The 60,948-nt window shown below is 36.4% G+C and overlaps 5 protein-coding genes across 5 annotated transcripts; 1 reads left to right on the top strand and 4 right to left on the bottom strand.

The window, feature by feature from the left end:
• Positions 1–1,089: 1,089 nt before the first annotated feature.
• Positions 1,090–4,275, bottom strand: LOC116206302 (lysine histidine transporter-like 8). The gene is made up of 5 exons (XM_031539133.1): positions 3,752–4,275; positions 3,521–3,657; positions 2,969–3,396; positions 1,981–2,112; positions 1,090–1,811 (listed from the first exon to the last, which is right to left on the bottom strand). The coding sequence occupies exons 1-5, from the start codon at positions 4,165–4,167 to the stop codon at positions 1,323–1,325; spliced, it is 1,602 nt and encodes a 533-aa protein (XP_031394993.1). The 5' UTR covers positions 4,168–4,275; the 3' UTR covers positions 1,090–1,322.
• A 12,828-nt stretch (positions 4,276–17,103) lies between these two features.
• On the bottom strand, positions 17,104–17,792 carry LOC116205319 (auxin-responsive protein SAUR68-like). Its single transcript, XM_031537890.1, has one exon. The coding sequence runs from the start codon at positions 17,606–17,608 to the stop codon at positions 17,180–17,182; it is 429 nt and encodes a 142-aa protein (XP_031393750.1). The 5' UTR covers positions 17,609–17,792; the 3' UTR covers positions 17,104–17,179.
• Positions 17,793–18,942: 1,150 nt separating this feature from the next.
• LOC116204166 (auxin-responsive protein SAUR64-like) lies at positions 18,943–19,359 on the bottom strand. Its single transcript, XM_031536240.1, has one exon. The coding sequence runs from the start codon at positions 19,357–19,359 to the stop codon at positions 18,943–18,945; it is 417 nt and encodes a 138-aa protein (XP_031392100.1).
• A 2,424-nt stretch (positions 19,360–21,783) lies between these two features.
• LOC116204165 (auxin-responsive protein SAUR68-like) lies at positions 21,784–22,206 on the bottom strand. Its single transcript, XM_031536239.1, has one exon. It carries the CDS (start codon positions 22,204–22,206, stop codon positions 21,784–21,786), a length of 423 nt encoding a protein of 140 aa, XP_031392099.1.
• A 22,049-nt stretch (positions 22,207–44,255) lies between these two features.
• Positions 44,256–47,551, top strand: LOC116205485 (cytokinin riboside 5'-monophosphate phosphoribohydrolase LOG5). The gene is made up of 7 exons (XM_031538110.1): positions 44,256–44,736; positions 44,836–44,933; positions 45,202–45,232; positions 45,364–45,463; positions 45,594–45,664; positions 46,212–46,355; positions 46,767–47,551. The coding sequence occupies exons 1-7, from the start codon at positions 44,605–44,607 to the stop codon at positions 46,893–46,895; spliced, it is 705 nt and encodes a 234-aa protein (XP_031393970.1). The 5' UTR covers positions 44,256–44,604; the 3' UTR covers positions 46,896–47,551.
• The last annotated feature ends 13,397 nt before the right edge of the window (positions 47,552–60,948 follow it).

The raw sequence follows: 60,948 nt of genomic DNA, 5'->3' as shown, positions 1-60,948 counted from the left end.
CCCGAGCTTGAGCTCGCACAAGCCTAACTCTTGCTCCAGAATCATACGGACTTGACCTTTAAAAAATTACCCATGTGACAAAATTGTGTTATCTATATGTTTATTTAGAATAATTTAAAATGACTTACATAAAAATATAATTTATATTTATATAACACCGCGCATACCACGGGCGGGGGCTCTTGTTGTTACCAGAAAAGGGAGACATTATTATCGACGGATCATGAAAAACCAGTAAATTAAACCCCTCATGGTAATCCTTGGGGCCCATCTCTTAGTTCAATTTGGGCCCACTGAATTTGGAAATGTTACAATGGGCATCTGGAAAGGCCCACGGGACCCAACGCTGTCCCACCTCTCACGACGATGGCCAGCTCTCTCACTGCCATCGACTTTTGGCAGATTAATCAATCTAAATAGCAAATATGGGACCATTACAACAAAACCCTAGTCTTTCAGTTTCAGATATCAATCCATTATAATCGTGAGGAAATCCACCACATTATCTGGAGATCAAACGTCAGTCGTGGAACCCCGGATGTTCTCGATCTTACCGGATTCTGCCAGAGTAAACAACTCGTCCATACTAATAATTCTGATCCCGAACAAATATGATCTCATCCTGAATGCATAGGACTCTCCCTTGGAGCATCGCATTTTGCCTAACGTAGAGATTATGAACGAACAATTTATACATTTTTTTTCTTTTCCCTTTTTGCTTGAACTCTTCTTATCTCCTCCATATAGACATAAAATGATGCATTTAAGTAGTTCATAGGATATGCTGATGAATCTTATAATGAACGTCCATTCTGGGGTCCAATTTCGTCGATCTAATAACATCCCATGACTAGCCATCGGATGAAAATTAAGTGCTCGTTGGATTTTTGTCGTCTCTTGACACATTCTTCCACCATGTATATTGACTTGGAAGTTCCTAACCTTATGCATCGATAAATAAATATATAGTAGCTAACAATATAGTCACGAGTCCATTAATGCCAAGTTGCCAACTGACCCAAGTCGTCCTAATAATTCAACTTCGACTGCATCCAGAAATCAAATGTGCTTAATTATATAGACAAAAGATTTCAAAATGAATCCATTCCATTTCACGAGTCAATTAGTTTCTGTTTTGAGAACATCATTACAAAAATTCCACAACAACCCACCAAAGAAACTTTAAAAAAAAAAAGAAAAAGAAGAACAAATGACAAACATTGAATATCTATATATACTTTTCCATGAAATTTTATCCTTTTCCTTTTTTGTCTCTCATGACCCAATAATTTTTTTTTTTCTTCTTGATTTCACGCACTATACTATTGAGGCTTAAAGAAGCTGACTTTGATGCCGGTGTCAATGACGACGTAAACCCCGGCGGCAATCAAGATCCCGCTAAGGGCCATGCCCAGGACCCCTAGGAACCAGTTGAGCCACCACATTGGGCCATACATCTTGGGCCTCTTCATCTTGAGCCACATGAAGCACGGGTACGCAAGGGTCACGGGCAGCGCGATCCCCCCGATCAGCCCAGCCAGGCTTCCCAGGAACGGGATCGCCACCGCCACGAAGAAGCACCCGTATGCGAACATTGCCCTCAGGATGACCCTCAGCCACCACGGCAGCGGCCGCTTCAGCCTCATGGTGAACTTGGACTCCATGTCGTCGAACATAGGCATTGCATAGATCTGGAACGAGCTCACCGCATTTATTATCACGAACAGAGCTGTCAGCCCGAGGAGGGACTGAGCGGTGTCCTGACCGTGGAATGCGTATAGGGCCGTCAGCATGCCACCATTTTCCGGGATCTGTGTTGAAAGAAATCTTCAATCAAAACTCATACTCGGACTACTAATTAGTGTTTTCATTGAGTAATAAACAAATGAATCTTATCGTGTATAACAAGATTAACCTTTAAAGTAGACTGTAATTACTTCAAATTTAACTGATCAAGTTCATAAAGAGAATGTTCCGTACCATGTGACCATATGCCCAATAGCCACCAATTGCGAGAGGGAACAAGCACAGTGCTATGATCAGGTATGCAAACTTGACACCCCTCCACATTGGCACCCGGGATGGATGTTTCTCGCTGGACGGCATTGTCGCCTGCAGAACCCGATAACACGTTCAACACATATACGAGAAAGGTTTCGATCTTTTCAATTGTAAAATTTACGGTCGATAATTCACCCAAACAAAAATTCACAATCCATCTTTCTCAAGCAACATGCGATAAACTAGACCTGCCGATCTGACCCGACCTAACGTAGTAGCCGGGTGGGCTGGAAGATCTTAATTAGAATCATTCTGGATTATTATACAAATTAGGTACGAGCGAGAAGGACAAATTATAAAGCCAAGGAGGCCTCCTCTGACCCATTTTTTAAAGTGATTTTTTCAACATCTTCGGCTGCATTGATTAGACAGATCGCTACTGAAGCTATTCCTGACGCTGAAGGTCAAAGTCAACATTCAACAGCCCTTCTTATTCTGCATTTGGTCAGTAACAACACCAAATGAGGACTGTTTATTGAGATTTTTTATTTTTATTTTTTTCCTGATAAAATACATTTGTTATTGAGAATAGTTAAATCCTTTGCACTACCATTAGAGACATAATATAGAGAAAATGACCTGACTAATAAGTTTCTCGCGAAATTTTTTTTAGTAATTTTATCTCGATAGATAATATAAAAAAGTATCTATTAGATTATAACAAATAGTCAATCACTTTAGTAATTTCTTTATCATAATATTGTGAGGTAAGATCATTTAAAATATTATTGTTTCCACGGTTGATTAAAAAACAAATTTCTCCAGCATCAAAAGAAGACAATCAGAAGCAACATGTGGTGTATTAAATAAGTCAATGGTGTTTTCAATTAATTAAATCTGTAAGTAGATTAGTTAATTCCACAGGAAAAAAAAAATTTAAGTAGATTAGTGAAACTATCTTAATTACCTGGATTTCCAGAATGAGGTTGTGGCCTCTGAATGCGAACGCGATGATCCCCAACGAGTTTAGGAGATCGAAAACCCTGGCAATCTCTGTGCTCCCTCGGATCGGGTTGTAAGAGACGCCAGGCATCCTTCCCTCCGAAACAGAGATGACCCAGATCAGGGTGCAGTACCCAACAGCCGTGATTGCACCGATGAGCGACACACCGGCGATCGAGTTGAGGTTGGGGAGCTGAGACAGGATCACGGCTGCGGACGTGAACACAAGGTACCACTGGACTGGAGTGAGATGCTCTGCGCTGCAGGTTCCCGCGCACAAAAGATCAAAGAACATCTTCGAGGTGGACCCTCCGATGATGATCAGGGCCACGCACGTTCCTCCTGAGAGGTACATAATCGGGAACAACGCTAATAATTTCGCCAGCCTCTCGCCTGAAAAATTAAGGGACAACGAGTTATTGCCAGCGAATTCGTATAAGAATAATCCAAACTAATACTGTGTTGTTCAAACTTCGGAACGTTCAGTGACATCATTAATAGAAACGTGGGAATTTACCGAAAGCGGCACTAGCAAGCTGCATGTATCGGCTGTAGCGCATGCCGTTCTCATGTGATTCATGGAGTTGCACCAGCAAATAGAGAGTGTACAGTTGCCATATAAATGCCAGAGTCATACATATGATTCCCCATGTCCTGCAAAAACCAGCACATATTATCTGTCATTCATCATGTCACCCAAATTATCATTTCGGATTGGTCTCGGTTTCCAGCACCATATATGTCTTACCATCCAAGAAAGGTGAAAGCCACCGGGAGAATTAGTGCCTGAATCCCGATACCCGAGCAAAGGGTGTGGAAGGCGGCGTAGTACGCGTTCCCATTCCTAGACTCAGTGATCGGAAGCCAGGCGTCTTGGGGATCGAGCTTCGTGAGGTGCAGAGCCCTCCTGATCGGGCTCCCGAGGGGAGTAATGAACCGAGGAGTCAGAGAGATTCTCGGGGTCGAGATTTTCGGGGTTATGCTCTTGGGAGTCTTGGTCTTGGGCACCGCCTCGATCTGGTCGCCCCCAGCCGTGAGGAGGGGAGACCTTGACAGGGACGGGGAGTGGTACTGGGATGGCGGAGCCGATATGGGCGGGGTCAGGTTCACCGCGGCCGGCCTCGGTGTTACCGGGTTCGAGTTTATCTCGTCGGCTTCACCCATTTCTACTATCTAGAGTACGCACACACCTCCCTTCTATTGAACCCTCTCTCTCTCTCTCTGTTGGTTGTGGTTCTTGTTTGTTGTCTCTCCACAAGGAATCCCACATGGAAATTGGCCTTATATATAAGGATGGTCGGGATGCAAGCCTAATACAATACAATACAATAGTTGGTGATGTTGGACTAAGGTTTTGGTCGTAAAGGGGGTTCTGATCAATGGAATATTTAAAATATATTAATCGTTATTTAACTATAAAGTTGATTTATTATGTAGAGGGAAAAGTGCTCGAAATTTTTCTTCATGTGATGGGAAATATGGATAATAGAAAAATAAGAAATATAGCAGCCAAAAGCTGCGTTTCGTCAACGTACAGAGTTTGGCGTTCCAATTATGACCGCGCCGGTCAAAGAGAAACTTCGTACCCCTGTGGACTGTTGGGTCAGTGTCCATACTAGGAAATGGCAAAGGCAAAGGAAGGATAACATTATCCGATGTGATTCACCATACGAAGGGGGCCGATCACTGTTAAAAACTAATTCGGGAGGGAGGATCATCTAATATCTTTAATTTATAGGATTCCATTGTCTTCTTCGTTACGAGATTTGATCACTGCATGACGAACTTCATTAGTTACGAACTGTTTGATATTGCGGGGTTCAATGTTTATATGGGTAAGGGGTTAATTGGCCTGAGCTTTATTGGGTTGACTTGGACCCCGTCCAATCCAAGGACTGCTGGGTTCACTGTGAATATGCCCATCAATTGCAATAAAATGAAGAGCAATGAGAAACAAACAAGATCTTCAGCGTCTAGTGGACATGCTTAGAATACTTCTCGTATTCTTATCGAAAAAATAATTTTTATGAAAAAAAGAGAATAAGAAATATCTTTTCACCTTCTAAATGGTAGGATTAGATGAAAAAAATATACAATGCAGTGACACATGCCTGATAACTATAGGAGTTAGAATTTATTATGATTTCTATATTCCTATAATAGATACAGTCACCTCATTCATAATCGAAAAAATAATATAAGGATTGGAACATTATTGCACCCTAATATTAGTGCACATGGGCTATTAAAAAGAAAATTAAAATAAGCAGAAAGAAGATAGATGTGCTGTGACTTGCCCATGGATTATGAAGCAAAGGAAATATGTGATGATTGCCCTTTTTTTTTTAATGTAATCATTTGGACATTTTCTTTTGTCCAGTTAATCGTTTGGCCTATTGGACCAACTATATTTGCTTCATGTGATATTATTGCTAGCTAATCAATTAACTAAAGCTAAGTACCAAAATATTTAACTAAATTGCATTAAGAGACTTAATTAATTAAGATAAGAGTGCTTATGATTAAATATCAACGTGCATTCCAATAGTTTTTGACCAACCTCATGCCCACTGCATATCTATGCTTAGTGAAATACTATAAAATACTGACTTAAGGAAAATGACTATCAGCAGACTTTTAATTTTAATAATTTTATTATTCATTTGGAAATGTAAAATAAACGGGCAGGATATTTACTTAAAGCTGGTTATTGCACCCTGATTTTATTTTTGATCTATAAAATCGCAGTTCAGGTCTTTCTCCAATTCCTGACTTTCCCTGCAGAGTCTTTTTTTTTTAAATAATAAAGATGATCAAAAGAGAGTGTAACGTAATAGCAGACGTCATCGCTTGTTGACCCAGAGGACTAGTGAAACTATTTGTGTCCATTTGTTAGTTATTTATGATTTCTTTTTCATTATATTAGGTATTGAATTTTTTTTGTAATCGAAAAAAATAATAAGTTAGGATTATATATATAAACAAAGACAATTACACTCGTGTATTTTGATAGGCTATTAACCGAAAGAATAAACTTTATGGTTAATTAATCACATCAGCGCACTATACTAATTAACCACTGTCGACAGTAACTCAAGAACACACAGAAATTGACAATCCGGGACAATGACTAACCTCGTTTACCATGTAATTGTTAATCATACATTATAACTAATTACCACGTTTATTATGTCCCTATCACAATTTGATCGTGGGGTTTACAGTGGAAAAGTATATCAGATATATAGCCGCCAAATAAGGAATTAATTACATAGCAATAGGGCAAGAAGGTCTTTTTCAGCCTGGTCGGAACCATATTATACTTGGTTAGGATACGTCGACTCTACGTGACAGGCTGAGTTATATCTCGACTTACATGAGAGATCCAGTTAGTTCAGCTTTTGTTTAGAGACTGAATTAAGCCGCCCGGCACGAGAGACAAAAACCGTTGGAATTCCTTACTCAATTACTTCTTCTTTTTTCTTTTCTTTTTAGTGGAAAAAGTGTGGGGTCGTATAATTGGAATTCAAAATAGGACAGCTGAAATTGGATGCTTCTACTATACTTTTATTTCCACGGGATGACTTATTAAGCTGAAGCATCAGGATGGACTTGATGATATTGATATTGATTGCGGTCGGTTGGACCGGTCAGGCTCACCAGCTTGGCTAGCTGCAGGTAGCAAGGCGTCGCCATGCATGCAGCCTCGACCGTGGCTTGCGATGGTCTCTGGACGTGGCCGACCATGGCCAGTATTCATATGTTAATTCGTTCAAATTGATCGAAACGACTAAGGCAGTTTTAAAGTCACCAACAAGAAATATACAGATAAAAGGTACGTTCGTTTTTCTAAATTAATTAGGCCCGGCTCAGGACGCTTTCGAGGCCATTAAATCAAGAAGGACTCTTCCTTTGGCTCCTTGATGGGTCAATATATTACTCTCTTGTTTTCCTCTCTTTTTTTTTTTTTAGGTCTGTGTGCTGCCTTTTTGTACCTGATGAGTTGAAATGTGTTCTCCCGTAGTTTGAATTAAATAAAGCAAAAAATAGAAATTGCTATGCTCATAGATCTGAATTAGTGACATACAAACACAAAATAAGTGGATCAGATGTATAAATTTTTATGTTTATATCATGTGGTGAATTTCGTGTGCACCAAGATACTCAATTACTAATAATAAAAAATGTGTAGTACAGTGGTCCACGATGTCACCTGATAACTCAGAGATTTTATATTCAATATTCGTTATGGGACTACATGTGCTCCTTCAATTAGAAAAAAGTCTTATATGTGATGGGTATATCACGTGTCAATCTCACGAGCCAATAAGTGTTCACCCATTCTTATTATTTTTTAGAAATATCATTAAAAAAACTATTGCAAATAATAATAAAATTATACGTGTCTTGTGATATAATGTCACGTGATATGTCTGTTACACACAATATATTTTCATTTATTAATTATTAAAAATTTTATTTATTATACTAAATTCATAACCTCCCTGAAAAAAATACTCAATCACCCGAAACCCTAAAAACCCTAAAACCTGATTTTCTATATGGCTTCCTCCCGATTCGTGCTGAAATATTCTTCCCCCTAGATTTTGGGGATGCATCCAAGATTTACCCTAATTATATAGAGAAATTTATCAATTAATTTCTATTTACAGGGCTAAAGCCCAATTAAATTAAGGGTAAATTGTACCGGTGGTCCAAAATATTTTACAAATGTTTCATGATGATCCAAAAAGTTTTTTTCGCTACATGATGGTACAAAATGTTTCAAAGTTGTTTCATGATGGTACAAACCGTCAACTCGAGCTTGACGCCGTCAAGCCGACGCTGACGTGGCTACTACGTGTCACCTCTTTGCTGATGTGGCCGAAAATTTTTAAATAATTGAAAAATTTTAAAACTTTTAAAAATAATTTTAAAGGGGGAAAACGGGGAAAAATAATTTTAGAGAAATTTAAAAAAAGAAAAAAAAAAAAAAATTTAAAAAAAAAAAAAAATTATTTAAAAAAATTAAAAAAAAATTTAAAAAAAGGAAATTTTTTAAAAATAATTTTAAAATTTTCAAAATTTTTAAATAATTTTTTTATTTTCTCTAAATTTTTACTATTTTTTGTATTTTTGTATTTATTAAATTTTAAAAAAAATTAAAATTTTCAAAATTTTAAAATAATTTTTTATTTTTTTTCAAAATTTTTACTCTTTTTTGTATTTTTTAATTATTTTTTGTATTTTTTTGGACTTTTTAAAATTTTATTTTCTCTTAAATGACGTTGCGCACTATGATTGGTTCCACGTAACAAAAGTGACACATAGGACGCGCCACGTCAGCAAAATGTTAACGGCGTCAGGGCCAATTGACGGTTTATACCATCATGAAACAATTTTGAAATATTTTGTACCATCATGTAGCGAAAAAAACTTTTTGGACCATCATGAAACATTTGTAAAACATTTTGGATCACCGGTGCAATTTACCCTTAAATTAAAAAGAACATAAACGAAATGTGACCACTCCTACATGATCGCCTAACAACAAGGAGTCTAACCCGTCTGATTTTAGAAAAAATTTTAACTCTATTCCACTCTACTCCACTTTAACTCAATTTATCTTCAATTCAACAACACAATTATTACTTTTTCCTTTTTCTTCAATTTTTTTAACTCTTCAATTCAATTTTCAATACTAAATTATCTCATCATTAATTTTTCCTATAATTCAACAACACAATCATTACTTTCTCTCAACTATTCATTACTTTTTCACACATTTTCTCATAATTCAACAACACAATCATTATAAATCAATTAAAACCAAAACTCAACTCAACTCAACTCAACTCAACTCTAAAACCAAACATAACCAAGCCATTAGAAATCGAAACAAGGATATGAGTGCCGAAAGGGAGGGGAATGGCTCGCAATGCAAGCCAATAAACACCAAAGTTCCCTTCACGGAGCGTATGTTGGATGCGAACCTCCTAATCCTTCGAGATCAGACTCATGTATATATCATCATCAAATGATGAAAAGGGCCACAAACCGCATTCGTCTGAAAGAATTAAAAGAATCATTCATATCTATGTTTTGTTTTATGGGAAAAAGATATTTTTGGTCCTATAAGTTTAGCATTCAGTCAATTTTGATCCTATAAGTTTTAAAAGTATTGAATTAGTCATATACATTTGATTTGTAAGGCAATTTTGGTCAATTTTGTGACTTATAGAACCAAAACTATTTTTCTTTTTCGAAATTTATATGACTACATTTTAATTGAAAGCCAACTTATAGGTTAATAATGTCTTTTTTAAAACTTATAAAACCGAAACTATATTACGGAGCAAACGTATAAGACTGATTCGGAAATTTTAAATCTGGGTAAATTACACTAGTGGTCCAAAAAGTTTTAATAATGTATTAGGTTGGTCCAAAAAGTTTTTTTTGCTACTTGATGGTACAAAATGTTTCGAAGTTGTAACATGATAGTACAAACCGTCATCTCGCCATTGACGCCGTCAAGCCAACACTGATAGTGCAAAACCGATTTTTGTGGGATGTTATATGATGGTGCAAAATGTTTTAAAGTTGTATCTTAATAGTACAAAATGTTTTAAGTTATGATGATGTAAAATTTACAGTCTTGTAAAGGTCGGCTTGACGGTGTCAATGGCGAGATGACGGTTTGTACTATCATATTATAACTTTGAAACATTTTGTACCATCAAATAGCAAAAAAAACTTTTTGGACTATCAATGTAATTAACCTTTTAAATCTTTTAGGACCAAAATTGACTGAATGTCAAACTTATAGGATAAAAAATATCTTTTTCATTTGTTTTATTATGCAAATTTAAAATTAAAAAGTACATGGTTATTGAATTCATAACTCAGGATAAGAGACCATCCATTCCATTTTTTTTTTTGGTGGAACCCCTCATTTCCCTTGCTCTTTTTTTAAAATTTTCATTTAAATTTTTGTATCTCATCCTGGTTAATTCATTGAAACTATAGTCACTATTTTTTATGGATCTTGTCAGAAGCTTCCTTTTACTTCTAAAATTTTCCATTATTAGTTTCAGTGTTACTGTTCTTGATCGATATTGTACTTTTTTTTGTTAATATCTTTTATTTTTCTACCATATCCTATAGCTAAAACTGAAAATGCCGAGAATGCCGAGTAAACGTATTTTTACAATAGCAACATATATCTTTTCAAAATTCTAGAATATTGCAATAAGAAACACTTCATCAGTAAATTAGTAAATGAAAACAAGGGTAAATTGCATCGGTGGTCCAAAATGTTTTACAAATATTTCATGATGGTCCAAAAAGTTTTTTTCGTTACATGATGGTACAAAATGTTTCAAAGTTGTTTCATGATGGTACAAACCGTCAACTCGAGCTGACGCCGTTAACATTTTGCTGACGTAGCGCGTCATATGTATCACTTTTGTTACGTGGAACCAATCATAGTACGCCACGTCATTTAAGACAAAATAAAATTTTAAAAAGTCCAAAAAAATACAAAAAAAAATACAAAAAAAGAGTAAAAATTTTGAAAAAAAAAATTATTTTTAATTTTTTAAAAAAATAGAAAAAAAGACAAAAAGAGAAAAAGGGAGAAAAAAAAGAAAAAGAAAGGAGGGAAAAGGGGGAAAAGGGGAAAAGGAGGGGGAAAAAGGGGAAGGGGGGGAAAAGGGGAAAGAGGGGGGGGAGGGGGAAAAAGGGAAAGGGGAACAGGAAAGAGGAAGGAAGGGGAAGAGGAAAGGGGAAAGAAGGGGAAGAGGAAAGGGGAAAGAAGGGGAAGAGGAAAGGGGAAAGGGGGAGAAAAGGAGGGAAAAGGAGGGGGAAAAAGGAGGGAAAAAAAGGAAAAAGAAGGAAAGGGGGGAAAAAGAAGGGGAAAATTTTCAAAAAGGGGAAAGAATTGAAAGTTTTACTCTTTTTGTATTTTTTGTATTTTTTAAAATTTTTAAAATTTTTAAAAAGAATTTTCAAAATTTTAAAAATAATTTTCTAATTTTCAAAATTTTAAAATATTTTTTTATTTTTTTTTCAAAATTTTACTATTTTTTTCAAAATTTTTACTCTTTTTTGTATTTTTAAAATTATTTTTTTTGTATTTTTTTGGACTTTTTAAAATTTTATTTTGTCTTAAATGACTTGACGCACTATGATTGGTTCCACGTAACAAAAGTGACATATAGGACGCGCCACGTCAGCAAAATGTTAACGGCGTCAACTCGAGTTGACGGTTTATACCATCATGAAACAATTTTGAAACATTTTGTACCATCATGTAGCGAAAAAAACTTTTTGGACCATCATGATATATTTGTAAAATATTTTGGACCACCGGTGCAATTTACCCTGAAAACAAATATATTGTACAAGCATGTAAAGCATGGGTAACATTCTAGGGTGTATTACAAGCAATGAGATTGGCATTTTTATGGCATGATATAGTAAAACTGGCATACCCATTTCTTTGAGCAACGCATCCGTCACTTATTTATATTTTTCACTATGCTACAATCTTTGAAAAGAAAATCTCAATTATTTTGGAAATATTATAAGATGATAATAAATTCTAAATTAAGATGTCGAGAGAAAATAAAATTAGGATATGTATATATTACTCGAATTTGCTGTAAAAACGGTCCATTCTCCAAAGATGTCAATGTATATAATTTTAGAAATATTAATAAATTTTTCCAAAATAAGTTGGCTTTGACAATTTGTATAATGTATATATCGCTCGAATTTAAAATATAAAAAGTACGATGACATTGAACAAAACTCCAAATTCCAAATTGAAAGACTAATTTCAAGTTAATAATTATATAGGGCCTAAAATTAGTTCCGGAAAATTAATTGATTAAAATAAGGAACTTTCTTGATAAACTTCTGAGTACATGCATCACTTCACTTATTTATTCACAAAATCTGGATATCATATCGAAAGAATTTGTGACATTTTCATTTCAAAGTTTAGTGTGAACGATGGGAACTATAAGGATTTAAACACACTTTCTCTTGTCACCGGACATGCCAACAAGTTAGCAAAGGATGTTAGATATATGTTAGATGATTCTGAGTCAATTCTTCGACTTAATTTGAACATATTTATCTAGAATAAAAAATGATATTTTTTCGGTAAATTTATTTTCCATACATACATTTATGTCATGTATAAACATTGATGCTTTTCTAGTACAATTAATTTTCATATATAAATCAACGAATAATGAGATCTTTCTCACGAATTGATTCCAAATATAGTGCGAATAAAATGAGTGTAGATGGTATCAAATGGTTATAGACTAGTAGATTTGCAAAGGAATTTCCCCCTTTGGGCAGAATTTTCTGTCGATAAGGGCACATTTTATTGTGGTTATATATATATATATATATATATATATTTATTTATTTATTTCCCGGGTGATATATATTAACATCTGATTTTATATACTGTGGTAATTTTAATTGTTCAAACATTACTTGTGAGTTAAAATAATTTAAATTTATGTAGGCAGAAAATAATAAAAGATTTTATCTTGCATTGTTTGCGCAAAGAGCGGATTTCACCTAATTTTGAGTATTTTTTACCTTTCTCTTTTTGATTATTTTTTGTGCAAATTTTTTTTTTTAAAAAAGAAATATGCCTCCTAATATGTTTACAACCAAAATTGAAAGTTGTTTCAAATTTAAATATGCACTTTCAAATTTATATTGTTTATAGCCAAAAGTAATTTCCGTTATCTATCGCGTCACTTGTATATATTTTTAAATTTCTAAAACTAAATTTAATAATTTAGAAAATTAAATAAAAAATTTAAAAATAAAAAATGAAAAAAAAAAACAAAAAAGCAGCAGATCAATTAAGAAGAGGAGAGGTGGGGGGCAACATCGATGACCATTCTATTCTCTCCTATTCACTCTTAATTTTTAAATTTTTTGAAATTATTTTATTTTCTATAAATTAGTAAGGATAAAAGGAAAATAATTAAATGGATGGAAAAGTGATGGAAAACAAATAACTTAATGGAGAAAACGAAATTAACCTTAAACAAAACATATCAGAAAGTATATGTTTAAATTTCAAATATTTTTCATTTTTTGCTATAAAAAAAACAAGGGGAAAATTATTCTCTTTTTTTTTTTTATCTTCCCATATTTTTCGAGTGTCGACCTGTCAAAAAGTGAAATGTGGAAAAAAAAAAAAGAGGAAAAAACTTCATCCAGAAAAAGGGATAAAGAGAAATTGGGAAGGAAGATTGATGATGAGGGCAGATGGGGGCTTAAATATTATTATATTACGGGAATTATGGTGACAGTGATTGACCATACGGTTCATTAGCACTTTATGGTTGACAATGTCGGTAAGAGCAATAAGTTAGCAATTCATGGGAAATCGTCCGACCAAAGTCCTAATTCCCCATTTCGATACCCCAAAAAAAGGGTGTCAGACCCAAATACGATAGAGTTTTAAGGCAGTTCACATTTGGCCAAATACTATCTTATACAAGTATAAACGAGAAAATTTAAGATAGCGAGAATTTTATTTTCATTGGACCGACTAGATACATGCTTAAATTAGTCGGGACTTATTAAGTTTTCAAATACTAGATGATACGGACGGAAGTGTATACTAACATAAATATGTTGGCTAAGGAAGAAAACTGAAGGGGGTTCACATGCCAACACGGGAATAAAACAAGTGTATACAAAATCCATACAAAGGTTTTTCAATCAATATGGCTAAAAATCATCATTTTTTTTTTTTAAGAATCATGAATGATGTGGTGGATAAAATCGATGACGGTTACGAATTTAGGCTAGTTGAGAGTATTTTCCTCATATTAAGCGTGTGCTCATATATCCAATACAATATGATTAGTTTGATCTATATTGGTTTGAGACTAAACGAGAATCTCTCGATTTGTTGGCATGATCCACGAAGAAGATAGATAGTCTCGACCACCCCCAAGAATATCAGGCTTTTGAGGACAATTTTGCCGTGTCATTTTAAGGGTGAAATTGTCGGCAGATCATCTAGTAGGCATGTGAAGGACAACTAGATCTGGGACAAAACATGCAGGGTATGGGGAACTAAAGTAGATTGAGATGTGTGACTCAAATCTAAGAATATCTTTAATGATATACTTTTTAGCCTCTCTATCCATGCGCAGAATCAAGCATACCCTGCTTTCTCAGGTCGCATCCCATTCCAAACACCTGTTCCCTTACTGATACAAACACAAACATAATTGTCTACAAACATTATGATCTGAATGAACTTCTCAGTTGAAAATTCTCTCCTCGTATTTGCTATGGGGGTCCAATTAAAGGGTATCGAGCATTGGGTGAAGTCGATTTCTCGAACCGTATGTCTAAGCATAACATTGAAAACGGAGTTCGGGTGACTCATGCTGGGGGACTTCCTGCAGTTTCCTAGCTCTGATGTGGAATTATTGTCTGGTGTCTGGTGCTGTAACATTCATCGCTGCCAATTATCAGTCAAGTTATGATCTAGGATTATACAATAATGGGTCGTCATCCTGATTTTGACAGAATATTATCAAGCTGAATAAAGTTATTTGAGCCGAATGTTCAATTGCCTGGGAAAGGCAGAAGAATTTCAGTCAATAGACAATCATTTGTTATAGTGGTCTCTAGTTATTGTCATCTATTTCAAGACAATGTACATCTTACGTTTCTGTTTCTCGTGTTGAGGACAAACTGCTCAAAGTGAAAATACGATGAAGGTTAAAAATGGGAGAGACCATATTGCGAGGATTTGTATCATATATATACATACATACATATATATATATATGTACAGGACGACAACTCAGTAAGCAAAAATAAGTATATGTTGGCTGGTGAGTTCTTGACATGAAGAAGCCGATGATAAGCATCGACTAGTAGCAATGGTATTAAGCAGAGCCCTCGCTAAGCTTTCTGTCACACCTCTTTGTATGAGGGAGACTATATATTCCATCAAGATCGAATCGCATGGCATCACGAGAGGGCCGTTGCTTGGCAGGCCAAACTCCTCTTCGGACATCCTGAAGAGCTCCCGGAAGACGTTATGGTTAATGTACTCCAGCGGTAACGGAAATCGTTTCCCGTCAGTACTATAGACAACGAAATGTCCTTTCTCAGCAAGGCTTGGTTTATCAATTCTCGGGAAAGATATTCTTTTCCTCCCCTTGGCTGCTCTGTCCTGCCACTTCTTAGCCATCATAACGAGCTTCTTTGGGCTGATCATGCTGTTCTACTTCTAGGAAGTAATAATGTAGGATTTAGCAGCTTCTCTGGTGGAGGAGGATATAAGAAGATTTATTTGATGAACTTGTCTGCTTGAGGAGATGAGGAAGGCTTGGTTTATATGGAGAAGGCATTAGAAGCTCCATCAAATGTATCTTTCATTGTCCCGGCATTTCATAGGAAAGCCATTTGAGCTGTTAAGCTACGGAACCAACCATGTCTTTTCCTGTGAAGAGGGAGATAGCAGAAAAAACAGGAGAGGATATTATTTAGGCTATGTTTGGTGGTTACACTTTGCAGGACCTTAGCTTGCATGCTGGGAATTCTCATGATAACCATGTGATTAGTTATATTGGAATCGAGATTGAACTAATGTTGTTCTTGTCTTGTTTCTTCCACAACACTTCCGTTGAAGCACACCACCGGAGGATGATATCCTAGAGCATGTAAGTAGTTATAGGAAAATCGTAAAAGAGCCCAAAAATATCGATCAAATAGAATAACAAGGCCCGCAATGTCCCACATTCAATCCAAAAGCATCAAACGAAAAGTTCACTTCATATTATCTCAGTGAGAACTGATAATGATTTTCAACCCTGTTAACCGTGTCTTATAGACGTCTCAAATTTCATTCATAAATTTTGAGTTATATATATGTTATTGTTGAAGTGGGAAGAGGAAAAGTGGGGCTTTGTTTGAATGGAGAAGGCACCAGAAGTGACTTTTTCATTTTGTCGGGAGCTCCAAAGAAAGTCATGTGATTAGTTAAACTACAGTGTCAAACATCTGTTCAAAGAGGAAGCTTATGAAGAAGAAGATACTTAGCCCTCCGACGGTGTCTGGTGGTTATAGAACATTGCTGGACCTAACAGGAGGTTCATAAAACCATGAAATCCCATAACCTGGAAAGATTAAACACATTATGATTTTGATGAATATGATCAAAACGATCACAAAGTCATAACAGTGAATAAAAAGGGTTTGATTTCTCTTTTCTTTTCTTTTTTTCTTTTTTAAACCTCGAACCTAGAACTGAGAAGCTTGAGACAGTGTGGAACAAAGTAGTTATATGTGGATTTTAAGGAGTACTATGAATGCAATCGATCTGGCCCAACTCAAGACACGATTCAGTGATTTGGCATATTCATGCATCACATAACATAATAACTTCGGAACCGATAATGAATAGCCTCTGAACTAAACAAACAGAGGCTTGTGGCTCAAACTGGCCCAATTACTGGTGGCTGGCGCTGTTGTTTGTGTCTCATCAGAGGTGCAAGGCCACATTCCATTCAAACTCCTGTCCTGCAATCGTTGAAAGGCAAAATGAGTTTGCAACTCGGAGTTTCCAAAGAGATTTCGCTTCGTATCTTTGCTTCCACTGTTGTGTATAAAGATATTATGCTTCACCCAATTGTTGAATTTCAGAAACTTGCAACAGAAATTTGATGTTTACATTCGCTGCTAATATATCATGCTGTCAGTTATGGGTTTCAGTCTGCGGTTGCATCCGTGTTGTTAAATAAGGTTTAGTTCCAGTGTAACTCCTCGGATTTGTATTGTAGACATAGATGTGCGAGCGTTCAGTCACCAGTGAAATAAAGTAATTACGTGCAGAACAAAGGGCACTTGTAATTTGTGTCTCTCTGTTGGTGAATGTCTTGCTCGACTATCTGTTAGATCAAAACCACAAACGACAACAGAAACCAAGAATGTTGACATTGTATGAGACTATTTAGGTAATGGGAATCTGTATCTGCTTTTGTTGTTGAAAGGGCAGAGATCTTAATATTTGTCAAATGTAACAAAGATCTGTATCATAAAATCTGCTGTGAAGAATGTTATTTCAAAATCTGTCTACGTATTATACAATAGTGTAACTCTTCTCCAATCAGTACACAGGGACAAGCGAATGTCGGCTATTTAGTTCTTGACAGGATGAAGCCGATAGCAAGCACCAATATGTAGCAGCTGAATCAAGTAGAGCTCTCTCCAGACTTTCTGACACGCCTTTTCGAACAACGGAGAGTATATAATCCATGAAGACGGAATCGCATGGCATCATGATCGGCCCGTCACTTGAAAGCCCAAACTCTTCTTCGGATCTCTCAAGAAGCTCTTGAAATATGCGGGTGTTTATGTAAGCCAATGGTATCATGAACCGTTTCAGATCGGAGCTGTAGACCACAAAGTGCCCTTTATCAGCTACTTCCCTTTTTCCTTCTGCATCGGTTCTTGGAAAGGAAATCCCTTTTCTCCCTTTTGCTGCTAGTTTCTGCCATTTCTTGGCGAGCTTGATGAGCTTCTTAGGACTGATCATGTTGTCTCAGCAGACTTGGCTGGATCCAACGACTGTGTAAGAAGCAGGATGCGAGATCTTTGAACTATGAGAGATGGAAGGTTTATGGTGAGTTGATGGAGATACGGAGATGGTAGTGGCTATATATGGAGAGAGGCCTCAGACATTCCAACAGACATTAGCTTCTTCTTGTCTTGTGAGCTTGAAGGAAACCCATTTGATCAGTCAAATCGGAGTTAAAGTTGTTTTCAATAATGTTCATGCTTCTTTAAGTTCTGTCCAGTTGTTGCAGGACATCACTAATTTGTGGACCCATACTAGAGGGCATGGAAAGGGGAATTATTTCGTATCCATTTCTCGCCCCTAGCGAAGTCTTAATGGAGGCGCTTGATTAGCATATCATTATCTCCATGTTTCTAAACTGCCTAGGAAATCATCGCCATGTGATTAGTTAACTCGGAAACAAGATTTGCGTGTTATCTCCTTACTTCATCATGCATGGCCACAAAATCAGCTCCAAGGAAGCATAAGATGAATTATTTGTTGGGTTTGCCTCTTAGTTGCACAAGATAGCAAATCCGTGGACCCGGATGATCTTAGATGACAAATTCTCCTACAACACTCAAAGATCCTAAACTAGCAGCATGACAACAGGGGCATATACGTGCTTTAACTGTTCTGGAGCTAGATCTAAACGAGAGCATGTGCTAAAAGATAAACAAGATGGAAAACAACAAGGTATAGTTGAAGAATAATCTCGTTAAAGTCATTGTAAGTCATAAATCAAGGACAGACCTTTTTCGGTCATGATAATTGGCGCTGCTTCTATCCTTGGAGGATCCTATTAGTTCTGGAACATATCGATAAGAACAGAGAGGCCCCCTGGCATTATGCAGCCACAATAACTAATGCCTTTACCGCCATTTAACGGATCTACCTTCAGTGGCGTCACTAATTACTTTGTCTTGCACTCTTTTAACAATCATGGTTTACTTGCCATTGCATCACAATTAAAATTATGGTGTACTTGGAACTTGTTCCCGCCATGAGGTTCTTGTCTGAGGTTCACAAAAGAGCTTCTCGATAACCGGGTTTGATTTAATATCTTGAGATTTCTGAAATGAAAACTCTGCTAAAAGGAAAAATGTTATGCATGATTAAAACTTTCAGAATTTAATCGATTATCTGATCCCGGTAATCAAGAAGTTCGAGGAAGAAACAACCAAAACGCAAGCGATAGTATAAGGTTACCTGGAAAGTGATTTTGCTTCACTTTCCCAAGCATCTAATTCCATATATATATTTACGCGTTGACATTTTGCATATATTCTTTATAAAGTTTCTTTCTGCTGTAATCAGTAAGTCGAGACGAGTAAATGCTGGGATTTCGGCTCCTGAGAAGAAGAAGCAGATAACGAGCGCTGCCTTGTAGAGCTAATAGAATCTAGGAGAGCTCTCTCTAGGCTTTCTGCTGCTCCCCTTCGAACAAGTGAGACTATGTATTCCATGAACACTGAATCATCGCTTGATAGACCAAACTCTTCTTCTGACATCTTAAAATGTTCCCGGAAGATGTTACAGTTGACGTACTTCAATGGTATCATAAACTGCTTCCGGTCAGTGCTGTAGGCAACAAAATGTCCCTTCTCAGCCAAATACTCCACACCTGAGTCAATACCACCAGTCTTCGGGAATGAAATTCTTTTTCTTCCTCCAGCTGCAATCCTCCGCCACTTCGTGGACATCTCCAGTAGCTTCTCTGGGTTTATCATATTGTACTATCTCTGGATCAACAAAGTTCGCTGAGACAGAGAGAATGAAGTTACAAATGTCGAACTATTAGAGGAGGATGAGAGTTTTTCTTCTGTGAGTAAAGAAGCAAACAAGCGAGCTGCATAGTGAGTTATGGGTCCAACTCCACCAAACTTTGGTCTTCTTGTGGCTGGAGTTCTTAGGAAAGCCATGTGATTACTTTAATTGGAATCGTACTTCGAACTAACTCTGTTCTTATTTTCTTTATTCTAAATCTCTCCGATACAGAAACAACCAAGAGGAAGCACATTGAGGATGATATCGGTGGCTTGTCAGGTAGCTACATGACATAGATAATTCATGTGGACCAGGTGGTAGGTCTTAGATCACTCCATCTTAAAATTCCCATAAAAGTAAATTGACAAGGCAAGAAGAGGTCTTGCTTATGTGACTAGGTGAACATAACTAACGAATGATGCTCGGTGGTTAGACAAAGTTAAAACGAAACCAGAAGAGTGTAAATCAATGATACAAGAGTTTGATAACTACTGGGAACAGTAGCTTGAGGAGAATAATATAGTTGTCCGGCAAGGTTTTCTATTCCTATTCCGTTTCGTAAAGTGGTTTTGCCTCATTAGTTAACTGCTTTTGTCTTGACATTTATTGGGGATTACATTTGATCCTTTCAATTGTATGAAAAATCACATATTGCTTGATGGAAGTAGAGGTGAGGGACATGTCCAATAATCCATTGGCTTAAGTTTTGGGTTGCAAATGGTCTGAGTCCATATAAGTCCAATCCAACATGTGGTATCGGAGCTCAAAAAGTAACGATCTTGGGGTGACACATTGCAGGCCCACATCACGCCCAACACGAGCCCCGACTCGAGTGCCGCAAGTAGTGCGCCCCGAGTGTGCACCCATAGACTAGATGGGAGCGTGAGGGCGTGTCCGTAACTCAGGGGGGTGGCCCGTAGTCCAATGAGGACTATAGTGTGGGACCCCATGACTAGGTTTGGACATTTAAGGGCACGTGACATGTATAAGATTACACGTTGCCACGTGAGGTTTGGTGATGGAAGTAGCGGTGGGGGGCAAATGAATTGTCCCACACCAGCCCCAAGATAAAAAAGGAAGGGGGTTATATGTGGCAAGACCTTAATACCCACTGGCTTAAGTTTTTTGGGTTACAGATGATCCGAGCCCATGTAAGTTCAGTCCAACATTGCTGAATCTTTCATTTTATATCTCAAATGAACTCAGAACAAAAATAGGTCCGACTATATGCGCAGTTTCAAACAAATTCGAGAGTTTGAATGAAACACCTCAATTATCTCTCTGCACGATGTGCTACCTGTAATAAGCAGTAACCCTTTTCTCCTTTGAGAAATTTCAGCCCTTTAAAATTTTTTTTAACTCTATTTCACTTAACTCCACTTATCTTCAATTCAACAACATAATTATTACTTTTTCTATTTTCTTCAATTTTTTTAACCATTCAATTCAATTTTCAATACTAAATTCTCTCAACTATTCATTACTTTTTCCACAATTCAACAACACAATCATTACTCTCTCTTATCTATTCATTACTTTTTCACACTTTTTTTCATAATTCAATAACACAATCATTAGAAACCAATTAAATCAAAACTCAACTCTAAAACCAAACACAACCGAAACTGGTGAAATTATAGGCACGGTGGGTTTAAGAAAGTTCCATCCATTTAATACAACAGGTAATTTTCTGGATCTGATTCCGAGGCTGCGACTAAGTGGTTTGTCAATATGAATCAAGGCCCTTCATAAACTAAAATCGATGCTATACTTTGGCAAGTTGTTGTCCTTTTTGTGATTATATAAATGCATAGGCAGCAGAGTGAGATATATACGTCTGTCTAATTTTTCTGAAACTTAGGAGTAATTGTTTCTTGTTTTTATCATCATCAAACTGTTTAGATAGAATCAAGGAAGTGTATTTTGCTGTCACTATTCATTTTTCGGAAGCCACTTTCACAGTATCCTAGAAAATCCTTGAGTTAAGCATCTCGTCAGTTCATCGAGATACATTCACCTCATGCAGAAACTATATTATATCCATGTCTTGTGTCCTACTCCGTTACATGTGAGGGTTCTTCTAGAAGAAGAAACTTATATGAATGTGCACTGACATGTTTAATGGAATTGCAGGGAACAAGGAATAGAAAAGAGGTTGCTACTAACAAGAATTCAAAACATGTATTTTGACAGTATTTCAATCTGATTTATGTCTGCACAAAGAAAAGAGAAGAGTAAATGACCATTTTCCATTTGTGAATTTTCTATGAGAAAAACTACACATAATTGATGATTTTTTCATAACAAAAAGAAAAAAAGAATGTACAGACTGCGACTTGCCAAATTTACGAGCATTTACAAGCTCTTGTCAGTTTTGTACATGTTATTCAACCGCAAAGAATACCCTGTTGGCTAATGAAGCTCTGTTGAAGAACCGAATCCAGATTGCAATGGCACGAAGCAATGGAATTGACTAAAGCTTTCTCGAGATCTTTAGTGACCCCTTGTCGGATGAGCAGTACTACAGACTGCATGAAGACTGCATCGCAGGGCACCCGGATGGGCCCATCGCCCGGCAGCCCAAACTCATCCTCAGACATCTTCAGGAGCTGTTGGAAGATTTCATTCCCAAGATACTTTAGGGGTAATGTGAAGCGTTCATCATCGGTTGTGTAGCTGACAAAGTGCCCCTTATGGGCAGGTGAGTCATGGTTCAGCTTATCTTCAGTTCCCAAATAGGAGATTCTTGGACTTCGTCCTAGTTCAGCTTTCTTCTGCCACTTGCTGCCCGATTTTACAAGGCTGATCATACTCGAACTCGAAACAGAAGGCACTGGAAAATGGCTAATGTAGTCTTCTTCTGAGTGTCGAGGAAGTGTAACTGAACTTCTATATATAAGCATGAAGTTCAAGAAAGTTCTGCTTGACTCGTGATTCTTGATGGGTGGGCCGCAAGATTCATCGAGGCAACAGAACTATTCTTTCCTAAGTAATGGATACAGAAAGCACAAAGCTCTCTAGGATGGCGAGAATATCGATCAGTTTCTTAGTCCAGCAACGAATTCTTTAACGGTTTTTCAGGGATCCAATTACAAGGCTGCAACTACCGGTTTTGTCGGGAACGAGTCGTGGCCATTTACAGGGTGGATATTGGTCATTTCAAATTGTTTATGCCTTTTATCTTATAGGATGAAACTGATACCTAGGCAAGATGCTGTTTTATGTGACCAATGCAATATTTAGAAGTAACATATGGAAGTATCCTTGGAACCTTGTAATAACAGATTCTTATGCCCATATGTATGTCCTCAACGAATGGTGATAAAGTGAGGAACTTACTTCTACCTTAAATCTTTGTCAGTTCTTTGGAGTATTCTAAAGTATATTGCTCAATAAACCTTTTGCTTGTTTCATTGCATTTCTATCACGGGAAAACTGTTGATATATGTATTAATATTTGTGCTGTTAAGCCATCAATTCTGCTAAACATGCAGAATCAAATAAACAAAGAGAAGGTCATAGTTATAAACAATATCGAATATAACATGTTTGATCTTTCATAACCTTATGCTTGTAGGAAGGTACACTTTTCTTCAAAGTCACGGAAGCACCTAGTCTCGTAATTAACCTTGATATCCTCCAGAAATAAATTGTTGCCATGACAAAATATAATAAGTAAAAGGACTCACTAAAAAGCTGCCAGAATTCGGAGGATGATGACTCCTTGATGAGCAAATATTAGCAAGAACAGATAGTTTTTGGAATCTGATTCTGAGGCTGCAACTAACTGGTTTGTCAGCACGTGTCAAGGCCCTTCATAAACTAAAATTTGGTGCAACTTTTATTTATAGTTAATGATTTATGTGATCGATGCTATACTTTGGCGAGTTGTAATTTATCATTTTGTGATTAGTTAAATGGAGACAGCAGAATCAAATATATATGTCCGTCTAAGTTTTCTTGTAATTAGTAGTAACTGTTTCTTGTTTCTATCATCGTCAAACTGTTCAGATAGAATCAAGGAAGTGTCTCATGCTGTCAGTATTCCTTATTCAGTCGCCACCTTCAAAGTATTCTTGAAAATCTTTGAGTAAAGCATCTCATTGGTTCATAGAGATCAGTTCACCTCTAAACTATATTATATCCATGTCTGGCATCCTACTCCGTTAAAAGTGAGGATTCTTCCAGAAGAAGAAACTTACATGAATGTGCACTGATATGTTTTATGGAATTGTACGGATCATGGAAAGGAAAGGGGTTGCTATTAATAAGATATATGAACATGTATTTTGATAATATTTTTTATCTGCTTTATGTCCCTCACGGAAAACAGGAAGGATTAAACTTTTCAAGTAGTCTAACACAACAAAGGTCCGGTCTCTATTGTAACAACTAATATATCTTCCTGATATAAGAAAAACTTTTCAAGTGGTTCAAGATATGATTGCAATATCTTGGGTGCCAACTAGCATCGGTGAAAGAATTGTGCAAAACTGCATTCCTCTCATTATTTTCAGCTTGCTTGAGGACCGAAATTTATCCTTAACTACACTTCTCCATGGAACTACTAAATATTCAACATCGAAGCACAAAATGAGAAGGTTTATGGTGAGTAGCACGAGTCAGATTGCATGCTTATAGTACTAGTTGAGTTGTTCACGACGGATGACATATAAAATTCTGGGAATCAATGGCCTTTGGCATTTGAACAGCTAGTTACTAATGAGTGATGACCATTATCCATTTGGCAATTTTCTACAAGAATATCTAGACATCATTGATGAATCTTTTAAAAATAGAAAGAAAAAAATATTATACGGACTGTGACTTGCCAAATTTACAAGCTCTTGTTAGTTTTGTACATGTTATTCAACTGCAAAGAGTGCCCCGCTGGCTAATGAAGCTCTGTTGAAGACTGGAATCCAGATTGCAATGGCATGAAGCAATGGAATCGAGCAAAGCTCTCTCAAGATCTTTAGTGACCCCTTGTCGCGTGTGCAGTACTACATACTGCCTGAAGACTGCATCGCAGGGCATCCGGATGGGCCCATCACCTGGCAGCCCAAACTCGTCCTCAGACATCTTCAGGAGCTGTTGGAAGATTTGATTTCCCAGATACTTCAGGGGTAATGTGAAACGTCTTTCATCAGTCGTGTAGATGACAAATTGTCCCTTATGGGCGGGTGAGTCATGGTTCTGCTTATCTTCACTTTCTAAATAGGAGATTCTTCGACTTCGTCCTAGTTCAGCTATCTTCTGCCACTTGCTGCCCAATTTATGAGGCTGATCATACTTAAACCCGATGCAACAAGGCACAAGAAAATGGCTAATGGAGTCCTCTGAGTGTCGGGGAAGTACAGCGAACTTCTATATATAGGCAGGAAGTTTAAGATAGTTCTGCTTATGTCGTGATTCTCTATGGGGCCCTGCAAGATTCTTCGAGGAAACAGAACCATTCTTTCCATTGTAATGGAAACAGAAAGAACAAAGCTGTCAAGGATGGCGAGGATAAGGACCAGTTTCTTAGTCAGCAACGAATTTGCTGTAACAGTTTTTCAGGGATCCAATTACAAGGCGGCAACTACTGGTTTGTCGGGAACGAGTCGTGGCCTTTCAAAGGTTAGATTTTAGTGCATTTTAAATGATTTATGCTTGTTATCTTATAGGATAAATTCAACACCAAGGCGAGCTACTGTTTTATGTGACCAATGCGATGTTTAGGCGAGTAATATATGGAAGCATCCTTGGAACCTTGTAATATCAGTTTCCTTTTCGCAAATGGCTGTCCTTAATAAGTATGGCAATAAATTGATCAGTAATTCACTTCTATTGTAAATCCTTGTCATTTCTTCGAAGTATTCTGAAATGTCTTCCTCGTTGAACATTTTGCTTTTTTCATTGCATTCCTGTAATCTGATAATGGGAAAGCTGTTCGTGTAGGTATTGAACATGCTGTTAAGCCAACAAGATGAAGGTTATAATCAAATACAATATCGAATATAACATGGTTGGTCTTCCATAACCTTATGCTTGTAGGAAGGTACACCTTCAAAGCCACCAGAGCACCTAGTCTCTGTAATCAGTGTTCTTTGGAGTCCAGAAATAAACTGTCGCCATTGAAAAAATATAATAATAAATAATGAAATTGAAATGAAGCTTTCACTGTTCTGGAGCTAGCTAGAATAAAACAATAATATGTTCTAAAAGATTGACTAATTTTTCGGTTATTATCAATGCTGCTGCCTCCATCTTTGGAGGATTCTATATGTGAATTCTTGGACATATCAATCGGCACAAAGAGTGCCTTGCGTTGCACAAAAACAATAACTAATGCCGCTTACTGCCGTTTAACAGATCCATAGCATCGCTAATATACTTGCTGTTGCATCCCAAGTAAAATTATGGTGTAATTGGAGCTTTATCGTTGCCTGAGGTTCTCGTCGAAGGTTCACGGAGAGCTTCTCAATGTCCTGGGCCTCCCCTGGCTTGATTTCTTTCCCAAGACCTTCTGAACTGAAACTCTGCTAACAAGAAAAATGTTACTTTTGTATGATTAAAACTTTTAGGATTTAATATATTATCTGACCCCGGCAATCAAGAAGAACGAAAAAAAAGCAAAAGCACAAGTGATAGAAAATACATACATGAGAACATTCTGCACTTATTTACAAAGTTTCAATCTGCTTTAATCAGTAAGCAGAGGCAAGTAAAGTGCTGGGATTAGGGTCCTGCATGCAGAAGCAGATAATGAGCGCCGACCTGTAAAAATAAACGAATCTAGGAGAGCTCTTTCTAAGCTTTCTGCAAGTCCCCTTCAAACGACTGAGACTCAATATTTCATGACGATTGAATCACAGCCCCATCGCTTGACAGACCAAACTCTTCATTCTGATATCTTACAAGTTTTACTACTAAACCATGCTCTCTTTGTGATGGGAATCCTCAGGAAAGCCTTATGACTAGTTTAATTGGAATTGTAACTCCAACTTACTCTGTTATTGTTTTGTTTCTTCTATATGTCTCGCTTACAAAACACCCAAGAGGTAGCAGACCGAGGTTGTATGGCTTGTCAGGTAGGTCATACGGCACAGCTTATTTAAATGGACCAGGTGGTAAACGTCTTAGATCACTCTTATCTTAAAAATATCCAATAATGTAATTGACAAAGTGCCAAGACAAGAAGAGGTCTCGCCTGTGTGACTGGGGAACCTTAATTTATCAGATGTCTACTTAGTGCCTATAGAGTTAAAATGGAACAAGAAGAGGGTAAATAAACGAAGAAAGAGTTTGACAAATGCTAGGTAAAGTGGCTCAAGGAGGATAATATAGTGGTCCGGCGAGGTTTTTGCCATTTTCTGTTTCATTTGGTGGTTTTTTTTTCCCTTATTAGTTAACTACTTTTGCCTTGACGTCAATTCGGGATTACCTTTGATCCTTTCCACTGCATGAAAAGTCAAATATTGCTGAACCTGTCATTTTCTGGACACGTTTGAAGTGAATGCAGAACTAAATTAGGACCGACAGTATATGCTGTTTCCAAAAAAATTGAGTGTTTGAATAAGATCATCTTTCTGTGCGATGAAACCGCTGAATTTTTTGCAGTCAAAGCTATATTTCCAAGTTATCACCTTTCATCACCCCACATGTTGGGGATAGTTGAGCATTCCTTGCTCTCTATTAGGTATTAGCTTGAATGAGGTGCTGCAAGATGGAACTTGGGGCTAACAATGACTGCTGGTGCCAAAACCAGCTAATGGGTTGCTGGCTAATGGAACTCCGGTGAAGGCCCGAATTCAGACTGATCTGACACCAAATGACAGAATTGAGCAGAGCTCTCTCCTCCATGAAGGAGAACTACATACCCCATGAAGACTTCACTCGACAGCCCAAACTCCTCCTTGAACATCTGTGTGAGCTTTTAGAATATTTCTTACCCAAGAAATTTTAAGGGTACTGTAAATCGTTGCCACTTGTTTGCTCTTAGTTGATATTTTGTTGTTCGCTCTCTCATTGGTTCTCAGGTACGATAATCTTCGTGTCCTTCCTAGTTCAGCTATCTTCTGCCACTGCTTGCCCATCTTTACAGAAGGCTGATCGTGATTATGTTCAGGTTTATTATGGTGATGAGAAATCGTTACATGAGCTTCACTGAATTGAAGAGGAAAATTATAGGCATGAAGGATTTAGAAAGTTTGGTCCACTTAACTCATGATTCTCCATGTAAAGCTGCACGATTGTTCGACAGAACATAAATGTCCTTTTGACTTTAAGGAAACAGAAAGCACAAAGACAAGGAGAAGTTAGATAAACTAAAACCACTGACTAAAGAACGGCCTGAACAGGACGATGGTTCCTTGTCGAGGAGATATTGGCCATAATTAGCATCTTGACTGGTCTGATTACGAGGCTGCAACTAACCTTTTTTGTCGATACCCTTCATAAAACTGAAATCTAGTGCATCTTCAATTAGTTAAATGATTTATGCGATCTACTAAGTTCTCTGGAACTCAGTAATAATTGTTTCTTGTTTTCATCGTCGTTGAACTCCATAGATAAAATTGAGGAAGTGACTTTTGCTGTTGATATTCGCTATTCTGTGATCTCTTTGACCATATACTAGAAAATCTTAAAGGAAGTATTACGAGATTCCTAGAATCAATCTCGATTGAAATTGTTGTATATTAATTGTAAATTAGTCAGGCTAGGAATCTACAGATTTCTTTCTTAGTTTAGCTCTTTTCCTTCAATGAAGGCCAGCTTGTCTTTTGCCTTCAGCGTGGTGGTCATAGCCCGAGCCCATGTCAGGTAATTCAGACCATTGAGATGGCAGGAGATAAGAGTATTCCCCGGGCTGTCAGAGGAGCTGAGCTTGTAGACCGATGGCACCTCACTCTTGGTGCCTGTCACACCATCCTCTCCTTCCTTCGTCATCTTCAGCCAGACAAATATCGATCGGTTCTCAGAAGCGATGATGCTCTGATACCATCATAGAAATCATAATGGAATAGAGCTCAATGCATTCAACTCTAACAGGAATTACATATATTCCGGCTAGGAAAGAGCCAAAAGGAAACTATTCTATGCTAAGGAAAAGAGCTAAACTAAGAAAGAAATCTGTAGATTCCTAGCCTGACTAATTTACAATTAATATACAACAATTACAATCGAGATTGATTCCCGGTATCTCGTAACAGGAAGCATTTCGCCGGTTCTTTGAGATCACTTCACCTCTTGCCAAAACCATGTTATATGCATTTCTTGTGTCTTACTCCATTAAGAAACTGACACGAAAGTGCACTTCCTATGGAACAAGGAAAAAAGGGGGATGCTATTAACAGGAAACCAAAGCATGGTATTTTGAAAATATTTCTGATCTGATTTATGTCTGCACAAATGACGAGGAAGATGAAATTTGTTAAGTAGTTTAAGGACAAGTAAGGTCCAGTTTCTGCTGTAACAACCAATAGATCTTCCTGATACAAGAATAACATATGATCATCATGGACCTCTGTTCTTTTAGTAGTTTTAGGAGATTTAAGTGCTGCAGAATCTCAGGTGCCAAATGGTGTCAGCGAGAGAAACGTGCAAAACTGCATTACTCACAATATTTTCAGCTTGCTTGAAGACAGAAAATGTATGCTTAACTCCACTTCTCAATAGAACAACTAATTCAACGTTGAAACAGTGGAATTTTTTTACGAGTAGCACGATGACGAACTACATGCTTCTAGTACTAGTTGAGTTATTCTTGACAGATGACATATAAGATTCAGGGAAAGGGAATTAATGGCCTTTGCCATTTGAACAACTAGTTACTAACGACAATTTTTCATTGCAGAATTATCTATGAGAGAACCAGGCCGTTGTTGATGAATTCGTTTTTCACAACTCAAGGAAAAAAAAATGTACAGACTGCAACTTGCCAAACTTACAAGCTTTTGTCAGTTTTGTACTTGTTATTCAACTGCAAAGAATACCCGGTTGGCTAATGCAACTCTGTTGAAGACTTGAATCGAGATTGCGATTGCATGAAACAATGGAATCAAGTAAAGATTTCTCGAGATCTTTAGGAACGCCTTGTCGCATGAGCAGTATTACATACTGCATGAAGACTGCACCACATGGCATCCGGATGGGCCCATCGCCTGGCAGCCCGAACTCATCCTCAGATATCTTCAAAAGCTGTTGGAAAATTTTACTTCCTAGATATTTTAGAGGTAACGTGAAACGGCTTTCATCTATCGTATAGATGACAAAGTGTCCCTTATGGGTGGGTGAGTCATTGTTCGGCTGGTCCTCAGCTGCCAAATAAGAGATTCGTCGACTCCTACCTAGTTCCACTATCTTCTGCCATTTGCTGCACAATTTCACGAGGCTGATCATACTTAAACACGAAGCAAGAAGGCACAAGAAGAAAAATGGCTAATGGAGCCCTCTGAGTGTCGAGGAAGTAAAACCAAACTTCTATAAAATATATATAGGCTGGAAGCTCGATAAGGTTCTGCATGCCTCGTGATTCCCGATGAGAGTCCTCAAGATTCTTAGTAGAACAGTAACTGTTCATTCCTATGTTATGGCACCAGAAGAATCAAAGCTGTCGAGGATGGCGAGAATAACCACCAGTTTCTTAGTTTGACGAAGAATTTGCTGTAACAGTATTTCAGGGATCCAATTTCAAGGCCATAACCACCGGTTTGTCGTGAATGAGTCGTGGCCTTTCGTGGGTAGGATCGTGGTGCATCTTACATAATTTATGCTTGTTGTCCGATAGGATAAAGTCAATACCTAGGCAAGCTTCATGTCGTTTTATATGTGACCGATGCAATGCTTAGCAAGCAAGACATGAAAACATCCTTCGAACCTTGTAATGACAGTTTCTTGTTCCCATAAGCCTGTCCTTAAATTAGTATGGCGATAAATTATGTCGTACCATCTCACGGGAAAACCGCCACTATGTATACGTTTTAAATGTACTGTTAAGACATTGATTGATCTGCTAAACCTGTGAAATCTAATTAATAAAAAATAGGTGACGGAAACATCGATCTTTCTATATAAAACATGTGCTCCTGTAGAATATTTTACAATTCAATCTTTTTAGAACCTTACGCTTTGTAGGAAGGTACACCCTTAAGGGAGAAAATTTTATGTGTAAGGGGTATATCACATAGCGCATGTTATCACAATCTAATTATTTTAACATATCAGCTTAGATGGTTATAAGTACGTTAGATAATAACATATGTAGAAAAAAAATTGGGAAGTAAATGAAACTTTGATTGCAAATAGAATGACAAAGAGTTTAGCAATGGGCCCAATCTGATAGCATAGCCCATATTTGTTCTTCTCCACTAACTACTAAGCCCATATTTAAAACTCAATAGAGACTTCCGCAAATACCAGGGTAATCCTTGGTATTGCAATTCATGCAATCACTCTAATCGGGACATAATGATCCGAGACCGAATGAATCATTTGTAATGTTTCTTGAATGGCTCAGTATACATAGTAGTTGAACCGTATCTCCGGGATGGGAAGAAGAACTGTTGGTCACACGACATCGAGTCAAGTTAAGACTTCAGCAATAAAAGCAAACCGATCCGAGAATAGTACTCAGCATTTTCGAGATCCATCAAATTTTGCTCTACTGTGTATCCCACCTTTGGATCCAGATGCATTTAGGAGTACGCTAAGCAAAACGAACTCATTAACGGACTCTTAAACTAGTGGAAACCCTAGACAACAGTCACTGACTGCGGTTCGACCGGGGTTTCAATGTAACCATGCAAGTTGCAAAAGCAAGTACGCCTGAACATGTCTTCGAAAATGAACCGAGAGAGAATATATGGTGAACTTGCCAACACATTGTGGAAAGCAATATCACATGAAAGGGACTGACCAGGAAAACATATACTTGACAGCATTTCCCATTCAGAACCCCCTAAAAAGTAAGACTATTTAGGCATTAGTCAATTGAAGCTAGGAATCGTCACTTGTCACTCCTTTCAGCTTTGCAAGTTCGGCAGCCCCGTGAAGTGTTCATTTCGATGTTCATATTAGATGATTACGCCTTACTTCACTGTAACTTGAGCCTTGAGGGATCAGATGACCTCCGATAACCTGTCTTCATCTAGATTCATTAGAGCTAGCGCTAGCAGTTACATATAAAAAGATCAGAGTGTCAAATCAACTGTTGATCTTCTTTTATATTATGGCGCGTATACATTTCCGTACTGAAATTCCTCATTGCCAGCTTTCCTTACTTGTCTACGGAAAATAGACTAATTTATATAGAGTAGAATAACTGATGAGAAGTTGCAGATTGTGTGGACCATTCAAGGATGGACCGAAGGGGTGGTAGGGCTGATAGTCACGTTATATGGAGAATTATAAGTTTTCCTTCCATTTTTAGTGAAACTAGATAAAGACCAGAGCATTGCGCAGGAAATATTTGTAATGTTATTGATTATAAACGATATAAAATAATTAAATATTTTATAAAAAGAATTGTGCTATAATATTATATTGATATAAATCATGTTACATTGGCATAAAAAGAAAAAGAAATTGGAGAAAAACGATTTTCATTTGAGAAGTTATGGATTATTGCTTGTCAAAAAACTTGAATAGTAAGCTTAAAACACATTAATATCTAGCTTTTCGTACTATATCTACTCATCTTAATATAGTTATCAATATCTTCATGAAAATATAAATTGTTGACCGAAAATCCTAATAAAATATAAAAAATAAAATATTGATATTCTCTTCTAAAAACTGTTCTTAAGTAGATAAGTAATCTAACTATGAAATTCATAAAAAAAAAGGTGAAATTTGACTTTCATTTGAGAACCTACGGATTGTTGCTTGTAAAAAGTTTCGTATAAAATACATATTTGTAGTCAACTGAATATAGATATCTAAATTCAATAAAAGAAAATATAATATTTAAGATTCCATAATAATATATACATAATTAGAACATAAATTTATGCATAAATTATTATATATATTTTTAAATTTTTTACCCTATATATATGATTTAGAATAATTAGAAGGTATAGTATTAAATATAAAAATTCCTGATAATAAACTCCAAATAAGAAACTTGATATATTTTCATGAATATATATACATATATATGGTCATGGGTTCGAGTACGATATAGGAATATATTTATATATATGTTCCTATAACGTATCAAACATCTGTATATATGTCTATCAATATAAAAATTACACCATATGTTCTAATCTATCAAAATCATATATTTATTTGTAACATGTAAGTTTTTTTATGTTATCTTCAGCTATCAAGATGTAGATTCCATTATATATTTCATTAAATATCAAATATTCCACTATATATAATATTTACATAATTAAAAAGACTACGTGGTTTTGCGAGAGAAACTATAATTTGATGATGTGGTTTCTCCACATTTCAACCTTGTAAGGTGGTTGCGTTAGAGATAGGCAAATTGTTTTCTTTTAGTCTTGAAGCATGTGCATTGCATAAGATAGTTTTATCAATTTGAAACAATATATATATATAATTAAAAATTAAAAAGAAAAATTGCTTGGAGAATCAAAAGTGAAAACAAAAATAATAAAATAAACAAATAACATTCGTGTTTAGTGGTAGAATAACTTACTTTTCGAGAGATGAAAATCACATCACCAATCTTGAAAAACGATATGAAAAAAAATTAGAGAAAAATAAAAGAATAAAAAATTTCGATAAAAAAATTAGAGAAAAATCAAAACATAAATTTAATCAACTCACTTGCATATAGAGAGAGATATAGTTTCGATAACTCGCATCTAGTTATATACGTATTCTTTGAGAGCTGCTCCTATTTATGTGTCTGATAATTCATATTTGTAACTATCATACGAAATATAGATAAAATATAATCTGATTTGTTTTCTATTTTTGGGTGAACAAATCTGATTTATTTTTTGAAAAGAAAATATAATTTATATATATATATATCTATAAATATTATCTAACCTATTTTTAAAAATAGATATATGCAAAAACATATAATTCATATATACTTTTTCTTACTATATATACTAAAGGTTGCCCACATAACCATATATTAACATGTTTTATATTATGCATGAATATATACTAATATATATACTTATTTTGATGTTAATATTTATGTATGAAAGATTAATTTTTATTTTAAGATGTTCAAGATTATTAAATAATATTTATACATATAATAAAATCTTCTCATTTATTTCAAATACATAATGTTATATAGATTAAAAAAATTAAAGAAATCAAGAAACTGAATTTTATGATGAGATATCTTTAAAAATAATTCTAAAGATAAAAAATCCAAAAAATCTAGAAAATTCCTTATATCTATAAAATATTATCTAACAAAAAGTTGTCCACAAAACCATATATTAATATATTTATATTATGTATGAATATATAATAATATATTATTTTGATGTTAATATTTATGTGATGATATATCATTTTTTAAAAAAAGAAATTCAAGATTATTAAATAATGTATAGATTATAAAAATTAAAATATCAAGAAATCATATTTTATGATGAGATATCTTTTAAAAAATATATTTTTATTAAAAATACTTTTGAAAATTAAAAATTTTAAAAAATCTAGAAAGTTCTATTTAGAAAATTCATGTTGTATTCAACGAAGATAACCGTATTATTCAAAAGATTTTATGATATTTTCAATTTTATTAAATGTAATATTATTTTAAAAGATTTTGTTGCTAATTTTAGAATTAAGTATAATTTAAAATATTAAAAACTCAAAAATCAAGAAATTTTCATTCAGAAAGGTACGTTCTAGCATAAAATATTAACTTTCATATTAAAAAATTGAAGATTATTAAATAATGTATAAATTATAAAATTAAAGAAATCAAGAAATCAGATTTTATATTGAGATATCTCTTAAAATATATTTTTTATTAAAAACAATTCCTAGAAAATTTTTAAAAAGATAATTTAAATTTTAAAAACTCATAAAATTAAGAAAATTTCATTGAGAAACGAAGCGTTCTGAAATCATATGGTCGGTCATATCTCGTACTTCATACATATATATATATATAGGTAGATATTGATTATTCATGTTCGCCTTCTAGTTCGGCAAAGATACTTTCCCTTTTACCCCCTAGGGACTCGCCTCCCTTAACCAAAATCCTGAGTCTGTCCTTGTTCTTTCTTTGCTCGGCTTGTACACTCGTATTCTTTGCCACAGTTTGTAATTTGTATCTGGTTCGGTCATATTAGAACAACAAAGATGCATGCAAGTGATATTTGGTAAAAAGTACCCGCGTGTGCATCTTTTTCTTCCTCTATTTGGGGGAGCCAATATTTATCTTTGAACATTAACTAGATATATGTGCGGGCTAATTGCTCGGGTTAAGTTAAAAATCGTTGGATGGTATTGGAACGATAATTATGAAAAATAATTTATATAGACGACAAAGTGAACAAATTATAGTTAACAAAGAATATATTCCTCATTATTTAAATGAGCAAAATAAAAATAACAAAAATACTAATATCAAGAATTGTTACTCCTCAATAAAATTTAAATTTTCATCTCCATATAAGTCAAGAAGTAAAATAATATTTGTTGAAATCAATTATTTCTAATTTTTGCAGTATCAAATAATTATTGCAAGTCAATCATAAATTTTATCTAAAATATGGACTTCATATTGAAAAACATTTGCTCTAGTTTTTCATATTATTGGTGTAAGAGGTCTATCTTTAAAGAGTAACCGACTTGCGCACGTAATTGGAAAATATTTTAGAATTTTAAGGTGTTGTAACTTGTAACAATATTTGAATTTTATATGTAACTAAAATACTCACCTCATTACATCATTATTGGTGGTGACTCAAAATGATACAACTCTTGTAAACAGTAAATAACAATAATGATATTTAATTCAACATGAATGCAAAATATAAATATGTGATTCATGATCTTCCCTTTTGATTTTCAAAAGCGACGTGACGATATATGATATTACACCACATGTCATATGCTTATTATTTGTGATACGAAAAGTCACATAATGCAAGCATTCCTCTGTCCTACGTGGTGTTTCAAGACGCATTGACTTGACTTCTATAATTGTATATAGATTAGGAACTACCAGTGGAAAGGGAGAAATCAATTAATTAGGGTTTGAACAAATCAACAATTAACATATAACACGTAAGTGCAATGTCTATAAGTAAATATGGTAACAATCAGTCATTTTCAGGGCCAAGGGGAGTGAATTTGGAATACTGAAAAAGGACTTCAATGCATGCAAGAATGTGAAAGTTTGGCAAGAAGGAACCAAAACCAAAAAAAACAAAAACAAAAAAAACAAAAAAACAAAAAGGCCACTTTGATTTTGATTTAACTAAAGAGAGTTTCATTGCATGCGGGAAGGTCTCCTCACTGGTGATGTACCCAAGGTCTTCATGTGCCGCTTTTGACGGTGTTTAACTTCCTCGGGCAGATGAGACAAAATTTTAAATGATCATACCTCATAATGATAAGATAAAAAAGAATCAATAAAATTACTTCAATTAAAAAGATTTATTATAATTAATTTAGTTATTAATATTTATTATTTAATTTATTACAATTTAATTAGTTCTTTCTTATGTCATGTAACGAGGTAGGATTACTCAATAATTACTCGTGAGACACCATTTACTTCCAACCAAAAAATTATTAATGGAGGGGGGGGGGGGGGCATCACTCGATACCTCTGTCATAAACATATTGGGGGTATTGAGCAGTAAACGATAAACTATTCCGTGTGATCTTAACAGATTAATTAAAAGGTCTATTCTCTATAATAACAAGTTTTGACCAAATTATATCAATGAACGGGTCTAGTTAGATTAGCATATAATCCACGATGCGCATGGGTGTATGCAAATTCATATGCCGCGACCATTTAGGAACTTTCATATGATCAGTCAACAAACGGTAACGTAAATTTCACTGCTAACTTAGTACTAGATGAGATGTCGTATAATTAAATGTTGAGAATAGATAGAGTCTCATTCTTTTTTGCTTCTTTTTTTTTCTTTTTTTTTGGATATTTTAACGATGGTAGGAAGGAAGACTTCTCCCGTCCCCCCACCATCCTCGCAAAAGAACATAAAATAAATGGCATCATTAATGCGCGAAATCAAATTGAAAATTACGGGGAAGATATCATCAATATTCATTTAAATTCATGAGGTAGACGGGAAGGTGGAGACGGCGCAGAGGAATGATTGCGCCGCCCTCTCTTCCGGGATCTCTCACGGGCGACCATTTTTTCCTTATTAATCTCGATCCCTTTCAACAAAGCCTGCAGCTTCCTAGCCCTAGCTAGTAGCAGCCAATTTAAAAGAAAGTAAAAAATGCCAAAAACAATATAAAATCCTTAAACATGAATCATGTTTAAACGATGTTCTTTTGTGGGGTCACTCATCAATTTTCTTAAAAATTGAAGGACGCGGGCGAGGTTGATATCGTGGCCTGATCTCGGCCACCTCGACACCAGATCAAGTCGTCGGTCCTAGACTACGTTAGCAATATAGTGTTAGGTGAGGTGGTCAGAGTGAAGCTAGCCATCTCCCTCCATATGAGCCGGAATGGCCTAGAGTATAAGATAGCTGGACAGTGTCCGTCCAGCCTTTTATTTCTTCTCAAGCCTAACCGCATCAAACTCACTCAACTGGTTTATAATCAGCCATTTCATTTTCTGATGAATGACCAAAGAAGAAAAGATAATGGGGTTGTGGGACCCAAATCAGACACAATATTTTGGGACGACGTTGACAAGCCTGTGCTTTATTTATTTTCTTGGATGTGTGCCCCTGGTTTATAATTTTTCAACGAATCCCAATTAATCCAATCAAGTGCGATGAATTCACTTTTTTTGGTGTAGAATTTTTTTTTATATTCGATTTTTTGATGTAATTTACACTTGACATATATTTTTTTCCATTTACAGAACTCTAATTTAAGACTTTATTTAAAAGAAATGAACGTCGAACCACTTGAATCAACTCATATCGAAATCGAAACGTGCTTTATTTACTTTTTTTGATATGCAGTAATATGGTATTTGGATCACTTTGGGTATTACTTAACTAATCTTGTGATCTGTGTTAAGAGGATTTAATTTGAACCTCGTTGGTCGCCTATGGTGGAATTTCTCCAGCCGAGTTATCAATCTTCGCAGGACTGATATTCCTTAGGTCTCGACGCATCGGCGTGACACAACGTAAAGAGGGGCAGCTCTATGGTATATATAAATCATCAAGATGAGAAAATTCAGGAGCATTAAATGGTGAAATGAATGTGCTGAGGATCAAGCAAATCCACCCCTATATTGTATCGATCATCATTTCCGCTATCATAGCCCCTCTTTCTAACGCGAGAATTCCTCGAAACTCCACCGGACGATACTGCGCCATAAAATCTCAATACTGTACAATCCCCTAGAAAAATGAAGGGAGAAAGCACTCGTAAACTCAAATTCGAAATTTTATTTATTAGGAGAAAGAAATTACCTCAATTAATTGTCGTTGATAGACGGAGGATAATATGAAAAAGAGAGAAGGGAAAAGGTTCTTTACGAGTGGACAGAGAGCTTCCTTGCAAGAAGCCATTGCTTCAATGTGTGGATAAAACGATGCCAGTCTCCATTTTCCTCGGAAAACTAGCCGGATCCAGGAGGGCTTTTATTGGGATTGGCTAATAAACTATATTAGTTTCAAGTTTCAACATAATATATTGTATTAATTTGGAGTAAAGTAAGAGTTTACCTTATCAAATCTGATATCGAGAAAAATTTTGCTTCAATTTTGATCTTAACTCGTGAAATGTACATTATATTATTCATTTCGTCACTTTACGGTTAAAAACTCGATGAACCATCTGACGTGCTGTAATTCGATCTGACATGACATTATTTTATTATTCCATCCATCTCTACTATTTATTTCCCGTTTTTTTGTTTTAATTTTTTTCTTCCCTATGTAACCCCCCCAGCCATTGCTATATGGACTCAATCCCTAACCCTCAAATCTCTGACCCACAAATCAATAACCCCCAAATTCGTATCCCCCAAATCCCTCGCTCTAATCGAAGCACGTTAATTGACCTCATCGATGAATCAACCTGATCGACGATGAAGAAAGAATCCGCTGAAGATGTTCATTTGAGTTGATGCAGTGGCTCGAGCATGGTTAATGGAAAGAGCAGCCGGTGAGGGAAGGAGGACGACACCAGAGATGAGCAAAGGTTGCTGAGAGATGGTTGTCGAATTGATAAGCCAAATTTTACTGAGGAAAGAGGCGCAGCAGACTGGAAGCAGCTGCTGCGGTGGTGACAAAAGATGGAACAAGGCAAGGCAGAGGCCGTTGGGTTGGGGGTGGGGGTTCCAATTTGCCCCCCTCCTCTTCTCGGCTGTTGGAGAGAATAGCGAGGAGCCGTCCCCCAAGAGGGTGAACCCGGGGCCTGACGATCGATTCAGGGACTTCATGCTGAAGAGATCCTACTCTTTCAAGTTCAAGATGAGCATCGCCCCAGAGAGATGCCGCTGATGGAGCCTGCAACGACGTCCCCGGGGTGGTACCGCCGATGCGGGGACGGGGGATTCTGGAAACCGTGACACAGTGTCCTATTAGAAACACCCATGAGTTTGATTTTCATCATCTTCTTGGTTTAGTGAAGAGAAAGGGAGGGCCGATTATTAGATCGGACAGTGGACTCTGGAAATCGAAAGAGAGAGAAAATATTCTTACTATATATTTCGTTTATACATTTTTTAAAGGCAAACTACTATAATAAAAGGAAAGGAGGGATATTATATTATAAGGAAATGTAGAGAGAGAAATTTTTTTTAAAAAAAAAGTAAAAAATAATATCACATTTGTGTTTCTTATTAAATTTTTAACGTAAGCTAATAGAATTAACAATAAGATATACATTTAATCGGTTCATGTCAAAATTAATGTAAAAATTTATTGAGATCAGATTTAATATACCATCGATGTTGAAGGGTAAATATTTAAATTTACTCTACTAATTTGTCTATAGATTTTTCTCTGGAAGGTGATTGAGAGAAATGAATAACGCTATCAATTCTATATTCAGAAAAAAAAAAAAACACTATCAATGGAATTATCAGAGACAATCACAATCCAAATCGCTCACGGTGCAATCTCAAACTGTCAATTCAGAAAGGTAAATATATAGACAACAAGCAATTAGTCTCGACAATTTACGGCCCACTTCAATTTGTCATTGTAATCATAAAGCGATGTCAAGCTACAGATGTATTCCACCGACTCAAAGCCCGAGTGGCGAGCTTGCGCTCAAGTCATTGGAGCTTTCATATCCCGACTTTATTCTGCTTAATTTTTCTTTGTTGTATCTAAGGCTTTATGCCTCCCTTTCCTACATGAAAAAAAAAAAAAAGCAACTTAAGCTCGATAGGCTCAATATTTTTATTTACACCAAAAAGCTCAAGCTTGAGGCTCGATTCTTCCTTTTATATTTTTCTAAAAATTTGGCCCTCATCTTCACCCCAACTCTCTCTCTCTCTACTTCTACCATTTGATCCAGGCAAAAGTGTTCCGAGCGCCGTGGTTCAAACCTGTTTGTATGTATTGAGCAACGTTGCGAAGAATGGAAATCATCTGTGGTCTCTTAATCAATTGGACTATCCATTCGGGATTCTTAAAGGAATACTAGATATAGACATCATGTTGATCCATTGGTGCCAACGGATTAAGAACAGTCCAGCTAATAACTCGTAAAATCTCCCGTCAATGGATGCCTTTGGTCGGTGAGAGCGCCTCCGTTCTCGGGGACTGGCGACCATAAGAATTTTCTCTTGATTGGTGTGAAGTGTAAATGCAATTTATATATCACATTCATTGCTATTGTCAATTACAAATTAGAGGCAGATCACATCGCATGAAGTTGGTAGTTCTCTAATTGGGATAAGAAGAAACACTGATTTCACCATCTTCTTTTTTTCAATTTTGCTTATCTTAATTTTGTATGGTTTTTGTTTATGATAAATAATAATCCATATATATATATATATATATCAAGGGGTCTTACATGATCCCGTGTCATATCACACGGGGACCACAGCAGTTTATTCCGCGTGGATCCTGCGTTCCACTCACGAGCGGACGGTTGCGATGACACAGGGTCATGTAAGAATTTTCTATATATATATATATATAAGTAAAACAAACTACACATGCAATAAATGACTCTAATAAATGCTGTCAATATTATAATAAAATTTACGTACACAATAATAATAAAAAATAGTAAAGATACAATAAATTATCATAGGATTTTCGCAAAAAATAAATCATAAGCCAATAACTATATGATCTTTATGTTAATATCAAAATTAAATAATTGAAAATGAAGGTGTCTCAAAATATTGCGCAATCTAGAGTTTTAATAGATTTAAAAAATCTATAAGAAGCCATAATAAGACCGTAGGCTATAAAATATATAATTGAGCTATTCAAAATTAGTCCAATTCCATTAAGTATTATATTTGAAAATTAAATTAGTCCAACTCTATCAAAATTTATTTTTGAAAACTCATTATTAAAAGTTTATCTTCTTAATAAATAAATTAGGTGGCATGTGGTAATGGAGTAGAGTATGATTATACTTAACTCTACGGGATGAAAATAAAGTTAATTGAGTGAATTTATTATTAAAAATTAATTGTAATTATGGAAAAAAAATATATAAGAGAATTTATTATTAAATTGAAGAATAAGATAAAAATATAATGATAGTGTTGTTGAATTGAGGAAAAATTAATGAATAGTTGGAAAAATTTAGTATTAAAGAATTAATTGTAATAATTGTTAAGAAAAAGTACGTGGGAGAATATATTGTTAAATTGCAAAAAAAGAGATAAAAAAGTAATTATTGTAATATTGAATTGAGAAAAAAATAAAGTGAAATTAAATTAAGTATGATCTAATAAACGAATAAAGCATTAGTCTTCTAAAATATGACAATTATAATAAAAGGTAATTTAAATAAATAAATACAACTCTTGCAACCATTTTATCATAATCGAATCGAACCGAATCGGCCGACCATGAGTTCAATGATTGAACAAATATATAGACAAAATTATTAGGTTAGTTGACAATGTGTGGCTTTAAACCTCTCCTCTCACACTCCAAGTGCACAAATATGCCAACACCTTAATCAACTAGGCAACATCTGTTTGTTGGTTCATTTCTTCATTAATTAGTTTTGTTCCCTAATTATTATGCATTTTTTTAATAAATTAAATAGATATTATGCATTTAATTATCATTAATGTTACTTTAAATATTAAAATATTATGATTAATTAAATATACGATCCGACCCATCAAACTCCCCGATTGAATCCATAAATCAATAAACCTATACTGTATCCGGTTCGACGTCCGATTCGATTATGATAACTCTACTTGCAATGACACTGGATTGAAATTTAATAATAAATAAATTAGATAAATTAATAAATGAAGACCCTAGCTGGCGGGTACCCTCGGTCTGAAGAAGATTGCGATGTGATTGATGCAGAGGAGGAGAGCCAGGGGAGGCTCTGCACGTGTTTAAGGCAAGCCACTGCGTGATGATTGCTTTGCATTAAATACGAGATGGATTTACCATTAGCTCCTATGCTCTATTTTCTTATATATAGAGCTAGAGCTGCTCATTTATTTTCTCCAAATAACGAAAATAATAAAAGCTGCCTTTATTTTTAATTTTATAGTTTTTTTTTCTAGATTATAAGAGGCCATTAGCAAAATGTAAGAGAATAAAAATATTAATAAAATAACATACGTAGCCCTGACAAAAATCAAAGTGGGAACTCTCGATTCCTTGAATATGACATATGACACTTTATTATTCCCCCTTTTGTCTATTTTTTTTTCACCGGAAAATGGTTCTCTTTTCTTTCAAGAATTGGAAAAAGATACATTGAAATCAATAATCAATCTCAATAAATCATAAATATTAAATTCAATATTAATTCAGACTTTTAATGTACTTTCTCTGAATGTTTTATTCTTAAATTTCACTCGTAAAGTTTTAATACGTCAAAGTGCTTATCTACGCAAAATCTTTCAACAAATAGGCTCTATAGCAAATTTTTTATTATAAAAAAGGCTAATGATTTTTATATTAAAAATATAAAATAAAATGAAATAAATAGGCATATAGATCGTACGTGAGGGTTAAACTTAGGCCCTTTTGGTATTGAATCAGAATCTTGTGTCCCTAAAACCCCTTCCTCCACTTCTTTAGCATGTTTTTAACGAACATATATCTATGTCAAAATTGAAAAACAATACTTAAAAACTTCAAAACAAAAGTAAGATCATACAACAGAGCCAAAATCACTGAGTGCTGCTTGGGCCGAGCTTGAGTTTCACATGACTGTTTCGTATGCTTATTTATTTTTTGAAGAAAAACTAACACAAGATTAGTCGTATGAATAAAATCTCACGAGAGTCAAAATGGATTCTTGTAATCATATATTGGCATCACCGATTCACCATTGTAGTATGGGAATGACAATGGGTTTATGTAAATAGGTATTTTATCCGTGTCAAATCTTGAAAGGTCATTAGAGGATTCTACCCGTTTGGTAGTGAGATGGGTTTAGGATTTTTTAGTGAAAACCCTGTGGTGTTTGAAAAGGGTTCAAGATTTTATGCTAAAACCTATCCTTAACCCGTTAAGCAATTAAATTACCAAAATGCCATTCATATTTATCCATATTTACAAAGCAATCTTGTCGTCAACATTGGTTTGCTATGTTTGCTCGTCTCAATTGATTGCTCTATATTCTTTTAATGAAAGAATTTTATATCTCAATATTTTTATTTCATCTCCATCACTCTGAGCAGTAAGCATGTATTTCTCCCTTTTCCATTTGAAATGCTTTTTTATTTTCCTTTCAGCTTTAGCTACTTGGTTCGTTCTTTCTTAATGAGCTTGATACTGATGCTCTTCATTAGTGGAGCTCAATGTGTTTGTGAAATGTCTGAGCATTCGGATATTACATTCCAACATAAAATTTATGAAATTTTTGCCATAGATTTTGGGAATGTCCGAGCACGGTGAGAATATAGGCCATGGAACTTATATATTGTACTTGAATACTTATTGTTATTTTAGACTATTTTATATAAGTAGGATGTAATGATAAGTTCGTATAATAATTTTTGCTAGCGGGTACCCAGTAGTGGGAACCCGTTAAAATAGCAAGAGGGTTTTGAAAATTTTCCTTCAAACGAATTTGAAAAGGATTTGAGATTGTTTTTTCTTAACTGGTACGGGTATAAAATAAACTCGGCCGTCCCAAACCCTTCCCTTGTCGTCTCAATTGTTGGGGGGGGGGGGGGGGGGGGGGGGGGGGGGGAATTGGGGGACTGTTTTCATGATAAATACAAATTAATAAGAATAATGAGGAAAATGAGTGGGGGAAAAGCTGGAGACTTTCACGAATCTGAGGTCGGGTCAGACGATCTTTCTGGCGATCGGACATATTTTTGCAAGAAACGCGTAAAAAAAAAAAACAAAATCTTTCGATTTTGCGTTGCGCGACAATGATCAAGCAACGCACGGAACTTTCATAATCCTGGTCCTGTCTTCCTGCCACGTGGAGCCAAAGGGTAACACTAACCCTCTCTGTCTCTCTCTCTCTCTCTCTGCAATTTTTGCCCATTTTGTCTTACTCTCATCCCCACCCATCCAGCCGCTCGTTCAATCACACACCCAGTGAGCAGAGAGGGCCAAAGAAAAAGCCCAGCACAGAGAGTGAGCGAGTGAGTGAGAGCGCCCTCTCATTTTCCCTCTCTAATTAATTTCTTTCCCTCCCCAAAATCCCCCCCTTTTCCAACTTTTTTTTCTTATTCATTCTTAAAAAGAACAGCCAATTGCATCGGTTGGGTGTGATATGATATATTAATAATATATGTCTTTATATCCATCCATCTATCTATATATAAATATAGTGGCTGCTCGTCTCTCTTTGTCCCTCTAGCCAAGTTCATCACTTCACGCCCCTACTTTGGGTGAAAGGAGAGAACAGAACAGAACCGAAAGCTGTTTGCTTTCTCGAGAGAGTTGAACCCGGAAATGGAGGTGACGGACGGGGCGACGGCGAAGCCTGTGCGTTCCAGGTTCAAGAGGGTCTGCGTCTTCTGCGGGAGCAGCACCGGCAAGCGCAACAGCTACGGCGACGCCGCTATTGAGCTGGCCCAAGAACTGGTACTTGCTCTCGCACCCCATCTTCATTCTTTCCCTCCGTTGTGTTTGTTTGTGATTCCCGTATCTGGGTTAATGAGAATGTGGAGGATTGTGTTGAAGGTTGCCCGGAGGCTGGACTTGGTTTACGGAGGCGGGAGCATCGGCCTCATGGGTTTGGTCTCTCAGACAGTCCATCGCGGCGGCGGCAATGTTCTTGGGTACCACCCCTTTTCGTTTTTCCCTCGTATATATTCTCGTTTTCTCGACATTTTTTGCGGTTTTCCATCTCTTTAGTGAACACTTTGATGGTCGGACTGCCGGGCTGCTTCAGAAAAAAGGAACCTTTATGCTCTGAAATCAATGTGTGTATGATTTCCGCTTGAAATCAGAAAACAACACGAACATATGTAGCAGTAATCGTTTTAGTTGCTGTGTGGAGAACCGCGGAAATATCTGGTGATGTCTTTCAATGTTTTTTGGGTGCAGAATCATTCCGAGGACGTTGATGGGCAAAGAGGTTCGAAATCTTTATCCTTTTACACTAACAATAATCTCTTTTGAACTTGATGGTTTCTCCCTTTTTGGTAGGAGGAAAAAGGTCCGATCTTTTTGCAAATGTAATTATCTCTTTGTAATGCTTGAGGACAGATCACTGGGGAGACAGTGGGAGAGGTGAGGCCCGTAGCAGACATGCACCAAAGGAAGGCAGAAATGGCCCGCCACAGTGACTGCTTCATTGCTCTCCCTGGTCCCCCACCCTCTCTCTCTCTCTCTCTCTCTCTCTCTCTCTCTCTCTCTCTCTCTCTCGAGCTGCTTGTGGTTGTTTGCGTAGCAAGAGAAGGGTGGGTTTCAAGAAGGGTTTGCTTGCTTTTCTGCAGGAGGATATGGGACACTTGAGGAGTTGCTGGAGGTCATAGCTTGGGCTCAACTTGGTATCCATGACAAGCCTGTGAGTAACTAAGAGTTGTTTATTACTGGGACTTTCATCAGCTTATATCTGGGAAGTTCATTTAGGGTTTTTTGTGTACATCTTACTTGCTACTATACAAGTTCTGTGCTTTCTTCTTGAAATGAAAAGCGTCGGAATTAATGGCAGCGAATCTACTGTGTGTAAGTTTTCAGCTGTAACTCATGCATTTTTCATCTTCTCAGTATGGTAAATGGACGTGGCCAAACAAAGAAAAATAGTGTTATTTCTAGTTGGTTTTCTTACGGGGAATAATTCGTTCAGAAGTGTATTCGGTTTCTTGAGAAACTCGTGTTGGAAGAAAATTTCCTTAGGTTTGCATATTTTTCCTTGGGAAGGATGAGAAATTCTCTACAGTTTGAAAGTACAATGTTTTGTTTTCTAGAGAACTGGAAATGCAAAACATCAATGATCAAACTGAACTAAAAAATATTCTGGAGGAACTTTTGAATTAATTTTAAGCTCTTCCTGATCTTGATATATGTTAAGAGGAAAACAACATAAAATGTATGAACTTTTGGGTTTGTAGGTGGGATTGTTGAATGTGGATGGGTACTACAACTATCTGCTGACATTCATAGACAAGGCTGTAGACGATGGCTTCATTAAGCCCTCTCAGCGTCACATCTTCGTCTCTGCCCCCAATGCCAAGGAGCTTGTCCAGAAACTCGAGGTGTGCTCTCACCTCTGCCTAGATTAGTTACAGCAATTACTGATTAACCTCTTGCTGATCTTATAAAATTTTATTATGGTAAGGTCAAAACTTAGAAAGAAAAAATTACCTGAGGTAGGTTACTTAAGCTATTATAATACTTGAAATCTTGATCAAAGCATTGATTTTCTTAAAAGAACTTGTTTTCATTGAGGCCGTGTCAAGAAACTCTTTTTATTTGGATAAGTTTTAAGAAACTTATTGGAAGCAAGTTCAAGTACACCAACAGCAATACACAATATGATGTGCTGTTAACAGTGCTATTAGATATTAAGAAATGAGAGAAAAGCTTTAGGTTTCTAGAAATGGTGCTTCTTGTATTCGCCTTTCAGGGTACCATAGTTGACTCATTATGTGCAAAACAAATGGTAGGAGTATGTGCCTGTGCATGATGGAACCATAGAAAAGGCAAGGTGGGAGGTTGAGCTCGAGCAACAGCAGGTCGCGTTAAGTCCCACTCCCACTCCAACCACTCTGCAGCAGACCGAGATTACTCTATGAAAGCTCAGTGCCCATATTTTGCTAGAAGGAATGAAAGGAAAAGAGAGAAGACTAGGGAAAAGAAAATGGTGCTTTTGGACATCCTCATTAGCTGCTGCTGCTGCAACTCTGAACTTTTGGCTCATATAATATGAGATCTTAACAGTACAGTCTTAACCTTTATGGTAATGGTTAGTGTTGAACTGACTTGGTTATAAATGTCCAAGAAAATTGACAAATCAGAAAGTAGAGAGTCAGTGTTAAGTTAGATTGTTCTCTCCTTTAGGTGTTAAATGGCTAATCTCCTCTTTCCCCCTGCTTGTCTCTCTCCGATCTTGTTTTTTGGTAACTGGGCTATGTCTCAAACAATGTACAAAAATTAATATAGAAGGGAACAGGAAGCAAGGATCCAAAAAAAAAAAAAAGAAAGGGAGCAGCTTTATTCTCTCTCTCTCTTCCCCCCTACCCCCCCAACCAACTACTATACCCTCAATTTTCATGCATGCATGCCCTTGCTGCGGTTTGCTGCTGCTTCTGTTTTCTGCTGGTCTGTGTTATCGTGTGACATGTATTTCTGTCTTTTTTGGCTCCCACTGTTTCTGTTCGAGACAGACATACTATGTATACTTTGGCATTTCCGTTTTCAGCGTGAGAATTCAGCAATGTGGGACAAGCTATATTATGTTTCGATCGGAGTCACGGAATCGGATAGAATTGCCTTGTTTGAAGGAGCGGAATGAAATATGAGTACAGCATTCGATCCATTCAAGGATGGACAGATGGAAGGAGGGAGGGATGGAAAATGTTAGTAGTAAACTTTGTTGTGCAGTATATATGCATGATTGTCGGTATAATTATCTCGCATCGATGTTTACCGAACTTTGAATCCTAGGTCTCTTCCTGATTCATGGAACGAGTTCAGTCTAATAAAATCAGGTCTGAACATCACATCTTACAACTTCATGCAAATTGGTCTTCTCTTGACCTGGGGACCGGAAGAGAAGTGGGACAGTTGAGGGTGACTTGAGATGGGATCAGAAGGTACAAGTGGTGACGGTGGGCACCTTTCTCCTTTTCTTTTTTTTGTTTTGTTTTTCCCATTCTTTTATTCCTTTGGGTGCTCAACTAAAGGTGCGCAGTGTTTTATTCCTTTGTTTATACATTTATATAATTGAAGCAAATTAAAAATTTTCATTTATATAAAATGTGGTGTTCTCTTGATAGGGTGGGTGGGGGGAGGGGGGAGGGGACCTGAGCACTGAGCAGTGACCAGAAAGTACCTACAGCTCACATTGTGTTTGCAGCGACAGAGATTTTTGTTTTCTTGAACTGTTGCTACTGAAAGAAAAGCCAAAATGAAACACGCACACTCCCCCCGAAGGGAAAAAAAAAAGAAGGGGGGGTATACATATGTGTGGTGATCTCCTTCGTACATATATTCCCTTTTTACCTCATCTACGAGAAAGACAGATATGTGGGGTCTGTGGTCTGAAAAACCTTTATGAAACCGGGCAATTATATATCTTGTAGGTTTGGCCAAAAGCCAGGTCGAGAATAATAATATCTAAAGCTAAAATCACACGTCAACCGGGTGAACCATCAGAATTGCTAAAAAAAAGTTAAAAGTGGATTAGTACCCACCACGAACTTTGAATTCTCCTAGGTATCCACGGTGCCACACAGTATGTGATATTGTTAAAAAAAAAAAAATGAAGGAAATTCTGCTGATGCTTTTTTAGTCGATACAGAAAAAACGGAATGATGATTATAAGAGAGATCTCGATGATTTTTCGCCTAAGAAAATGGAATGAGAAGTGTTCCCTATCTCTACCATGCACATTCAAGGAGACCAGAGCAATGGGTGATTGATTTTGAGGGGAAGCGATCCACCCAGCCTTATGCATGGAGATGGAGTGTAGGTTATCTGTGAGGTGTGTGGCTATCTAGGGTTTCATGTCCTGCATATATCTTCCTGCTGGGATAATATCGAGCTAGCTCAACTCAAGGGTTGGTGTGGGGGCCCACAAGGAGTTTTTGGACCAACCCACTGATGGAATGGGACCATGGTGGGTTGTGGATACACACTGAGACATAATCAAAATCAACCGTGTCTTGTGTTGTGTTGCCTGGTCTAATAAAAGCATGTAAAGCTGGGGCAAGGTATTGCCTCAACAGGCATGGAGAGTTAACCCATGATAGTCGTAGACAGGGTACCACAAATAGTCAGAGGTCTCACTTTATTATTATTATCATGTCGATCTTGTTTGCTAGCTTTCAAGGGGATGGAGAGGGATTGGGAATTTAATGAATGGCTGCTCGGCTTCATCTTCCTCTTCCCTCCTTTTTCTTCTGAGTGCATGTCTGTCGACTCCCTGTGGTTTTCTTGCTTGGTCCCCTGCACTTGCCGAAGGAACAAGGACCAGACAATGATGATGCATATGGGATATTGTTGAAGGAAATGGGTCAACTGAATATACAATAAATACTTATGTATATGCAGGTGATGTGTGTTTGAAGGGTGGTGGTTGGGGCTCCTTTTTAATTCACTTGAAGCATCTGTAGTTCCGGTACTATCGGTCATTAAGTTCGATGGGTTATATGATGTACCATTATTCCTATTTAAGATGGATGGGGTAATGGCCGACGACAATGATATGAGAACGGGCCCGGAATTTTAATCCAAGAAAGTGATTACATGTAATTATTTTCCTGCCAAACGTTGTAAAGTAGGATCTAACGTTCGAAAATTTCCCAGAATCTCCAAACTTTATCCAAACAGCCCCAATGCCATGCATGATTGCAAATTATGGGCCAAGGACCGTGCAGGAATATTAGATTCGGTCGGTTCTAGGTGGAGGTGTTAGAGCTCCTAAGGGCTTCCGGTTAGTCCTTGAAATATGAACAGGCCATCCGTTCATACGCTTCGGCTAATTACTAGGCCGAGCGTTCTTGATCATTGGATGAGGGTTGAACCTCTTGCTGGTGTAGTTTCTCCAAAACAAATATGTTTGTGCAAATTTCTTGATCACAATGGCCTGGTTGGAGGAATACTTTCAGGAAGATGAATTTACGGCTCTTTTAAGATTTGCTGTGATGGATTTCCTTCGCCTAAATAATTGATATCTATATAATCATGTGAAAATTTCACAGTTGTATTATCGGTCGCATCAAATACGAAGATAATCGAATACCATGATGGTAAGAAAGAGTGTACGTATTTCTTGGGGCCTAGTTTTCATTTTTTTCCCCTCCACTATTACAAATCGTGCAATCACTTTTTGAATCGTTGGATTATAATTATTGATAAATAAATAAATAATTTTTATATTCTAATAATTAAAAAGTTAATGGCTCAAAAAATTAATTACACCATATAATTGATTCCATCATAAAAAAGAAATTAATTGTTTAGCTTCTAATGATTAGAAAGTTAATTGCTCAAAAATTAATTATACCATATAACTGATTCCACCGTGGAAAAAGAAAAGCTGAGCAGTTCCTGCGCTAAGGGGTTTGAATGGAAAATACCATATAACAAGACCAAGCACTTCGATTTGGTGTGGGGGCCACCGCTCCAATCCTCATCTCTTTCTGGTTTGTGTCTGAATCAAAAAGTCAACCCCATGTCTTGGGTCAACAGTAAATTTCCCCAACCAGACTCACAAAACCCTCTAGTTCTAGTTTTGTTTAAATTTTTAGTTAATTGTATACTTATCTATTTCTGGGGTTAATTGCACAACGGTCCAAAAGTTTCATAAAGATTATACATTAGTCCAAATGTTTTTTTGGTAACTTGATAGTATACTAAGTTTCAAAACTATTTATATATAAGATATTCCATCATCTCGCGTTTGACACCTTTAACTATTGCTGATGTCGCAGATTTTATGTGTCACTTTTGTCATGCGAAATCAATCAAAATGCGTTACATCATAAAATCTGAAAAAATGAAAACAAAAAATAGAAAAACATTTGAATAAAAATAATAAAAATACGAAAAAGTTTAGTCAAAAAATATTTTTCTCTCTCATATGTCTCTCCACTCTCTCTCTCTCTCTCTCACGTCTCTCACTCTTCTTTCCCCACCCAGATCTCTTTATCCACTCTCTCTTCACTCTCTCTTTTCTCTCTATCCCTCTGTTTCAACTTGCCCCGCAACCTCCAATTTCCCCCCTTTTCGCCGCAGCCCCATCACTTTGTAGAACTTGAGATTCCGGTGGGTCTTTTTTCTCCCCTGATTCTTCCTCCCATTTTCTTTCCCTTTGGTCGAATCGAGCTAGAATTTGAAAGTCGAGCAGAGGAAAAGGATAGAGAAGCATGGCAGGAACTCATCCCATCAGTCGACCATCTGAGATCAAACTCGATCTGGCCAATCGAATTGAATTCCCACCATGCTGTTGAGGCCCTTTCTCGGGCTGACGCACTCCCCTGTGGGTGAACTCCCTGAGCGTTGGCTAAGTCGAGATCGGGCGATCGGGGGTGGCAGGACAAAGAGAAGGGATGTAGAGGAGAGAGAATAAAAAGAGAAGGGAGAGATGGGAGAGAGATGAGAGAAAAGAGACAGAGAAAATAGAGATGGGAGAGAGATGAGAGAAAAGAGACAGAGAAAATAGAGATGGAAGAGAAATTTTTATTTTTTTTTCTAATTTTTTGTTTCTAAAAAAGGTTTAGATTTGTTTTTATTTATTATTATTATTGTTATTATTTTAAAATTAAAGACAAATATTTTATTTTAAAAATTGAGCCAGATTAAATAAACACTGACACGTAATAAGCCACATCAAAATTGAATTAACGGCGTCAAGCACGAGATGATGGAATGCACTACGTTGAAACTGTTTTGAAACTTAATTTACCAACAAATTATCAAAAAAACTTTTTAGACCATCCTGTAACGTTTATAAAATTTTTTGGACCATTGATGCAATTAACTCTTATTTTTTTGTCAGGATGTTGTGTATTTGGACTATCCCTTCAGTTGTCTGATATATGCTTGATGTCTAATATGTTTAACATAATGCCTCTTAAGCTATACCCGAACTTAAATTTGTAATGGGAAATAAATCCTGAAAATTCAGTAGAGCAAAGACGGAAATGCATCTTTAGATTCTTCGATTCCTGATGCATCCAACTTCATGTAATCACAACAAGGATATCTTGTAGATTTAATGTGTAGAATATTTCTCTTGATAACTTATATAGTTACTTTTGTACATCTGTACAAGCATATATTTAGACCGAATATAATGTTTCGATGAGCATCATCGAATGGGCACATGAGGAACGCAAATCCCGCAATCAATTCTCATATGACATCGGACTGAGAGGCTTCCAACATGGACACTTTTGCCGCCGAGCAGATAAAAGAAAAGGTTCTCTCCACATGGAATGGACGAATGCAATGAAAGCAGAAGGAATGATGCATATAACATTGATTAGCTGAACATGAACATGAGGCATTGCCTTGGCCTTCAGATTGGAAAGGCTACTTCCTAGCCTTTCCTTCTTCCGCCATTCCTTCTTTCTCGAGAGTTTAACGTCTCATCACTGTCCCTTCCATTCCTTTATTATTATGTACCAACACCCAATCTGTGAAATGACATTGTTCAGAAATTATATATTAAAAAATTAAAATAAAAAGAGAGAGAATTCTAATTCATTGCCGATAATCGTCCGGTAAATGTGGAAATGTGGGTCGGTCCGATTTATTTCAAAGCAAAACCCTTGACCGGGAGTTTGAATCACCAAAGAATTCCGGCCAAAGTTAAATTTGCCAAGTGCTAGGGGTGCAAATGAATCGAGCCGAGCCGAGCCTGAATATACTAGGCTAGAGCTCTGCTCGTTCATTACTTCGTGAGCTCAGACTTGAGCTCGAGGGAGCCTAACTCTTCAAATTTGGGCTCGGCTGGTTGTATTTAGCGAAGGCTTAGCTTAGCTCGTATAAATTCGCAACGCTAGCAGAGCTCGACTCGTATAAGGCTCGTGAGCTCAAGCTTGTATGGGCTGGATTGACCTATCGTAATAACTCATAATATATATATATATATATATATATATATATATAAATATTAAAAAGCTCGTTTAGGCTCTCGAACTTCACGAGCCAAATACTATTGAGCTCGGCTCCGCTCGTTCAACTGGCAAATTCGAGCCGAGCTCAAGCTTTATAAGAGCGAATTGCATTCTAATTTTCATCGAGTTGAGCCCGAACTATTTCACCCTCTACCAAGTGCAAGTCCAACTTGCAAGAGGTGGACAATGGACGTCGATAGTCTACCGGAGGCCGCCCTTGATAACCGATGTTTTTCCACTGTGAAGTGGGCCTCACACCAGCTCTTTCAGTGAGTGTTTTAGATCAGAAAGCAAGGCCAGATTGGAAAGATCTTTAAGCTAGCTCAAAATGGACCATAACATGGGCCACTTTCCCTCTCATGGAGTTCTGGGCATATTCACATCGGGAGCCCATCTTCGTGCTGTGATAGTTCAGGGGCGGGCCTCGGAAGCCCCCTCGAGCTTGAGACAGCACGCTGCGCACGCCCACCGTCCGATCTCTATTTGTCATTGGTATATGGAAGGGATTTCGATGATAATGTGTATGGAATGACGACATTCTAATTTCCATATGCATAACATGCGTAATTTCTAGTGGAGTTACTCAAACTGGTAGAAAGTAATGTATTTTATCTTAAAAATAAAGAAAAATAAAAAGAGAAACGGATATAGAGTTTTAGCATGCTATCACTTTAAATTTATAAAATTTTCATCTACCAGACTTACGAGTGATTGGACTCATACTTAAAAAAATTGAGCAAGTAGGATGGTGGTACTCAATCTCTTATAAATTTATAATTTTTATTTCATAATTTTTTTTTCTATTTTTATGAGTAGAATTGATTATTCCCTTTATTTTCTCTTCTAATATTTCCTTTTCAACTTATGTACTTCTCTCCAAATCCAAGAGGGAACAGAATTTATGATGTAAAATCATACTACTAGATTTTTTTTTTGTTCATGGTTTGGGTTTTATTAATATGACTCCATATTATCATAATACAAGTCTCCCTATCGTTGGATATGCATAAATCCTACAACCCACTACACCATTCAATGGTAGAGGGACTCCATGTTATCATGACATTGAGTCATATTAGAATTTTCCTCTTGCCTTGGGAATTTAGCAATTTTTCATGATTGGTCAAGTTAACCCAATTAACACCACAATTATGTACAAGACTGTGGGATTTCCCGTTCCTTGAAGAGATGGCCCTTTCGGTTCCCCAAGAAGCCCCCACTTTCTTGGAAACAGTCCTGATTCCTAAATCAATCTCGGGAGTCAATATTACTACTTATCATCATCATCACGAGGTCTCCATTATTGAACATCAAACTTGTTGATCTACTAATTACAAGTCATGACGGCGGGTGTTGAGTTGTTGTGTGCCATGTTGGATAATCAAAAAGAAAATTATTGGTATATAAAATGATCGAATTCATCGTTCTATTAGTTTGAATTTTCGGATATAAACTCAATTATTTTTTAAGTCCAACGAAATTTTATAAGAGCTTATGAGATTAATGGATTTCGATACCTAATAGCTCAAATTTATATAGGCTCAATAAAAGTTTCATATAGTGTGTGAGTTAGTTCTACTCAGTCGTGCGGGCTCATACTAAGTTTAGTTTGCATGTAACGGTGCATTTTTTTTGTTAGCCAACCCAGGTGTGGAACTCATGGCCAATTTTTTATTTGAGCACGAACAAGAAAGCCTGTCTCGTGGGCGTCAATATTTAGTAAGTCCGACTGCGAAAGAAAAGGTATGCCTCATAGTTGATTATTCCTTCTTATAAGTCCGCGCACAGTAGTAAACTTGAATTATTGTATCCCCATTAAAATTTTCTTTTTTTAAACAAATCCCGAGTATATAAAATGATCGATTATGTCATGTAATAAGCTTGGCTTTTTTGAATCGATATGAGACAACTATTTGTAGGCTTGGTGAAAATTTTATAGATAGAAATGTGATAGAATAATACCGTATTCGGATTGGATCAAGTCCATTAAATCGAAACAGAGACGACGATGCTGGCAGTCCCGAGTTGGAGCAAGTTCTAAAATGGCGAGGAAAGCCAGTGCAACTCCTGTGGCGTACTCGCCCTCTCCGACCATCCAAAAAGGGAAGTCGAACATCTACAAGGACGGAGACCTCGATTGGGTCCTCCCCGACTATTGGGGCTTTCAACAGTGCAGACCCGCCTGTAAGCTCAAAAGCCACAGCTTAAACGCTTTTCTCCCTCCTACGAGAATGCTTCATTTGCTTCAGTGACATTTTCTTATAATTTGGATTAGTCTGTTGGGTTAGAAGGGCTTTCTTAGCTTGTGATAGTATGACTAGAAATGCTCCACCTTTGATTGCTTTCTGGAGCTGACAGTGCTCTCGTACTGTTTCTCGATTGGAATATATTGATGCACTGTATCTCATTCCCTAGTCCATTAGGAGCATGCAGTTGTCTCGTGAGTCGGATAGTTTTCTAGCTTAGTTCTTATGTGGCAACTCTATTGAAGCGGTTTGATCCATTGTCCCCGAGTATCGGTAAGCTCGTGCCATGATAATTCTTTAATGACCTTATAAGCATCACGGATTGGATTGGCTTCTCTGTTTGTAACTTCATTATGGTACTAGGATGGCTTTGTAACCGATTATTGTAAATTAAAACTTGGGTTGGTCCGATTTATTTCAAATTTTAGCGTGCGCGTGAAAGTATCTAAAACCCTTGACCATGAGTTTGGATCGCGGCAGAATGCCTCCCGAAGTTCGAGTTGCTGAGTATGAGTCCGACTTGCAAGAAATGGACACCAGTGGTCTGTTGGGGGCAGCCCTTGATAACGGATGTAAGTGGGCCTCCGCACCCAGCTTGATAGTGAATGATTTAGATCAGAGTGATTGGAAAGTGGCCCAGATTGGAAAGATCCAAGCTAGCTAGATCAAAATGAACAATAACATGGACCACCTTCCCTCTTATGGAGTTCCGGGGATTCACGTCGGAAGACCGTCTTCGTGCTATGGTAGTTCCCGGGTGGGCTTGAGAGGCCCTCTCAAGCTCGAGACAGCACGCTGCTCCGACCCACCATCTGATGTGATGTGTATTTGTCTTTGACATATGGAAGATATTTCGATGATAACGCATGTGGAATGACCACATTCTAATTTCCAGATGCATAACATGTGTAATTTCTGGTGCAGTTACTGAAATTGGTAGAAAGTAATGTATTTTATCGCGAAAAGAAAAAGAAAAAGAGAAATAGATGTACATCTAGGACACGTTATCGCTTAATGACTATAAAATTTCATCAATTGAGCTTTATAAGTGATTATGCCTATTTTCAATCCGAATGTTCAATCTGATAGGATGTTAATACTCAAATTTTTTATGAAATTGTGAATTTTTTATTTCATTAGAATTTTTAATTCGATTTTTATGAATAGATCCGATTATGCCCCTTCATTTTCTTTTTCAATATTTCTTTTTTAAAATTGATCTACTTCCCTTATAATCCAAAAGGAAAAAGACGAGTATATGATGCAAAATCGTACTCATAAGATATTTTTGCTTTTATGGCTTGGAAATTTTGCGATTTAGAGAGAGAGAGAGTGGGAGACTTGACAGGTTGTCAAGTCAACCCGATTAATGCCACATTTGTGGACAAGATTGGAGGGATGTACCGTTCCTTGAAACGATGGCCCTTTCGGTTCCCTCTAGAGACTCACATGCACTTGGAAACGGTCCTCATTCCTAAATCAATATCGATCTCGAGTCAATATTTCTACCTATCATCATCGCGAGGTCTCCATTATTGAACATCAAACTTGTTGATCTACTAATTACAAGTCATGAAGGAGGGTGCTATAGTTTTCGCGTGGCACATTGGAAAATCAAAAAAACAATTATACTGTGTCGTGCGAGCTTACATCAGTAAAAAATTTTAGTTTCGCAATGAGTTCAAACTTATATAGGTCCAGTAAAAATTTTATATGGTATTAGAGTGAATTGAGTTCTACTCTGTTATGCGGACTCACAATAGGTCTAGTTTAAATGCCACCAAAGTGCAATTCATGTTAACCAGTCCAATGAGCAAGGAGAAAGCTTGCCTCGAGGGCATCAATATTTAGTAAGTTCGAGTGCGAAAGAAAAAGTATGCCTCATGGTCAATTATTCCTTCTTATAATTTCGAGCGCGGTAGGTGAATTATTGTGTCCCAGGTTGAAAAATTTTGTTTAACAAAATCCCAAGTATACAAAATGATTGAATCTGTCATTCTATTAGCTTGAAATTTTTGAATCGATATGAGACAGCTATCTGTAGGCTTGGTGAAAATTTTATGGAGAGAAATGTAATTTTTATATGGAGAGTGATATAATAAGAAGATGGGATCCATCATCTTCGGTTCTGGGGTGTTTATATAATCAATCTCGATAGTGTGAATTAAGGCCTTCCATTAGATTTCCATCGAAATTTATGATGCGCCAGATCATATTTATGATTATGTGTGCAAAGAGTAGCCACATTCGATTGTTTTGGAGAAAGAGGTGTAGTATAGAGGCATACATTCTCGTTTAGAAATTAAGAGATTTTACGAATTTCTTCAGTAAAATTATTTATGTCCCTTTATTTATGTTTTTATTTTCTCATAATAAATTCATTGTTATCCTCCTTAATCCGAAAAAAAAGAGACTATTTCAAACGGCGGATTTCTTTCCTAATGTTCCTACTGCTTTCTCCAGAAGCGGAAAAGTTGGACTTAAAAAAAAAAAATTCATAGCCAAGAGGTATAGTGCAGTGACGCACGCTCTCGTCTGTTAACTTAGATCTTGCATGTTTGATACAGACTACCCGTGTCCATTTATTAATTATTTATAATTTTTCTTTCATTGTACTAGGATTAGGATCTCCCTTATAATCGAAAAAAATACTTCCTAGCTAAAGACGATAACTCCATTCTTCATAATAGAGTGACCGAAGTCGATATTCGTCCGATTAAACGCGCCATACATATAGACATAGGCTAGATTTCAATGCGTATCGTTTCATAAACTAATCGGTACATACTGATATTCTCTTATATACTGCATACATCTAAAATAATGAGTTGAAAAATTAATTCGTACCACGGTTTTCACGTACGAAGCAAAAGATTCTCAGTAAGCATATAATTGGATAAAAATTCCATGGTATCCCGAGATCAACGGATCTATGACTAGCTCATAGTTGGATGGAAAATTTCTATGATACGCCGAAGAACTAAAAACATCGTTCTTAAACAATCAAAATCCTGCTCACGACATGCATTTTGCCCTATTCATCGGATAGAAGCAGATTCGGCTCCTTGCAGTCAGTACAATCTAGTTCACCTTGTCGATTCCCTATTTGCACCGCGGCTTACATGTGAAGCCCCGTCTATGCAATTTGCAAAGAGGTAGGGCCATGCATAAGAAAGGACAGGACCACCTGACAGGAGGGGCCGGCAATCAATCAAAGGTTTGCTCATCAAGCAAAAGCGAAGGAAGCAAAGCACAGCTCAACCTCTTTAGCATTGACCTCTGAAGTCTCAAGTCTTTAGAGAAGACTTCGAAGTCAGCCATATATTCTCAATCGATCGAGATCATCTCTTTGTCATCTTCTTTTTTTTTTTTCCAAGATTTACAATAAACAGAGATGGGGAATCAAATCAAATTCAATTAATCATCAAGAAAAACGCGGAGTTTGCCTTTTGACATTGACGGCATCTTGAAAGCACCACTAATTTAAATATTGATTATCTTTCCAGTTTCGTCCTAAATTGTTTTTTTGTTCCCCCCCTTAAATAGACTTTTGGAATTTCATGAAATTGACCTCCAAACCAATCGATGTGCTTCCAATACGTGTTCAATTATTAATTACTTTTAAAAGAGGCCCACCAGAAAAAGAAAATATTGTACGAGAATCACCTCACTATGGATTGAGATTCACACGCTTTCGATCATGTCACCAAACACATAAAAATGTAGATTGAATATAGCATCATTTGTAATCGAAAACAAAAAACTAAATAAGTTTATAAGCGTTAGCCAAAAAGAAAAAAGAATATCTTACAAGAATTAGCATGTACTAGGATTTGGAATCCACAAACATTAATTCCCGCTCTTAGTTAATTATATATATTCCCGAGTTACTAAATTTCGCGTGGCATTTTCAGTTATAAACGACATTCATGCGTCTAGAGAGAATATAGAAGGACATGAAGTCTCATCGGTGAGAATCGAACCTAATACCTATAGATCTCAAGTCCAAGGACATATCATTGCACCAAACTTTCTTTACCAAATTTTGCATTATTAAATCGCTTTCTATTTGTTTATCTTGTTGATGATTATCATGATTAAGAAAACCCTCTCCCTCCATTACCCCAAAAAATATATATCCTCTGCTTCCGAGAAGCAACATTAATTTCCAAACAGGTTCTAATTGTGGGCGGTTAGTGCAATGCAATCCGCTTCAAAGGGGTCCTCCACCACCCCACATTCACTTCCAAAATGTTCCTCAAATTATTTCCTATGAGATGTGATCCAATTCCACCCGCTTCTGTCCTTTTTGTTTATGAATCTTGGACCTCCTTGAGTTACACTAACTATTATAGCAACCTCAATTTTTTTGTTTTCCATTTTCAGTTGTCCAAAAATTATAGAAGACATTTCTCATAATTCTAAAAGGATAAAGCATATAAGATTATTCTCTTTTCCAACATGTACACTTCTCGAAATTTAAACTTATATTTTTGCTACGGGAGTTTCTCAACTTACAGTTTGTTGGTTTTGATTATTTATTTTTCATTATTCTAACACAGTATGCCCAGAAATATAGTTAATTAAGGATAGGGCGATAGGGAAACAAAATATAAAAGGGCAGCTCATTGATGAGAGAATTAAACTTCAAATCTCTTGAGTCATGGTTGAGGGCAAATGCCACTTCACATAACTTTCTTTATCTAGCAAACCTCGATTTCATCTCTCTATTACGCGATAAAAATGTTCAAAATAGAACCTTAATAGCCCAAAACACATGCCACCTTTATTTTCATTTATATAATTTTGTCACCGAAGTAGTAGCATACTAAAAGTATGTTATCAAAAAGGTGTAAGATGAAGCTCGTGAAGTTTCACTGACTTTTGGTCCAAAAAAATCACTGAATTCGCACATTATTAATTTTGGTGGAAAGTGGTTGAAGAAATTTCTGTCATTTGAATATGAAATATGGTTAGCTTTCAGAAAAAGTAAGTTTATGTTTAAGCATTAACTCAAGTGATTCGACGTTTATTTTTTTAAAAAAATTAGATTCGAATTCTTATAAATGGAGAAAAATTCACGATGGGATGAACATTACTTTAGTGGACTGATCTAGCTCAAGTCTAGGTTGGTCGGTACCATTGGGTTTTGGAATACTAGATGGTGCACAATGAAAAAGAAAAGTAATTATACATTTGCTAATAATCAACCTAAAAATCCTCTTAATTCAAAAATTTCAGTTGTAATTTACATGATATTCAATGGTCATCTAATATATCTGAGTACATATTAGGAGAATTTTTATGAATACTTTTAAAAGACAATTTAGCATTTTTGATAAGTTAATACCTTTGTGTCTGAAAAAAAAATCCCTTTGTAATCCTTCCATGGAATTAACTTTAGGATTAATGAAAAAACCCGAAGTTAACTCTTTGTATCAATTTTAGCATGCACAATTATTCTTTGCGTAGTAAATAAAAATATAAACAAAAAAGGTTGATGCGTCATATATTTCAATTGATTTATACGCAGAGGATATATTTAATATTGTAAATATATATAAAGAATAGTAAACAATAGAGGAGTGAGAGTTGACAAATTCAAAATTAGATATTTCTTTGTTACTTCTCTTTCTAGACTTCTTTATAAGACAGTATATGGTACAGATAAAAGATATATATATATATATATATAATCAATAGTATTAACATATATTTTCTTGATTAAATTTTCAAATAAAATGTAACACCTGAGC

Source organism: Punica granatum, chromosome 4, assembly GCF_007655135.1.
Source record: "Punica granatum isolate Tunisia-2019 chromosome 4, ASM765513v2, whole genome shotgun sequence".
NCBI lineage: Eukaryota > Viridiplantae > Streptophyta > Magnoliopsida > Myrtales > Lythraceae > Punica > Punica granatum.
This window is presented reverse-complemented; position numbering and strand designations above follow the sequence as displayed.

What these genes read in the sequence shown, in the direction of transcription:
- LOC116204165 (XM_031536239.1), bottom strand. Translation starts at nt 22,206, where the DNA reads ATGATCAGCCTTGTAAAATCGGGCAGCAAGTGGCAGAAGAAAGCTGAA.
- LOC116205485 (XM_031538110.1), top strand. Translation starts at nt 44,605, where the DNA reads ATGGAGGTGACGGACGGGGCGACGGCGAAGCCTGTGCGTTCCAGGTTC. An exon ending in CTGCTTCATTGCTCTCCCTG is followed by an intron (nt 45,464 to 45,593) that starts GTCCCCCACCCT and finishes GCTTTTCTGCAG; the next exon opens with GAGGATATGGGACACTTGAG. An exon ending in AGCTTGTCCAGAAACTCGAG is followed by an intron (nt 46,356 to 46,766) that starts GTGTGCTCTCAC and finishes AACAAATGGTAG; the next exon opens with GAGTATGTGCCTGTGCATGA.
- LOC116204166 (XM_031536240.1), bottom strand. Translation starts at nt 19,359, where the DNA reads ATGATAAACCCAGAGAAGCTACTGGAGATGTCCACGAAGTGGCGGAGG.
- LOC116205319 (XM_031537890.1), bottom strand. Translation starts at nt 17,608, where the DNA reads ATGATCAGTCCTAAGAAGCTCATCAAGCTCGCCAAGAAATGGCAGAAA.
- LOC116206302 (XM_031539133.1), bottom strand. Translation starts at nt 4,167, where the DNA reads ATGGGTGAAGCCGACGAGATAAACTCGAACCCGGTAACACCGAGGCCG. An exon ending in GCTTTCACCTTTCTTGGATG is followed by an intron (nt 3,658 to 3,751) that starts GTAAGACATATA and finishes TGGTTTTTGCAG; the next exon opens with GACATGGGGAATCATATGTA. An exon ending in ACCTCATTCTGGAAATCCAG is followed by an intron (nt 2,113 to 2,968) that starts GTAATTAAGATA and finishes CGGGTTCTGCAG; the next exon opens with GCGACAATGCCGTCCAGCGA.